A 54,669-nucleotide genomic window follows, 5' to 3' on the forward strand; every position below is an offset into this window, starting at 1 on the left:
CCATGCCTGGGGGTGGAATTTGGCCTGGGGGTGGAATTTGGCCCGGCGGGGAGGCGGGGGTGGAATTGCTGTGTTTACAGCAACTCTGTTCAGTCCTTTCAGGAACGTGTCTTGCTTTTCTATTCTGAATTATCTAGCATTTAAAAACCTCCTCTTTTTACATCGAAACCTCTCATTCAGTTGGCATGCCTTTGGCTCTAGCGAGAGAGGTGAGGATCCAGCCTTATCCTGTTCTCTCCGCAGTGCTCCGCGGCGGCTGTCAGTGAGCCCTGTCCCTCTCCCGCAGATCTGAGAAGCGCTCCATTGTCACCTCAACTCTTGAGCTTATCTGGGTATCTCCAGCGCCCCCGTTTATGTCTTCTTCTGTGCCCGGGGCTACTCTGAAAGTTGTCCTGCACCTGCGTGTCTGGCGGCCCTGCCTGAGACACCCGCTCCTTGTGGAGCAGCTTAACAATTGCCTCAGCTTTCTCCTGTGCTGATTCTTTATGAGAACATTGCCAAGGTGAGAGCAAAAAAGGCCAAGGAAAGGGCCTGGCGGTGTGTTTCATGGCAGGTGCTAACTCATTGGGGGGGGGGTCTGGGTGCTGCAGGTGTTGACTCACTTTGGCCTCTCCGAGGGGAGTGCCAGGCTTATGTGGGAGTCTCATTCACCTCGCAGCCCGAAGCTCAGCCATGATGCAATGTTCGCCTAGTGAGTGAGCAACTTCCACAAACATCATTTACCTAGTTTCCATGTCCACCCTGAGATGGGTGGCCACAGCTGCCCATCACCTCAGTTTGATTCATCCTACTCCCGGCATCTCTCCCCAGCACCCTGCCTTGTGTGCTGGGTACCCAGTGGCCCAGAGGAGCTGGAGGTAGTGTTCCCTGCCAGAACTGGGGGTTTCCTAGAGCGGGGCAGGCCGGGCCACTGGCCCAGGGGCATGTATGAGGGCGAGGGTGAGGATGCCGCCTCACCCCTCTCCCTATTCCAGAAGGCCTGCTGCAGCCGTCTTTGCCAAGGGCACCTCCTCCCTTCCTCCACCCCGCACAGCCTCCACGTCTCAGCCGGGATGTCCTTTCTCTGAGGTTTCCCAACTCACGCTCTGGGGTGGGGGGCTCCTCGTGTGCCCCAGCCCCAACTCCCACTCTGGCTGCTTCAGGAGAAGCAGCTGCCCAGGGGGCCTGGGCCCCTGTGCCCTTCAGGCCTGACAGTTGGCTGGAGGTGGGAGGGCCTGTTCCGTGATAAGGGCCAGTGGGGGTGGGGTAGTAGGGTTTAGCCTGGGGTGAGGGAGCGAGGCACTCCCAAATCTACTCCACTCTAACCCCAAGCCCAGGACGGCAGGACTCCACTCTCACTGGATAGCTTGTGCCACGTGATCCAATCACATTTTATTGTGGGGAGGTCGGGACCTGAAGGGGTGGCAGGCACGATGGGCCCCAGGCTTGGACGGCAGCAGATTTAGGCAAGACTCCACGCAGGACTTCCCTAGGACAAGTGGTGCTGGACGGTGGCTGCAGAGGCCCGGAGATGTGGGCTGGCCAGGCTCGAGGGAGGGGCGGCCGTGAGCCCTGGCACCAGGCTGTGGGGGCCGTAGGGGCTGAGTGTCCGGGGGCCTGGAGGAGGGCAGCCGTCAGTCATGGTTGCAGAGGCTGGTCTGGCAGCAAGCGATGGATACGTACGGGCCCAGGCCCAGGCTGGGGATATCGGGGCAGCCTATGTGGCACATCTTGGTGACCAGAGGCAAATCCTCGGTGTTGCTGAGGACCCCTGAGTAGGCAGGAGAGAAACCATGGAGCTCCCTGAGGCTCTGGTTTGCCCAGACCCTGCTGCCCCATCTGCCACTGAGCTGAGGGTCAGACGCCCCAGGTACATGAAGCATATGGGCCCTCCTGGGGCAAACGTGGCCCTTTGCTCATACCCTTCCCTGGGCTTCGCTGGCAGACACTCCCCGCTATGCTTCTGACTTACTGGGTGCCTGGATCAGGCTCTGTCACCCTCTGAGCCCACATCTTCCCACCTGGGCAAGAAGGGTGTGGCCAGCCCACCGCTGTTCCCACTTACGGGTGGCAGTGGTGACACAGTGGGTGGAGTCCCTCAGGCATCTGGACCCATGGGAGCACCCTCCAAAGCCTGTGCACTGGTGACACCATATGGCTTCGGCTGCAGCTGCGGACATGGGGACAGACAGGACACAAACTGACGGGAGGCAGGTGTGGGCCACCTTCTGCAGTGACGGCACGCACTCACCTCCACCCAGCAGCCCATGCCCCTTCTCAGCGGCCAGTGTCCCGACCCTGTGATCCAGCCTTCTCAGGAGCTGGGCCCCTGTCCCTCACCTTGAGGTGCCTGGCAGCCCTGCAGCTGGAGCCAGCTGGTTGCATCCTTGCCCAGGAAGGAGCCTTGGGCAAGGGTGGGGCCAGGCAGCCCTGGCTTGCAGTGCGATGTCCCAGGGCAGTGGGGATGCAGCAGCCTGGGCTATTTGGGGTCCCAGGGTAGGGGGTGTGGAGGAGGTGGAGGGGCTCTGAGACGTGCTTTCTGGCCATGCCCACTTTTGCCTCTGGGTACTGAGTGGGACCCTTTAGACCCCCGGGACCAGATTCTGGTGGCTGCGATGATGGGGCCATTCCTGCCTCCACAGGGAGCCCAGGGCAAGGGCGACCAGGATGTGGTGGAACAGGAATTAAAAGAAATTAAAGAATGTGTAGGCCGGGCGCGGTGGCTCACGCCTGTAATCCCAGCACTTTGGGAGGCCGAGGTGGGTGGATCACTTGAGGTCAGAAGTTCAAGACCAGCCTGGCCAATATGGTGAAACCCCATCTCTACCAAAAATACAAAAACATTAGCTGGGCATTGTGGTGTGTGCCTGTAATCCCAGCTACTCAGGAGGCTGAGGCAGGAGAATTGCTCGAACCTGGGAGGCAGAGGTTTCAGTGAGCCGAGATCGCGCCACTGCATTCGAGCCTGGGCGACAGAGCAAGACTCCATCTCAAAAACAAAAACAAAAACAAAAACAAACAAACAAAAAAAACAAAACAAGAATGTGTAAACCAAAACTCAGTTGTATGTAAGAAAACCCAATTCCCTCTGAGAAAGAGAAAGAACTGGAGTCCTTTAAAAATTCACTGCGTGTTTCTCTGTGGCTAGTGAGCCTTCTCTCTCCTCCTTTCCCAGGCGTTGTGGAGACCCTGTTTCTCTAGTTGTGCAGCTGCAAGGTCACAGACAGATAAACTCAAGTCGTAAAACATGTTTTTCCTTCAAAAGTAAGAAACGATGTAATGCATGTCTCAATTAATTGAATAACTGTCTTTGTTTCTCGCTTCTGTAACATGCTTCCCCCTGCACAGATCTCCCCCCCGCCCCACGAAATGCTTAAAAGGTAACTTAACTCTTTGTTCAGGGCTCAGTCCTTTGGATGTCAACCCGACTGGGCTGGTGCACCTAAATAATAAATATCCTCCTCAACCCCTCGGTCTCTCTGATTCCTTAAAATATCCCGCTACAGTGGCGGCGCCCAAGCAGCAGCAGGGAGTGGCGAGCTCTGCCTCGCTTCATCCAGGAGGACGGCCCGTGCTCGGGAGACACTGTTCTTCCGCCGGCACTGCTGTGGGTCTGCCCAGCAGTCCTGCTCTCTGCTTTGGGCACTGCCCCACTCCCGAGGCCCGCTAGCTCTCCTGGGCACCCCCAAGGGCTTCCCTGCCTGCTCTCTGCTCCTCTTCATCCCTGACTCTGTCCTCTCCTCCCTGGCCACCTCCGTCCATTTCTCAGCCTCAAACTCCCTCCCTCCCTGTCCTCACCCCTGGTTCACACACCCAGGACTGGGTAAAGAGTCCCTAACACCTGCTGGCCCCGGGCCTGCTCTCTCTGCATAGGAGCCTGCAGGCTGACAAGGCCAACGGTGTGACCATAAGGATGTGAGGGCTGCTCTGTCACAGGCACCAGGCACAGGCCCTGGCTTCCTCTTGAGTGGTTCCCCAGGCAGCCCAGCCTCAGGACACTGGAGCCCATGCCTGCCCTATCCCATCTCTGCTGGGCTGCCCCCGCCTCACTGTTGCCAAAGGTGGAGAAGGGCTGGAGTCAGCCCCGGTCAGTGCCAGCTCCAAGCCCAGGTTCCTGGCAGCGTGGCTCTGTATGCACCAGCACTGAGCTGACCTCAGACCTCAGTGCACACCAGGCCCCTGCCACTGGCCAGAGTCCTCTGGTCACCCCTGGGTCCTGTGGGCGGAATCCTCCATCGAGGCACCACGGAGAAGGTGACACAGATGGGAAGTTCTGGCCAGGGCAGGCCTCTGCCATCAGCTTTGACCCCTCTACCAGCCCCGGAGAGCAAGCTGAGACCCCACCTTCGAGAAAGAAAGGTGATGACAGCTGCCTCCAAGCCCCTCTCTGCCTTCCCACCAAAGTGGCTTGAAGCTCCCCTTGGCTGTCACATCCAACCTAGTGACAGCCAATAAGCCAGACATGCTCTACTCAACACTGGCAGCCACAGGCCACAGCTGGCTGGGGTTGGGGGCAGCAGGGAAGGTGGGCAGGAGGATGGGGCACCAGAAGGAAGAGGTGAGGATATGGGTGCCCAAGGGTGCCGTGGAGAGAACCAGCTCCTGCCTGTCCCCTACACATGCCCACCCTCCCAAAGCCTCCCTGGCTTTGAATTTACTGTTCCTTCTGCCCTCTGGGCAAAACAAGCCCTGGTGCAAATGCCACCCCCTCCAGGAAGGCCTCCTTGGTTTCCAGGGCAGAGTGAATGGTTCCAACTTTGACACACCCACCGTGAGCTGCAGCATCCTGCCCCAGCTGGCATCAGTGTCCCTGCTCCAAGTGATTGTGCTCAGGGCTCCCTCCTCACCCCCACCCAAGCATGAGGGCCTCTGAGGCTGAGCAGGGCGTTCTACCCATTCCTCAGTGCTCCCTCCCCTGCACCTAATGAGCCCCAGGAGAGGCTTGCAGAAAGAATGAATGAATGAATGAATGAATGAATTCCGGGGGTGGTTGCAGGTTGGCTTATCAAGAAAAATAATAATTCTGTCCCTTATCAGAGGGTTTTTGATTTTCAGCAATGAGATCCTGAGGGAAGCAGATAAAGTTTTAGCTCCAAACCGGAAAGGCTGCTCGATGGTGACGGTGAGGACACAGGGACGGTGTTCAGTCTGGCGCCTGACACACGGGAGAGAGAGGAGATTGGGGGGAGAAGAGGAGAGAGGAAGAGAGGGAGGACGAGAGGAAGGAAGGAAGGGAAGGAGGGAGGAGGAAAAGAGAGGAGGAGGGAGGTGGGGTAGGAGGGGGAGGGGGCAGGAATAATGGAGGACAAACAGGATGGTGGGATGGGCTCTGGGTGCAGCTGCATGGCTGGGGGCAGGTCTGTCCCACTGGGGACCCCCGTGCTGGCTCTGAAGCAGGCTGGCCCCTCGGGGCGATTGTGCTGTCCATGCATGGCAGACAGCAGACACCGATCAATGACAGGGGATGCGGGTGCCCCTGAGAGAGGCTCCCCAGTCCTCCAACGGGAAGAGCAGTGAGGCAGCTTGGGGCTTGTTCCTCAAGAGGCAGGTGGGATTGCAGCAGAAGGAAGGGCTCCAGGACCCCTGGTGCAGGGAAGGGCCTCTGGGTCAGAGGGGAGTCCGTGGGCACTGGGCACCCAGGCAGGGGCTCCTGTGATGTGCCGTCCCTGGCCTGGATGGCCACCTGACTGCCTGGCCAGTCCTGGTGGTTATAAAGGCTTTCTCCAGGTTAAGTTGAGTCCCCAGGCCCCTGTGTGTCTCGGACCTTCAGCACAGAGCTGGTCTGCCCTCATGACCCTGGGGCAGTCCTCAGGGTCAGTAGCTTAGCCTCTCATAGGCCAGGAGGGCGCCCCTGGGGATGGAGACTGGAGGGGTGTAAGAGACACCTGAGCCAACAACAGGGACTCACCGACGCTCTACCCCCTGCTCATTCAGGGCCTGGGAGGCAGGGGCTGCCCAGGTCGTTCAACCCACAGCCAGGGACGCAGAGGCTTGGCCCCTGGGGGGCTGGGCTGCTTGGGCTTGGAGGTGTAGGCAGCCAGCAGATCAAGGGGCCAGCTGGTTTTGTTGAGACCTCAGGGTGGGGGTGGAGATGCGCTGCCAAGAGAAGACACTCAGGCTCTGCTGGGGGATGCCAAGGCCAGGTGTGCACGCTGTGCTTGAGGGGTCATCCCCTTGGAGCCCTCAGGAAGGCCCTGGGCCAAGGGATCTGAAGCTGGGGGGACAGGGCCAGCCGTAGCAGACGTGGGCACTGTGGGGGTCAAGGGTTGGGGGATGGGGAGGGGGTAAAATCACCCAGGAAAGCAGGGAGCTGAGGAGAGGACCCGGGAGCAGGAACTGGGGATGGGAGAGCAGAGGGACTTGGTTTTCCCAGGCAAGAGGGAGGAGGGAGTCCCGGGAGGGTGGCCCCAGGAGACAAGCCAGCTGGGAGGCCAGGCCCAAGAAGGCTGGAGGGGGGCAAATTCAGAGTGTGTGTGTGCGCGTGCACGAAGGTGCGTGTGTGAGGGGTGTCACGGTGGACTGGAGAGGTCTGGGGGCTGGGCAGAGGAAGAGGGGGGTTTGAGCCAAGGGCTGTGCACCCTGAGAAGTGTGGGGGCCAGTGTGGGGACTGGGGCTGAGCTGGATGGCCTGCAGGATCACAGGAGGCTTTCAGAGGAAAGCTGCACCTGGCAGATGGTGGGGGGACAGGAATGGGTTCTCCCGAGGTGGGCAGTCACAGCCCAGGGCTGGAGGGACAGCGGTTGGGCTGAGTGATGGGGGCCCTGAGCAGGAGGTGGCCCCAGCCCCTGGACTCACCCAGCTGCAGGCTCAGGACGGCGGCCAGCAGGAGCCCAGTGTGGAGCTGCATGTTCTTCTGGTGAGGTCGGGCTGTCGGCGCCCTGGCTGGCTGCCTTATACCTGCTGGCACCCCGCCCTGGCCCTCGCCCACTCAGCAGACTCTGCAGGTCTGAGTCACCGGGCAGCTGGGCTCAGCCAAGGAGCCGGGCTGGGGTCCAGGCGGTAGGGGCCAACCTGGCCCCAAAGCTTGCTGGTTAGGCCTCTGAGCGGGCCTGTATAATCTCATGAGCTATCTCTCCTTGTCCATAAAGTAGGGATAGCTCTGGCTGACAGGATTGAGGATCTCATAAAATGGCCTGGCACCAGGCAGGTGACAGCCACAGGCCGGTCTCCCTCAGCGGCTGGGAAGGAAGATCTGGTGGGAAGGAGGGTCTGGTGGGAAGGAGGGTCTCGGGCACCAGCCACCAGCCCACCCCTTACGCCTCAAAATGCACATGAAGCTCAGGGCTGGGTGGAAGCCAGAGGCCTTCACCTGTACTCCCACCCTAGAGTGAGTTCGATGACAAGACCTCTTCCAAATAAGCCAGAGCTTTCGCATCCTGACCCCACCAGGGCTGGGAGAACACAGAGGGAGCATAGCATGGTTGTGAGCCACCTCTCCGTCATCCGTACAGGGAATCACGGCCATTGTCACACTGTGACTAACGCCCCAGGATCTGTGCAGAGGGGCAGGGGGGACAGAAAGGCCCTTGGTACTAAAAGGGACCCCAAGGATAAGGTAAGAGCCCAGAAGGGACACTCTGGAGAGCAGGAGCCATCGGCTGTTCCTCCAAAGGCTGGCCAGGGGCTGGGGCCCCAAAGGGCCTGTCCGTAGCCAGTCAGCCCTGCCAACCCGGGGACCCCTGTGTGTGTCTCGGGCTGCCCACACAGCTTCTGTCCACCCCTTTGTCTAGGGGGCTCCTTATGGCTGGGAGGTGGGCCCAGGAGGAGGGAGATCCTGAGAGAGGGGCTGGCAGATCCAGACCCTCCTTCCTGGGGCAGTTGAGAAGCTGGGGTCAGGAACCAGGTAGCCAGAGAGGTCAGAGATGGTGGGATGGGGTCCTAGGGGTTTCCCGCCTCCCTTACCCCACACCCCCAGACTTCCCCAGGGGCTTGTCTGCCCCTCAGGGGGTGCTGGGGGGGTGGCCTCTCTCCCACGGAACTGGGAGCAATTCTCAGCAAGCCCCAAGAGCCCTGCCTGTCTCCCTCCCTGTGCCTGGCTCCAAGGACAGGTCAGGCCTGGAGGCAAGAAAAGCCCAGGGCCTGGACCAGGTAGGGTAGGCAGGAGAGTGGCTGCATGGAGCCTGAAGTGCCAGCCCAGCCAGGCTGGAAAGGTGAGGCCGGAGCTCAGGCCGAGGCAGTGGGGCTGGAGAGAAGCGCAGACAATGTGAATCTGTTGATTTATTCACGGCTCGGTGAGACGACGCTGGACGCTGGACGCTGGTTAGGGTAAGGGTTAGGGCAAGCATTAGCAGCAGGGGCATGGCCCTGGGAAGCACCTGGACCCCAGGACATAAGACAGGAGGGAGAGACGCCATCCATTCAGCGGGCACTTATGCCCACGACCAGCTGAGCTGGACCAGCATTCCCATTTCACCACCCCTTACTCCTCAAGATGCAAATGAAGCTCAGGGCTGGGCGGAAGCTGGCAGGGCTGTCCACAGGCAGGACCCCCGTGTGTCTCTCGGGCTGCCCAGGTGGCTGTGTCCACCCTTCTGCCTGGGAAGCTCCTTAAGGCTGGGGAGGGCCCAGAGGGAAGGATATCCTGAGAGGGGCTGGCAGATTCAGGCCCTCCCCGTGAGCTGAGGCTTGAAGAGGAGAGCAGACCACCCAGAGTAGTGAGACAAAGCACCGGCAGAAAAGCTCGGCATATCCACCGAGGGCCTCTCTGCTTCTTTTGACCTTTTTCAGAGTTTCGGAATTATGAACCAAATCGCCTTCATGGGAGATGACGAATCAGACGCTACATAGTGGGGGAGGCGGCAGCCGGCCTGGCTTCCCCACTTCCCCAGGACCTCCACCTGGAGGAAGCCTGCCCAGGGCCGCAGCCCTGCCCCCAAAGACCCCAGGACAGACCAGAGCTCCTGCTGGAGCCGGGTGTCCCCATGCCGACCCAGCCATGTCCCCAGGTCCCACCCCAGGGTCACCGCCTGCAGCTCCGACTTCTTTAGTGGCTGATTGCAGTTCCCAGAATGTATAACATCCTAGGGTGCCAGACCCTGCCCAAGCAGCCACTCCTGTCCAGTTCCCAGAATGTATAACATCCTAGGGTGCCAGAGCCCATCAAGCAGCCACTCCTGTCCAGTTCCCAGAATGTATAATATCCTAGGGTGCCAGAGCCCACCAAGCAGCCACTCCTGTCCAGTTCCCAGAATGTATAACATCCTAGGGTGCCAGAGCCTGCCCAAGCAGCCACTCCTGTCCAGTTCCCAGAATGTATAACATCCTAGGGTGCCAGAGCCTGCCCAAGCAACCACTCCTGTCCAGTTCCCAGAGTGTATAACATCCTAGGGTGCCAGAGCCCACCCAACCAGCCACTCCTGAGTCACTCGGGCACGTCCAGGACTCAGGTCCACACAGACAGTGGCAACGGCTAGCCCTGGGCATCTACCCCCATGAAGGGGACCCTGGGTTCTGCCAGGGAGATCCCCCAAGTGGGAACTGGGCCCCCATGGTGCCCGGTGCCTCTCCCCGTCTCCTCTGCCACTCTGCCCTGCACCCAGAGGCAGCGCTGGAGGCCTTACTCTACCACTCAGGGCTCCTCAAACCTCTGGTTCCACTTTTCTCCTTTTAAGCTTTCCATTTTGTAAACTCACCTCCCCCTTCCCAGGCTTGGGGGTCCAAGGAACCCCAGCTGGTGGGAGAAGCGGCTGCACTGTGGTGCAGGGGGTGGTGAGTGAGCGAGGAGGCACTAGTGTGGGGCAGCTACTTCACCTCCCTGTGCCTCAGTTTCCTCCTCTGTCAAAGGGGCAAGATAACGGCTCCTATTGCCGGGCTGCTATACAGTGCTCAGGGCCACAGTGCAGTGGGGGGACCCACATCCACTGCCACCTTGATGCACACAACCCGGACGAGTTTACTGCTGTGATTTCTGCCGGCGCTGCTGTGCCGGTTCCCTGGTGCCGCACAGCCACGCACTCCCCATGAGTGGGCCTGCCCAGCATTAGCTGAGTGCCTTCTGTGTGCTCTACGCCAGGTGCCAAGGGCAGGCCAGCCAGGCAGAACCATGTGTGGGGCTGGGACAGGTCAGGGTGGGGGAAAGGTGGACAGATGGAGGCAGAAGGCAGGTGTGAGAAGCTGCCCACCCCACCCGTCAACACCACGGCACTTCCAGCTCCAGCAGATCCTTGTTCTCAGCTGCCCCTGAGCCATGGGTGGCCAGGGCTCCTCCCCATCACCCCACTGAGACGTGACACAGGGAGGACCTGATCCTGGAGCCCCTCCCAGCCCTGGCTGAGGAAGCCACCCAACCCGACAATGGGCTTGCGCAAGCCGCGCAGTGACTGCTTCCAGCCTCTCCCAAGGACTTAGGAGCCCAAAGCCGCCTCCCTCCCAGTGAGCATCCCAAGGCATCGCTGGCTGCATGATAACTTGACTTGACTTGAGAGGGCCTCATTTGGGCACTGCCCTGAGGCTGGCACTTGCAGGTGGGGGCCCTTGGGAGCTCTGGAAGGCACCTGGCAGCCTCCCAGCCACCCCGGGCCTGCTCTCCAGGCTCAGTGCTACAGCCACAACCACTGGGGGTAGGGGCGAGGGGAGTCCAGGCCCACCCTGTGCTGGCAGCAACTCCTTCCCAGCTCTGAGCCCAGTATGATGCCCATTCCTCCCACTCCGGGCCCGTTCCCACCCAAGGCCCCTTTGCAGGAGACTGGCACTGCCCTCCTCCAACGGAAACTGGGTGTGCCCTCAGCAAGACTCTGCCCCCCTCCCGCCCTCATGTTCTTAGGAGACTGAGGCTGGGCATTCAGCCCCAGCCCCAGGAGCTGAACGCAGGCCTGCATATAGACTCACTACAAGGAGACCCCTGGGGTGAAGACTCTCATTCCCTGATCCCGCAGGGGTCCTGCATCAAAGCTCTGGGGATGCAATTTCCAGCAGGGGCTCCCCTGACCAGGGCCACACTTTGGGGCTGGGACAATGCCACTGCATGGACATGTCACCATCCGGCCCACGTGGGATGGCTTGAAGGGTTTCCCAGGACACCAGAGCTGGGAGCACTGGTCAGGTGGGGGCCTCAGGTGCAGCGTGACCGCTGGCACCAAAAGGTCTCATGCTCCCGAAGGCCCCATTCGCAGCGGGGGCAGGCGCTCCCTGGGCTACCTGCGTCGGGGACGGATTGGTGGGTGTTGGACTGACCCCTGCTTCACAGGCCTGGGGTGGGGTCCCTGGGAGTCCACACACCCAGCTGGGGCTTCCACCCTGCCCTCCCAGTGGGCGCAGTCCCAGGTGGAAGGTGACAGAGGGACCCACTCACTGTGCGCATCCCGCTGCGGGGGAGGGTCTGGGTCTCCGCCTTCCCCACCCCGCCCTCCCCACCCCCGCCCCCGCACTGCCATGAGAGGGTGGCATGCTCCGCCTTCCCACGCCCAAGCCCGCGCCAGCCCCTGGCTGCTCCCAACCCCCAGCCTGTGGGCGCATCCCCCAGTCCTGCGTCTTTTGCCTTGCTCGGCAAGGTCCTGCTGTGGTTGGGGACCTGCCCTGCCCCTTTCCCTCCCTGCCCAGATTAGCGCCGGCCGGGTCAGCGTCCAGGACCCACCAAATATAGCACGGCCCTAGGTCCTGCCAGCCTCAGGCCCAGCGCCCTCCCCGTGAGGGGGTGGGAAACGTCAAGGGGTTTGACTGAGAGGACACACACCCCTTGCTAGACCCTGTGCTAGGAAGTCTGCAGGGGGTGGCTCCAACGTGGACCTGGCAGACTTCCTAGCACAGGGGCCGGTGCCAAAGGCCTTCCTCCCACAGCCCTGATCCTGCACCGGCCCTGGCAGCTCCTGGCCTTAGTAGGAAGCGTGACAGCCTTCCTAGGCCTGGAAGAGCCTTTCCTCCTAAGAGTCTCCCCACCACCCCACCTGGGGGCATTCCTCCTCTTCCCCCTGCCCCAGCACACCCGGGGCAGACTGAGGCAGGGGCCTCTCCTAGGGCTTCCCAGAAGGTGGGCTTGGCCACAGCTCCCATCTGCTCAGTGCTCCCTGCCTGACTGGGCCCTTCCCATAAATAGCCCTGGACAGGCGAGGGGCTGAGCAGCCCACCAAAGCCGGACACTTTTGGGATCCCACACAGCATCGAAAGGTCAAGGCCTCGAAGTGAGGTTGTGTGGTGGTTGGGGGAGGTCAGATGTCTTCTTGCCCACAGTCCTGACCCTGGGCATGGCTGAGGAGGTCGTAGGGAGGGTGGAGGGTGAGGCAGGGTGAGCTGGGTGCGAGGGTGCAGCAGTGTGTCTCGAGAGCTTTGTTCTTGAGTGGGTCTGCCTCGGGGGTTTTACAGAAGACCCCAGAGGGTGGCCAGGAGGATGGGGGACAGGGCCAGGGTGGCTGGGGTGGCAAGGCCGGCGCCGTTGCAGAGGTCGTACTGGCAGCAGGAGGTGGTGGACGCGTGCTTGGAGTAGCCATCGTACACAGTCTCGAAGCAGCGGGGTACGCAGGACTTACTGACCTTCATCCTGGTAGGGGTGTAGTCTGCAGAGGGGCGGGGCGGTGAGTCAGCTCCGCTAAGAGGGGCAGGGGGCCCAGCTGGCCCCACCCTAGCATCCAAGGCCATCAGGGCAGGGCCCCTCAGCCTGGAGCTCCCAGACAGGATCTGGGGACAAGAGAGCCTCCTTCCTCTGGACCTCCGCATGCTCAGGGGCAGGGCAGAACCTCCCCTTCGTGCTCCCCAGGCAGGGCCATGCAGGGCCCCCAGACTCACAGGTGCGCGTGGTCATGCAGTAGGCAACCATAGCCGGGCAGCGCATGGGGTTGAAGCAGTTGTCTCCGTTGTAGGCACACACGTGGCAGTCCAAGGCCTGGGCTGGGGTTGGCAGGTGGGTGGGAAGGGAAGGGGGGTCACACAACATGAGAGGCCCCTCCTCCAGCCCATCAGGCCCCCAGCCCGTCACCTTCCCCAGGGCAGGGGGCTAGAAGGAGGGGTGGTCGCTGGGAATTCTGGCCTCCTTCCCTACTTTCAGCCCACCTGCCCTCAAAGTGGGTCTGCCCATCCCTCTGTCCTTTGTCCATCTTACCCAGAGGTAAGCCCGTGAGGACCACCAGGATCAGGGTGAGCAGGGGCGTCATGGCTGCAGGCAGGAGGGCAGCGTGGGAGTGGGGAGGTGAACAGCAGCTAGCCCCGGATCCAACTCAGGGTGGTGCGCAGAGGACGTGGGGCCGGCCTTGCCTCCCGGAGCTCCTGGTCTACTGGGAGTGCTGCAGCCCTGCACAGCAGGTGGCAAAGACAGGTGGTCAGTACTGGGCCTGAAGGACCCACGGGGGCCTGGGCAGGGATGATGGTGGGCAGAGGGGCCACCTAACTCAGTGGGTGTCAGGGAAGGTCTCCTGGAGGAGACACTTGGGATGGGACAAGAAGGGAGAAGAGATCAGGACATTTCAATCAGAGACCAGCACCTGCAAAAGCTCAAAACAGCCTGTAATGCCGGATGGAGGAGAGATGGGGGGAGGATGAGGGGCAGTGCTAGAGAAAGAGTAGGGGTGGACAGAGGGGCCTTAAATACCAGGCCTAAACAAGGATTTTACCCAGGGGAGGGGATGGTTGGTGCAGAGGTCCTATGGGAGGTGGTCTGCAGCTCTGGGGGCCGGATGGCTGGCCATGTCAGGACTGGGCCCAAGGGCTGGGTCTCTTCTCGCTGTTCCCCTCCCCTCTGCTCCTGGGGTGTCCCTACCTGGGGTTCCTTCTTCCAGAAGACCTCCAGAGCCCTGGTTAGGGTTGTCTTAGTCCTCGGCCACTGCAGAAGCTCCCCAGCAGGGATGAGCTGTGCCCAGCTTGGGGGGAATGCATTTTGAGCCCCTCCCAGGAGGGCACTTGGGCCAGACAAGAAGAAGCATTTCCCAGGCTGGGTCTGGTGTTTGGAACGGGAATGCCCTCTCTGGAAAGAGGTTTACAGCGGGGAGGTGGGGGTTGGATTACGGCTCTCCTACCCCCGCGGGGATACTCGGCCCTCGGTCTCCGTCCTGGAGGACTAAATTAAACTTAGCCTTCCCGAGAACAACAAATTCGTCTCTCAGGACACATCTGCCCAGGCCAACCCTAGGATGCCAAAGGCCAAAGTCAGGCCACGGCTGCGGCTGCGAGCTTCCCAACCCCCTCACGGAGAGCTCCGCCCCAAACACTGCGGTCCCAGGTCGAGGGGAGGGTTCTCTGCGCGAGCGGGACTATCAGGGTGACCTCACCTGTGACCTTCACCACCGTGAGGTACCGCCGCGTCTGGGAGTCACCCGCGGCCGCTCGCCGGTAGGTGCCTGCCTGGGTCTAATCGTAGGCGTGTCTGTGTGTCCCGCAGCACCCGTGCCGCATCGCCGGATGCTCACCGCAGGCCCAGCCCAGTCCCGCCCCCGGAACAGCCCGCCCCGCACGAGCTCACCGCAGGCCCCGCCCCAAGCCTGCCCCGGCCCCACCTCCTGAGCAACGCACCGAGCCGAGCTCACCGCAGGCCCCTCCCCTGCCCCGCCTCCTGGGCTACTCACTAAGCCGAGCTCACCGCAGGCCCCGCCCCTGCCCCGCCTCCTGGGCTACTCACTAAGCCGAGCTCACCGCAGGCCCCGCCCCTTCCCCGCCTCCTGGGCACTCGCCGAGCCGAATTCACCGCAGGCCCCGCCCCTTCCCCGCCTCCTGGGCTACTCACTAAGCCGAGCTCACCGCAGGCCCCGCCCCTGCCCCGCCTCCTGGGCCACTCACTAAGCCGAGCTCACCGCAGGCCCCGCCCCTGCCCCGCCTCCTGGGCCACTCACTAAGCCGAGCTCACCGCAGGCCCCGCCCCTTCCCCGCCTCCTGGGCACCCGCCGAGCCGAATTCACCGCAGGCCCCGTCCCGGACCCGCCCCCGGGCCGCCGGCTCGCCGGGCAAGCGCTGGGACCCCGAGGCCAGTCCAGGCATCTGGATCTGCGACACAGAGGCAGCCACACAGTCAGACCCACGTGTTCCGCCCGGACACTCCGCAAGCTATCTTCACCGCGTCCCGCGGCAGCCCAGCCTTCCCCGCAGCCGCCTCCGCCCACCCGCCCGCGCCGCTTCGTTTGTCGGCCGGCACCAGCCTTGCGGCCCGAGCTCCGCGCTCCTCCAGCCCAGGCCCAGCAGCTCCGGAACTGGCGCCCTTTGGCGCGCCGGCCTCGCTGCCCATGGCCTCCGCCTGCCTCGCCTGCGCTTAGCCACCGCTTCTGGTCCCTGTAGCAAAGCTGGAAGACAGGTCTGCAAGGCAGCCCCTTGCTCCGTGGTCCCTCTCACCATCATAATGTTAATATTAAATAATTATCTTTACATAACTTTGAATACTTACATTATTGGTTCTGTTTTTGGCAAAATGTAATAAAATTTCATGGATCCGAAAGTTTTCATTTTTTCCAATGTGAGAACGAAAAATAAAACCTTTTCTTCGACCCTAAAACTCATTTTTTTCTTTAAAACATTTTTGCGGTCCTGAGGTGCAGAATACACCATGCAGGCTGGGCAAGCGGGCTCTGGTTCCAGGAAATCCTTCGGTCCCCAACAAACTAGGCCAGTTGGTGGTTCTGTTTGCCGAGAGGGAATGCGCACCCTCCTGTGCCAGGTCCTAGTTGGGGAGAGGGCAAAGAATAAAACCAGCAGACGTTCCAGAATATTCCCACCCCATGGAGCTCACACTCTGGTGGGATAAGAGGCGTGAAAGGAACGCATAGGTCAGAACCAGAGTGTGTCGCGGGCTTCAGCCTCAGACCACAATGAATTAATACAGATGAAACTTCCCTTGCCCGCCCGCCAGCCGCTCGCCTCCTGCTGTGTGGCGTGGTTCCTAACCGATCTGTGACCCAGGGGTTGGGGACTTTTGTGTTAAAGGAAGTTCTTCAGGCAGAAATACGGATCTGCACAAAGGAATAAATGACACCAGAAATAGGAAATAGAAGGTAATTTTTTTCTTATTTTTGAATCAAGTTAAAAGATAGTTGATTACCTAAAGCAAAAATATAACAATGTATTAAGGAATTTATAGCAAATGTATAGCCAATGTAGAAGTAAATTGTATGATAATAGTAGTACAGGCTGGGCACCGCGGCTCACGCCTGTAATCCCAGCACTTTGGGAGGCTGAGGCGAGTGGATCGCTTGAGCCCAGGAGTTCAAGACCAGGCTTGGCTGGGCAACGTAGGGAGACCTCGTCCCTAAAAAAAAAAATATACAAAAAATTAGCTGGGTGTGGTAGGGCACACCTGTGGTTGCACCCAGGAGGCTGAGGTGGGAGAATCACTTGAACCCAGGAGGTGGAGGTTGCAGTGAGCTGTGATCACACTACTGCACTGAAGCCTGGGTGATAGAGCAAGACCCTGTGTCAAATAAATTTAAAAAAAAAAAGTAATACAAATAGACCAGGAGAGGGACAATGGAAGTTCGCTGTTGTAGATTTATTCTACTCTATGTGAAGTGGCCTACTATTTCTTGGAGGTAGACTAGTAAGTCAAAGGTGTATGCTAAGACACTAAAGTGTCGCTAAAAAAAGACAAAGCAAAAGTCAAAGCACTGTAGTTAATAAATCAACAAAGGTGATGATACAGAATTATTTATAAAAGCACATGTTACAGAGACTGCAGAAAAGGAGAAAGGAAAAAACAATGAGACAAATAGAAAACAAATAGCAAGATGACATATATTTAAGCCCAGCCACAGCAATAATAACACTATGTCCTCTAAACACTTCAATTAGGCCGAGCAGGGTGGCTCACACCTGTAATCCTAACCTGTAATCCCAACACTTTGAAAGGCTGAGGCAGGTGGATCACTTGAAGTCAGGAGTTCCAGACAAGCCTGGCCAACATGGTGAAACTCCCTCTCTACTAAAAAATACAAAAATTAGCTGGGCATGGTGGTGGGTGCCTGTAATCCCAGCTACTTGGGAGGCTGAGGCAGGTGAATTGCTTGAACCTGGGAGGCAGAGGTTGCAGTGAGCTGAGATGGTGCCACTGCACTCCAGCCTGGGTGACAGAGTGCGCGAGACTCTGCCTCAAAAACAAACAAAAACATCTCAATTAAAAACAGAGGTTGTCAGATTGGATAAAAATAGAAACAGCCAAGTATATGCTGTCAGTGAGAAACTCACTAGACATGTAAAAACACAAATAAGATAAAAGTAAAAAGATGGAGAGAGATGTACTATGCTAACACCAATTAAAAGAATGCAGGCATGACTACATCAATATCAAAGTAGGTTTAAAGCAAAGACTATAATCAGAAATAAAGAGGAGCATTACTGGCCAGGTGTAGTGGCTCTCACCTGCAATCCCAGCACTTTGGGAGGCTGAGGTGGGAGGATTGCTTGAGGCCAGGAGTTTGAGACCAGCCAGGGCAAAACAGCAAAACACTATCTCTACTAGAAAGAAAGAAAAAAAATTTAAAAAGAGGGACATTACCAAATGATAAATTGATAAGTTCATGAAGAGGACTTAGCAATTCTAAATATGTATGCACCTAACAATTAAGCTTCAAAATACACAAAGCAAAACAAACAACATCTGATAGAACTGAAAGGAGAAAAAGAAAATCCACAACAGAGATTTCAACACTCCTCTTTCAAGAACTGATAAAAATAGACAAAAAATCTGTAAGGATGAAGATGTGGATCACATTACCGGTCAACATGACCAACCTGATGTTTGTAGGACACTCCACCTCACAGAAGGGGAACATACCTTTATTTACCAATAATGTCCTCCAAGGCAGACTGTATTCTGGGCCATAGAACAAATCTCAGTAAATTTATACGGATTAAAATCATGCAGATTATTTGCTTGGACTACAATGGAGCTAAATTAGAAATCAATAACAGAAATATATCTAAAAGATCATCAAATGTTTAGAAACTGAGTAATAACATATTTGTAAACAACTTATAGGTCAAAGGAGAAACCAAAAAGGAAATCAGAAAATATTTCCAACTGAATGAAAATGCAAACACAATTCATCAAAGTCAAAGGATGCAGCTGAAGTGGGCCCTGGAGGGAAATTTTGCACTAATGCTTCTTTTAGAAAAAAAAGGACTAAAACTTCTTTTGGAAGAGAAGAAAATTCTCCAAAAAAAACCACCTAAACTTTCACCCTCAGAAACTAGAACAAAAAGAGCAAATCAAACCCAAGGTAAGAAAAATGAAGAAAATAGCAAAAATAAAAGCAAAAAAAAAAAAAAAGTGAGGTAGAAAAAGAAGATAGAGAAAAATCAATGAGAGCAATGTTTGAGAATGCCCCTCCAGGAGGACGACCTCAACAACCCTCCCCAGTCTGGCTTGTCCACAGCAGGACCAGAGAAAGGACCTCTTGCAAACCAAAGCTAGCTGCTCCTGAGCTGGGGGCTGGCCAGTGGAGTGGGCGGCTGGGGCTGCCCCTCGAGCCCTCTGTGGGATCTGGCTGTCGAGACTGGGCGTTAAGGGAGGCTCTTGGGCCCCCCTGATCTGACCGAATAATGCTCCTTCCTTTCTCCCACCTGGCCTTTCAGCCAAGACGCTGTCAGGCGTCATCAGCCCCACTCAGGGCCTGCAACCTTGTAGGTGTGGACAGCGCAGCTGGCCAGAGGGGGCCGGGTGGGAGCTCAGGCCCGACTGGACGGTGAGGAGAGCAGAAGTTCAGAGCAGGTGGAGGGAGGATCCCTTTTCAGAGGACCTGGTCAGTTGCTTTTGTATAGTCTCCCTGAGAGCTGCCCTCTGTCTGGACATTGTGCTTTGACTGCTTTTAGCATTTCCATTTTTAAGGCATAGAGAAAATTGCATCCTGGTGATGGGCCAGGAGAGTCAGCCATGCACCCCATGACAGGGTCAGTGCCCCACCCCTGGGTGCTGGCCGAACCTCAGTGCCTGTGCCTTGGGGCCCCACCCTGGGTGCTGGCGGAACCTCAGTGGCTGTGCCTCGGGGCCCCACCCCTCAATCCTGTGCCTAAGACATCTCCCTGCAAGTTCCGAGCTTGGGCTCTGGCAGAGGGAGCTCCTCCTTCAGGGGCACCAGGGACATGGGGGCAGGGCTGTCGGCCCCCTCTGGCCAGCTGCGCTGTCCACACCTACAAGGTTGCAGGCCCTGTGTGGGGTTGATGATGCCTGACAGGGTCTTGGCTGTGGCTGGGGCTGGGGTCAGGTTGTGTCCAGGACAGTTGAGGAGCTGTCCAGCAGGGTCACGGAGAAGCAGCCTGGAGGCTGGGAGACTGAGCTGGGGACCCTTGGAGGTGCAGGGCAGAGGGCAGTGATGGGTTATATGAGCTGTGACTGTCCTTGGGCTTGGTCGGGAGTCCTGCCAGCTCCCAGGCCCCACTGCAGCCACATGGGCAGCCTAGCCCTCTCTGGATCCTGCAGGTTCGCTTCCACTTCTGGGCCTTTGTCCAGGGCCCGCATGCAGCCTCACCCATGCTGCCTTCATTGTCCCTGTACCCACCGCTGCTTTGCAGTCTTCCCTGACCTGTCAGCAGAACTCCCTCCTCCTTCATTCCTAGAGTTTGGTGGCCACAGCCCCCGTTTCCAGACTTTCAGGGGTGGGAGTGGAGGGGGAGGTGGCATTCCCGCCTGCCTCTAGGCTGCACTGGGCACAGAGCACTCCCGTTCCCTGGGCCCTGGATGAGGATTCCTGCAGCCAGCCTGCCGTGAAGTGGCAGGAGTCACTTTCCCTTGCCCAGCCTTAGTTTCCCCACACGGAAGTGGGGATGGGTGGGTCTTTGGCCTGGGCACTCCTACCCCTCTGCTCTCTGCCCGACTCCCATGCCCAGGTGCCTTCGCACACCCTGCCCTGGGCGCTTGGCAGGCCTCAGGCCACCTGTCCAGAGTGGAGTGGAAAAGGACACAGATGGGGCCATGAGCGGCACCGGCCTTGGCGGGGGCTGATTTTGCCTGTGCAGGAGCCCCAGCTCCCGGCTCTCTGGTGGCCACCAGGGGGCGCTCGTACTCAGACCTCCAGGAGCGCTTGCAGGCCCCTCCCGCATGCCAGCACTCAGGGGAGAAGGGGCCCCCTCACCCCTTCGCCCTGGGTCATGTCCCTGAGACTGGGGTTCAAGAGCCTCCAGAGAGGCTGGCTTGGAACACCCAAGGCCCAACCCCAGCCTCGGAGCCATGGGGACACTGACTACCCACAGCCACCACCCAGGGCAAGTCCAACTGCCTGGGCCCACCCCCATCCATGGGAACCCAGCAGCCCCTTGGCCAGACCTCACCAGGGTGAAGCTGGACTGGAGGGGGCGGGGAGCATGACTCAGGGAGTATGGGCCAGATGAGGTCGCCCAGAGGCAGGGAGGGTTCCGCGCCCACTGCCTGGGTTCTGGTTGTATTTCGGGGATGAGGCTGTGACATGGAGTGAGATGAGGCCCCCGGCAGATGCCCCAGCAAGGAGCCCTTCCCCTTCTGGAGAGGGCCAGAGGTTCCCGCAGGCTGACCCCACGCCCTCGGCAGGTGAAGTCTCAGGCCTCACCCAGGTCGGAGCAGAGCTCTGCCTTCCCCCAGGGCAGCTCCCTCGCAGGCCTGGCCTGGAAAACTCATGGTGGCCAAGCCCCCTCCGGCCCCGGCCAGCAGACAGTGGTGTAGCATGGGTGGCAGCTGGTGAGGGGTCAGTGGTGCTCCCTGGCCCTGGGTCCAGGCACTCAGCTCTTTGTCCCACGCACCATGAGACCAGCACCATCACCACCCCCAGTTCCAGCCAAGGGCAGGAGCACTAGGTGGGGTCTGGGGCCCCAGGAGCCCATGAGGGGAAACGGGAAATGCCTGCAGTCCTGCAGTGGCTGGGAGGAGGGCTGAGGGTTTGCAGGAGGCCAGGGCCACCATTTACAGTCACAGGCAGCATATGGGGTGCTGGCTGCACCAGGTGGGTGCCCAGTAGAGGAAAATGGAGGCTCCCAGAGGTGGAGTGCTTCGCCTAAGGTCTCTCAGTCAGGGCAAGGAGTGACCCACCTTGGCCACCCTGGGGAGATGGGGCTTGGGTGTAGAGAAAGGGGATCCCAAGGCGGAGACAGTGAAGCTCACCCAGACCCAGTCCTGGGTCGCAGTGCCTTGGCTGGGCAGGCAGCCCTCCAGGATGGGGTTGCACAGTGGCCCTGGGTCCCAGGGGAGGCAGGATGGACAGGCGTTAAGAGCAGGCCTCTCCAAATCACGCTTCACCTCCAGTAACCATCCAGCACCCCACTCGCCCCCAGGCTCTCAGCTGAAACTGGGGGTGGTGATGGTGCTGGTCTCATGGTGCGTGGGACAAAGAGCTGAGTGCCTGGACCCAGGGCCAGGGAGCACCACTGACCCCTCACCAGCGGCCACCCATGCTACGTCACCGTCTGCTGGCCACGGCCAGAGGGGGCTCTGCCACCATGGAATTTCCAGGCCAGGCCTGTGAGGGAGCTGCCCTAGGGGAAGGCAGAGCTCTGCTGTGACCCGGGTGAGGCCTGAGACTTCCCATGCCGGGGACGTGTGGTCAGCCTGCGGGAGCCTCTGGCCCTCTCCAGAAGGGGAAGGGCCCCTTGCTGGAGCATCTGCTGGGGGCCTCTTCTCACTGCAAGTCACAGCCTCATCCCCGAAATACAGCCAGAACCCACGCAGTGGTTGTGGAACCCTCCTTGCCTCTGGGCGACCTCATCTGGCCCATATTCCCTGCGTCATACTCCCCGCCCAGTCTAGCTTCACCCTGGTGAGGTCTGGCCAAGGGGCTGCTGGGTTCCCATGGATGGGGTCCATGGGACTTTTCCTGGGCGGTGGCTAAACTTTCCCTGGGCAGCTGGACTTGTCTTGGCGATGGCTGTAGGTAGTCAGTGCCTACTTGGCTCCAAAGCTGGGGTTGGGCCTGGGGTATCCCAAGCTGGCCTCTCTGGAGGCTCCTGAACACCAGTCTCAGGGACATGACCCGGGATGAAAGGCTGAGAGGTTCCTTCTCCCCTAGGTGCTATGTGTGGGAGGGGCCTGCGAGCCCTCTTACCCTGTGCTCCTACTCAGGCCTTACCCCAGGAGTGCCCTCCACCTCTGGGGCGGTGGGGAGGCATCTGTGCAGCCTGCCCCTCCCAGGGTGGGGACGGACGGTGCCACTTCAGGCGTCACCCCATGACTGGCCCCAGGGGACATGTGCTGGAGGCTCAGGGTACCTGTGTGGCCTGATATCAGCCCCTCGCCTCCTCCGTCCCAAAATAGCACAGACACAACCACACTGGTTTAAATCATTTATCTCCATGTAGAGATTTGAGTACAAAAATAAACGGCAACAAAACAGAAGGAGTGTGAAATCCGGGGATCCACAGGACTTCTGTCCTCCACCCTCCATGCAGCTGGGGGTTGCATCCTCTGTGGTGGGGCTTCATCCTCTGTGGGGTCTGTGGGGCCTGCTCCAAGTCATCAGCATTCCATGCCCAAGTGGACCTGGTCCCAGACTTTCGGGGAAGCCCTCAGTCTGGGGCTCCTGGCACCCCCGTTGCGGCTGGGGAAGAGAGGCGTGGAATCCCCAGAGAAAGGGAAGGAAAGGCATGAGGGGCCTTCCCTGGGGGGAGGGTCACAGGCTGGGGGCTAAGACGATGGCCAGGAGGCTCAGGGCCAGCCCCAGGCTGAGGGCACTGTGGGCGAGGGTGGTGCGGGTGGGTGCAGCGTTGTGCAGCTTCTCATTGCACAGGTCCTCCTGGCAGCACTGGATGGAGCCGGTGCCGCTGCTGACCTGGCCTTGCAGGGTGTAGTTGGGTGTGCACGACTCCGCACAGTCCTTCTTCACCAGATTCCCCTTCAGAGGCTCCACTGCGCACAGGTGAGTGTGGTCAGGCCCGGCAGCCGCCTCTGCCCCCCACCTCCCCACAACCTCCCAGCCAGCACCCACAGCAGCCAGGGATGTCCCCCCAGCCCCAGGGACACCTGGACAGATGCTACTCACCTGTGTTCATGGTCTTGCAGAAGCGAGAGCTGGCCGGGCAGACCGCAGGCTGCTTGCAGTTGCTGGAGCTGGTGCACACGTGGCAGCGCAGGGCAAGGGCTGGCGGGGAGGGAATCGGGCTCAGCAGGCCCAACAGAGGCCTCCCCCACCCGCAGAGACCCCTCCTGGACAGAGGCCCTGCTGCCCTTGCCCTAGGCCCCCAACCCGGGCCCTGGGTCCTGGCAGGGCTTGTGCCCTGAATGCAGCCTCAGAGGACATGTGCTCCAGCCTGGGCCGGCTTGGAAGAGGTGTCCTGCCCTGCCCCTGTCTAGGGTGTGTTGCAAGCCTTTCCTCCAAGGCCTCAGGGAGCTCTGCGACTGCCGAGAGGACACTGGCTGTTGTCCCCACCCCAGGGGTTGTCCCTGGAGGAGATGGCTATGTTTCTGAGGGCCTGACTGAGCTAAGGCCCCAGGGGCGGCCAGCTTGGCTGCTCTGAGCCTATGACAGGAAGGGCTTGGTAGCCTTTGGGCTGGCCTGGGCTGTGCTGGGGGAGACCTGGGGACCGGGGGAGGGGGCTGGTGGCAGGGACTAGATGGCCGCCCTCCCAGTGAGAAGCATCTCAAGAAAACCCCCTGCTCCACTCTCTCGGGGTCCGTGACTCCAGGAGTCAGTTCTAAGATCCTCAGATTCTGAAACATTGTAAATCTGACACTCGTTAAGATTCGGGCTCCATGTTGTTTTAAATTTGAAGAGTCTAGCACCCACAGTATCGGGGTTCTCTGTGCCTAGAGGTCGTCAGCTCCAGGCTCCCAGTATTTGGTGACCACACAGGCCAGAGCCGCCCACCCGCCCGTCCCCTTGGCCCAGCCCCTCACCTGGCCCTGTAGCCACGGCCAGGGCTGCAAGGAGCAGCAATACTGTCCTCATCTCTGATGTCGTCTGGGAGCAGTGCAGGCTCCTGCATTGCTGAGGCCTTATAGGCACGGGCTGGGCGGGGGTGGGCAGTCCGCCAGCCAGCGGCATTCCGCAGGGCTCTGTGTAAGCGTCAGCCCAGGACGGGCACCTGCCCCACCCTGCCTGGCCCACACCCACCAGCCTGGCTGTCGCTGGGCACTGCACCTGCTGCCCGCCCCCGAGGCAGAGGTCTGCCCTCCGCAACGGGGCCCAGTGGCTTCCTGGCCCTGCTGTTCCTGCCGCTGCGCCTCCATCTCTCCTGCTTTCACTTCTCTGTTTCTGTGGGTCTTGTTCTCTCGCTGCTGTCTGTTCCTGCATCACTTTGTCTCTGACCTGCCACCCGCTACCCTCCGCCCCCCACCCCCCACCATCCATCACCATCCTGTGTCTTTGTCCCTGCATTCCCCCCATAGTTCCCTCAATAGAGTTGCAGCCTGTGCCAGGTGCCCTGTGGGTGCCCGTGGGTGCCCAGGGCGGGGGAGGGAGGAAGAGCAGGCGCTGGTCCTACCCTCCTGGCCCTGGGCTCAGGGTTGCTGCCCGGGATGCGGAAGGTCCTTGAGCTGCGAGGGCTTGGGGCGGCTGTGGGCTGATGGGGTGTGTGAGGCAGAGGCAGAGGCAGAGGCAGAGGCCACTCCGAGGCAGGGAGGGCAGCTGGGGCAGCAGTGAGGTGAGCACTGGACAGAGTGAGGACTGTGAGGACCCGGTCCTCGAAGTTGCCTGGGGAGCCCTGTGGGCGGAAGGCCCGGGCTGTGGAGGCAGCAACTCCACCCTTCGTTGTGCGGGGAGAGACTGAGCCCTCCTGGTCTCTACCAGCCCTACCTCCCACCCTGCAGGGCCCCAGGAGCCCTCTCCGTGGGATTCCTTCCCCCGCTCTCCAGGCCCCTCCTGCTACGTTGGGGGCAGCGCCATCCCAGCCACTTTGTAACTATTGCTCTAGGTGTCCTGGCTCCAGTCTCCCCAAAACCGTGAACTCCTTGGGGCTGGGCCCCAGCACCCAGGGCCTCAAAGCAGGTTCTTGGTCTGCTGCCCGTTGAGTGGAGGCCAGTCCCCACCTTCACCCTCTTTATACTCACAGGAGGGACTTTCTTTCCCTGGAGACGGGGTCTCTGAGCACCCACCGCCTAGCGCAGGAGCCCACCTCTTGGGGCCCCCATCCACCTGCTCAGCCCAGTGCGCTCTGCCACTCGCCTGTGCTGGGCAGCACCCACCTGAGTGGTGTGGAGGGGCCCACAGACTTGCTTTGCCCCTGCCCTGGCCAGGCTGAAGGTGAGTGGGAGCAGGGGCACAGATGGAGGTCAGCCCTGGGCCCAGCCTCCTGCCGCCGCTGCCACATGGCTGATGAACAGACAACAACAGGCCCAGGGAAGGGCAGGGCCAGTTCCAGGGAGGGTGGTCCTGGGCTGGGCTGAGGCTCTTGGAGCACCGTGGGTACTGGGGCCAGTCAGGCCTGGGCTTGAGACAGACCCTCTGGCCTTTCCTCCTGGCATCTCTCCCTTGCTGAGCCCCACGTCTCCGATGCCGGGGATCCCAGCAAATATCTCCTGCGAATGTTCCTGGCCGGGCTCTCCCTGACACAGTGCCGGGGCCTGGAGGATCCACCTACAGGAGGGGTTATCTGGTGGTGCCTTTGGAAACCAGGAGGGGTGCGCGCAGGAGCCCCCTGGGGCAGCCCCACATTTGCATCTGGTGCCTGGCCCTGGCTGGAGCTTGGTGGGGACGTGTGAAGTCTCACTTGCCAAGGCAGGTGACCCAAAGGTCCAGGCCCCCACCCAGAGAGAGGTTTCCTCCAGCTCCAAGGCTCTGTGTCCATGGGTCACAGTGAGAGGCATGGGCAGCTTGGGGGAAGGTGCTTCCAGGGGCCTTGGGAAGCAGAGCTCAGGGCTTGGTGACAGGGTGGTGACTCGGTGGGCATGGCAGGTGGGGAGGGTGACTCACTGTGGCCAGGGGCATGAGAGCTGCTGGAAAAACAGGTTTGGAATTCCTGCTGGGCCTGGTGGAGCTGGAGGGTCCAGGATGTCAGGTGGCCTGAGAGTGGGGTCTGAGTGTGGGGCCACGGGGGAGTGTGCTCCCCACACCTGGGGCTGGAGGAGGGCCCTGCACACCTGGCTCACCCCCGTGGGACCCCTCAGGCGTCACTGTGGCTGCGTCCCTGCCAGGCATGGGAGCCGGAGCAGGGTTCCAGTTCTGTGGGAGGAGGGCCTCTGACCTGGCAGGGCTACCCACGAGGATGAGCTCCCCATCCCGGGTGGTCCTAGCAAAAGCATGAACAGCAGCCCTGCACAGTTCACTTTCAGGAGAAAGTGGGTGCTTCTGATGCCAGGAGCCGTTGGACAGCTGAGCTTATGGGGACAGTGCAGTCAGGGAGGGTTTCTTGTAGGCAGTGACCTGACTAGAGCCTCGGAGCCAGGAGTTGGAATGCGGAGAGGAGACACTGTGGCCCCTCATGTCAGTCCCTGCCCAGTGCTCGTTCACTGGTGAGGATGTGAGGGCCAGAGAGCTCCAGGCAAGTGCGGGGATGCCCCCTGAGTGGGGCAGAACCTGGTGGGGTCTCAAGCACTTCTCACTATCACCACCAGCCTTTCCCCGCTCCTTCCTCCTCTGTTCTCTAGAGTCTGGGCCCTCCCCCACTCCACCCCTCCCACTCAGCCCCTGGAGCTGGCGCCCTGGGCCTGGTTGGTACCATCAGGGTATTGGCAGTAGAAATGACACCTGGGAGAGGCGACGAAGGGGCCTGGGGCAGGGAAAACCACCGCCCCACCCCCTTAGCCTTGCCCGCTGCTCCCTGAACCAGGAAACCCGTCACGGGGACAAGCCCAGGCTTCTGTCTGGAGCAGAAGTTCCTTGCTCATGCGCCTTCCCCCACCTTCTGCCCCCTCTACCTTGTGCTGGGCCCCTAGGATCACACAAGGGTGTGGCGGCTCAGAGAGGGAAGCGCCTGGCTTAGGGCTGCACAGCACCGTACTCCAGGCTTCCACCTGCCCAGCCCTGGGCCCTGTCCTTGCTGAATGGGTGCCCGGTGGACAAGGCGGGGCCCTGGGCTGGAGGAGCTGGCTGAGTAGGTGCCCGGTGGACAAGGCAGGGCCCTGGGCTGGAGGAGCTGGCTGAGTAGGTGCCCGGTGGACAAGGCAGAGCCGCGGGCTGGAGGAGCTGGCTGAGTAGGTGCCCGGTGGACAAGGCAGGGCCCTGGGCTGGAGGAGCTGGCTGAGTAGGTGCCCGGTGGACAAGGCAGGGCCCTGGGCTGGAGGAGCTGGCTGAGTAGGTGCCCGGTGGACAAGGCAGGGCTGCGGGCTGGAGGAGCTGGCTGAGTAGGTGCCCGGTGGACAAGGCAGGGCCCTGGGCTGGAGGAGCTGGCTGAGTAGGTGCCCGGTGGACAAGGCAGGGCCCTGGGCTGGAGGAGCTGGCTGAGTAGGTGCCCAGTGGACAAGGCGGGGCCACGGGCTGGAGGAGCTGCCTGGGCTGGAGGAGCTGTCTGGGCTGGAGGAGCTGTCTGGGCTGGAGGAGCTAGGAAGCCCCAGGGCACAGGGAGGGGCTTCTTCACCTTCAGGCTGTCACCTGGGCAAGCCAGAATCCCAGCCACACCCCAGGGTTTCCAAAATGCATCCCTCTGCCTTAAGGCACTCCATTCATTCACTTACTCATTCTTTCATTCATTCTTCAACATTTTATAAGGACCAGCCGTATGCAAGGCACTTTGGGTATAACGGAGACCAAGAGAGGAGAAAGACAGGGCCCAGGTCCCAGGGCCTGCAGACCAGTGGGCAGCGGGAACAGACAATTGCTGCCTCTGTGGGACCCACAGCAGGGGTGTGACGATGCAGAGGCTGAGGGTCTGGGGCTGAGAAGCTGAGGGAGGACCAACCTGGGTGGAGCTGTCTAAGCAGGGAAGGGTGTGTGGCCATCACCTGGTGAGCAGGTGGGTGTCGGGAAAGGGCACTGGGGCCCAGGTGCCAGGCCCCTTTTCTGTCTCTTTCTCCCACAGGGGCAGGTGGCTGCCCTGAGCTGAGCGGCTGAGTGCGTGGTGTCTTTCTAGAGGCTTCCCTGCTCCTCTCAGCCCCTCACCTGCACAGATGGGGCCTCAAATGGACAGCAAGGGCCTGGCCTTGCCCGGCATCACCCAGCAAGCGGGAGCCACAGCTGGGCCGGGCCTCTGGGCCTGGGCCCTTCCCTTACACCCAGGCCTCCCCACTCCTCCTTCTAGTGCCCGAGTCACCTTTACACATGGCGCTACAATCCCAGGCAAGGTCTCTTTCACCTGCTTCCCCGGGCCACGCCTGGCCCTGCCCCAGTCTTAGGTCATCCCCTGGGACCCTGGCTACCAGCCACCCCTCCCAGGGTACACCTAGTGTCCATGGGCCGGGCCAGGGTCCAGGGCTGGAGGCCGGCTCTGCCCCTCCACACAGGCCCCTCATCCTTTCCAGATCTCTCTTTCCTGCACTGCCAGGGGGGCAATCTAGGGAGCAGTTTCGTGGATGGAGAAACCCTTCCACCTTGGGTCACAGCTTGTTCCCAGCAAGGACTGGACTGGGGCCCTAGGTTTCTAAGGCCCAAGAGAAACAAACCTGTTCCCAGGCCTGGCTGGTGGTGCCCACAGGCAGGGCTGGCACCTTCCCTGGGAGAGGTACCATTTCAGCACCTAGGACCGGCATGGTCCCTGCGAGGCACTGGCATTCAGGGGGCTAGTCAAGGGTGCCCAGTGCCAAAGTCTGGGCGATGAGGGAGAATCCCTCAGGGTGTGAACTGTGTCCATCCTGTGGTAGGGGAGAGAGCTAGCAGAGGAGTGCAGCCATGGAGCCACGGAACCATAGTGCAAACAACTGTGGGGACCTCAGAGTCCCAAGACTGCAGGCTTTTAGCATGGGCTTGCGGAACACAGAACCCTAGAATTGCAAGACCCAAGGAACCTGCATCAGAATCAGGTGCCCTGGACGGGGGTTATTTTCACACATTAGGACATGCTTCCACCAGCGTTCTAGGGAAGGTCAGAGGGTTCGTGGGTTCGTGTTAATGCTGAACTCCTGGGTTCTCCCCTCTGCTAAGCCACAGCTCAGTCTACTTCCTGTTGTGGCCTGGAACTTGTGGCTGCCAACCCTTAGCTGCATAAGGTAGGTTCAAGGCTGGTGAACACAGGGCCCACCTCACTTTCCTCTCTCACTCCTCTGCCTTCATTTGCTCCCAATACCTACCTGCTCATCCATCCTCTATCCTCCATCCATCCATCCATCCGTCCATCCATCTACCATCTGCCCACTCATTCTCCACTCATCCACCCACCCATCTGTCCATCCACTCATTTGTCTATTCTCCATCCATCTATTCATCCCTCATCGAGCAATCAATCTACCATCTGTCCACCCATCCATTCATTCACTTATCCATCCATCCGTTGACTCATCCATCCATTCTCCATCCACTCATCATCCATCCTCCATCCATCCAGTCATCCATCAATCAATCTACCATTTGTCCACCCATTCATCCATCCACTCACCTATCCATCCATCATCCATCCATCCACTCATCTGTCCACCTTCCATCCATCCATCCTCCTTCCATCCATCCTTCATCCATCCATTCTCCATCTTCCACCCATCCATCTACTCATCTATCCATCTTCCATTCACCCATCATTCATCCTCCATCCATCCACCCACTCACCCATCTGTCCTCCATCCATTCATCATTCATCCATCCATCTACTCGTCCACCCGTCATCCATCCAGCCATCATTCATCCTCCATTGATCCATTCACTCATCCATTCATTCTCCATCCATCCATCTTGTATCCATCCTCCACTCATCCATTCACCCACTCATCCATCCATGCTCGATCCATCCATCCTCCATTCAGCCATCCATTCATTCATCCTCCATCCATCCTGCCCCCTCTGGGCAAGTGGGTCAGACATTTTGACCACCTCGGGAGACATAGGATGACTTTAGTGCTGATGGCGCAGTGTGACCTTTCTCTTAGTCGTAAGGAAAATACCCAAGATATTGAGTGCATCCTTCCAGAGGGTTTCCTGGTAGGTGGGCTGTTTCACTCCTGCTCTCCTGTCCTCAGGACAGGCATTCTTCTTCTTACTCTGCCTGTGGCCCTCCCTTGCCCTGTGGGAGTACCTATCCCACCAAAGGACTCCTCATCATGAGTCAGTGCAGACCAGCTCCCTCATGGGAAGTCATAGCAAGACCTCGGACCAGCCTTCCTCACTTCTCAGGCAAGGGTTACTTGGTGGTCTGCAGTGGCTTTGTCCCTTCAGGGCCTGTCCCCAACTCAGTGTTCCCACCAGTGGGCACTGCCCTTATACCACTTATGTGTCCTCTAGGAGTTAGTTACAATGATGTCTCTCTGTCTCTCTCTCCGCTCTTCCTTTTCTATTCACCCACACCTGCCCCTGACAAAATGGTAATTCTCAAAGGCCAAGGAGTCCACCCTGGCAAGGGTTCTGAGACCCTTGGGTCTGCAGTAGGTCATAGCAGCTTTGGAGCTGGCAACACCCAGACCATAGACACATGCTTTTTAAAGGTTACAGGATAACTTGGGGGGACATCATGGATCCTAGCCCTTAGGAATGAAAGAACTATCTTTCATGCGCTGCATGCCCTGTCTTCAGTCTGTTGCTGGCACCAGCACCTCCACAGGGCCGTGTGAGCTGTCACCACATGACCTGGGTGGAGGAGGCTTGTCTTTGCTCCTCCTGGGATCAGGTGACTGCTGAGCCTTGAGGCTGGAGCGGCCCAGCATGGCTGCTCCCTGCTCAACCTGGGGGCCCTGAGGACCCCACTTGGATGCTGGGTCCTGGGCAGGGCCTGGGGTGGGCTGTCTCTGCAGGAGGTGTGTGTGTTGCTGCAGTCCTCACTGGGTACCAGCCCAGGCCTCCAGGGGAAGGAAGAGAGGCCCATGCCGGGCCCTGCCAGGGAACTCACCAGGACCCCAGGGGCTTAAGGGATCAAGAGGGTGTTACATAAGAAGGGAAGCGGGTGGGTCCTTGGGGAGCAGGAGATGCCGAGTGGAAGGAGCATGGAGGCCTAGGAGCCCCTGAGCCCATGCGGCTGTGCCCGGGACAGAGGAGCAGCTCTGACTGGCAGCCCAGGTCACAAGGAGCCAGGTCGGTACTGAAGGGACCTGAGAAAGCCCCACCCACCTTCATTTCAGAGCTGGCCCTGCTGACAGCAGGGTCTAACCACAATGCTGGCTGTGGGTTCCACTGCCCTGCACATCTCAGCCTGTGCCCTGCTGAGCCTGGTGGCCTCTCCTCCCTGACCCAGACCTCCCTCGGGTATTTCAGGGGTAACTAATTCCAACCCATTCAGCCCCACCTCTCCCCCAAATTGCTCCTCCTCAAACCCGCAGCGGCCATGCAAGGGCCCCCAGAGGCCTACATCTCCACCCTCCCTCTGCCCCTCCCTTGGCCCCAGTCTGGCCCTGCCTCCTCCTGGCTGGGGGCTGTGCCTGCCTCTGCCTGCCCCGCCCTGCCCTGCAGTCCCCACTCCTTACCCTGCACTTGGGTTGGATGCAGTCCCTCCCCTGGATCCCCTCAGTGCTCCCCCGCACTCTCAGCCTCCCTGTCCTGCCTCTGGGCCCTGACTGGGCTGTCTGTGTGCTCTGTCCATCTCGGGGGGCCGGGTACCCTCTTCTGTCTCGGTGCCTGGGTCTCCTCTCAGGATATCAAGCCCTTTCCTACCTCCAGGCCTTTGCACATTGACCCCATTGTCAGAGACACTGGCGCCTTCCGGAGGGCCCCAGCCACGGCCCCTGAGGCCTGTCTCTCCTACCCTCTGCCTCCCTCACGCCTTGGCCAGGCGCTGCAGCCCACATGAGCTTATCACTTTGCCTGCTGTGCCCACTCGAGGGCAGGGACGGTCTGCCACCATAGCAGCCGAGAGCCATGATGCCTGGTGTGCAGGAGGTGCCCTCCAGAGCTGCTGACTTAGTGATGTGGAAGCCGGAGGGCCCAGGGGTCCTGCTGAGCACTCGCCAACCCGGGAGTGGGGCTCCCTGTGCCCCAGCTCTTCCCCTGTGGAGAGGGGCTGTGGTCAGCTTTGTGTGGAAACAGCCTCCTTGCCGTGCCTGGCTTCTGGACACAGAGGCTCCTGCAGGCAGAGGCCGTGGGCTGCTGGGTGGCATCAGATGCGGTTTCTGTTGGGACTTGCCAGGGTGGGGCCTGCCCTGCAGGGTGAGCCCCTCCTGAGTCAGCCTGCCTGGGAAGGCTCCTCAGGCAGGAGTCAGGATTCCCACCTTCCTTGAGAAAAGAAAACTCCAACTTTCCTCTCAGGATGGCTGAGAGCACCTGACCCCACACCAACCTCCTCGTGGATCCCTAGAGCCCAGCAAGCTGGGGACTGCGGGAAGCTGTGCTGGGGAGCCCGCGGGAATCCTAGAGCCTGGCTCCCAGGGGGTTCGCTCAGGTCCCTTCAACCCACTCGGCCTTCTACTGGCCTCCAGACAGCTCAAGGTGCGATAACGGGGGAGAAGCCCGCTGAGGCAGCAGGAGCTTCTGGAGCTTTTCCAGCTGACCCGAGCTCCCTGCTCCTGGGTGCTTGGGAGCACAGCGCTCCCTGCAGAGTGCTTCTTCAGCATGGGCACAGGCTTGGGAGACCAGTGGCAGGCTGGGTGGGGGCAGCAGCCCCGGGAGGCTGAGAGGAAGCACTGGGCAGGCCAAGGGCGCTGCTGGGAGGCCTTCTTCCTTCTGGAGCAGGAGTCCAACGGCAGGCAGCAGCCCCGGGCCAGGGAGGCTGTGGGAACATCCTGCCTGGCTCACTGCCTGGAGGCCTGGCAGGTGCGGAAGGTTGAGGCTGAGGGCTGCAGGGGAGGCTGGACATCTGGCCTGCACACCTGCCTGCTCAGATTCCCAGAGAGGACGCAAACACCTGCCTAGGGAGGCTCCCAGCCAGCATGATGGCTCCTGGCTCAGGCGCCTGGGCCGTGGGAACCAGCTCTGCCAGGCAGGAGGCCCACCATCGCTCATCCGGCCTGGAAGTTTGTGCCCATCACCTGGGGAAGGGAGGCGAGGGATAAAGGAGTCGGGGAAGGGAAAGGACATCTCTTCCTGGCTTCCAAGCTTGAAAGGGCAGAACAGCAGGGCGAGGACTCAAGACCTGGACAGAGGAGGCCTCTGGGCCAGGGAAGGGCCCCCCCAGGCCACAGGAGCAGAGAAACCCTGAGAGCACTGTGGGCACCAGGACCTGGGTGGCTTCCTGAGGAAGGGCCCTGCGTCTGTCCCTATAGCCAAGCCCTGGGCAGGGGGTGACTCTGGTCTTGCCATCCTGGAATAGCCCCGGGAGGAGATGTGGCCTTGAGAGGCCTGTCCAGGGTGGTCGAAGGAGTCCCGTGCCCCCACCAGAGACGTAGGGCTGCAGGGGTGTGGGGGCACCCTGCAGGGCTGAGGACCAAGCACACAGGATGTGGGCCTGTGTTGGGGCTGCATAGACAAGGGACACCAAGGCTCAGAAGGGTTTCCCAGAGGACCCCAGGTAACCCGTCCACCTGGGACTGACATGTATGTTTCTGCCTTGAAGGTCTGACCTGCACTGAAGGTCAGGGCTCAGTGTGGACTCAGGATTCCCAGGTAATAAGGCATGAGCATTTCTCCCACATCTGAACCTCGACACCAAGAATTCCACCCTCCCCTCTGTAAAGCGTCCCCTGCCCACCTCTAATTGCAGGGGCTCTTCCCTTTTCCCAGGGCGCAGTTGACTAGGGACAAGAAATACCCCCTGGACCCGGCATCTCTGAGAATGAGGACAGGCAGAGCTTGCAGCTTTATTCTGGGGTGGGCTGGCAGGTGTCACTGCCTGGGGGGGCCAGGACGATCCCCCCACACCCAGTGAGAATGGAGACCCCCCCAATTCCAGTGCCTGACACTGAGCCCCAAGGTGACTTGCCCCACCCTGACAGTGCACAGCCAGGGGACCATTTAAAAGGCCGGTGTTCACCTGGATGGGGCTGGCAAGGGTCCCTGGGCTGGGGACACTGGCCAGCAGACTGAACCCCCAGCGAGAGCCCTGGGGACAGGCCCCTCCTCAGGGTTTCTGCTGCAAGGATACCCTGGGCAGGTTTGTGATGGATGGAGGGAGAGAGGAAGGGAGGGAAAGAGGGATGGGGTGAAAACTGGGTGGCTGGCGGAGAGGACAGAGTCAAAGGGATGCAATGCCTGAACCCCTGAGCCCTGTGCTTTCTTCCAGCGCCGCTGTGGGCAGAAGAGGAGGCCCAAAGGGTCTGACGGCTGTGTGTGCACGGGGGAGTTCTGTCAGGCTAGGCGTGGGAGAGGGGGAGAAACCCCGGCTCGAGCCCCTTAACCCCTAGCCTCTGAAATAGCGATAGAGGGTGCTGGAGAGAACTGGGGGGCTCTTCCCACTCGCAGCTGGCCAGGGGTCCCAGGAACCCAGCAAAGTGTTCTGCAAGTGTTGATCTTGAAGCAGGCGTCCCCTCTGAGGCATCCCATCAGCAATTCCCTGGGGCGGGGGTAGAGCTCCCTCACCAGGGCAGGAGCCCAAGGGAGTGGGGTCCTTCCTCTCTCTCCAGGGCCAAGGGGGTGGTGGATGTGGCCTGGGCAAAGGAGGGAGGGGGCGTGGTAGCTGAGACTAGGACCCTGCTGCCCCGGGTTGGGTGTGTGGGAGCTGGTCAGGCTGAGGGGACCCACGCTGAGAGCTCCAGGCGCAAGGCCTCAGCGGGCTGCCCGGAGCAGGGCCCACAGCTGGCTGGCTGCGATGCTGGCCCACAGGGTCCCGGGGCTGCCCGCCGGGCCTGCGGCTGCACTGTGGTTGCACTGGCTACCTTGGCAGCAGGACACAGAGAAGGCGCGGCTGTCGGAGGACACAGTGCTGTTGGGGCACGTCGGGGAGCAGGACTTCATGACCAGGATGCCACCGGGGCTGGCTGTGGAGAGAGGAGGAGGCTCTGTGGGTACCCTGTGTTGTGTGCCGGCTGCCCGGCCCCGGGAAGGCCCAAAGCCTGGACCCATCGATCAGCACCACAGGTACAGCCTGTGCGTGCTGGGAGACCCTGGGGAGGCCCCTGCCTGCGGGGCTTGGGGTGGCGGCTTGGAGGAGTGGGTTTCAGAGAGACCTTCTGCTGTGGGCGAGGTCCTTCCTCTGGCATAAGGGGACCTGTCTCTCCTCAGAACAGGCTCCTCCGTGACATCTGAGGCCAGGAGCAACTGAGTGGCTCCTCCCTCCCCAGTCTCATTGCAGAGTTTCAGGGAGCAGAAGAAAAGCCCAGGTCCCATGCTCGTCCAAGTCGGGAAATGGCGGGGGATGAGGACTGGGCAGGCTGCTCAGCTGCCGAGGCTCATGTCCCAAAGGGAAAGGGAGGCAGGGTCGGCCAGGGGCCCCAGGGAGCAGGTGAGAAGGAGCAGGCTTGCGGCCTCAGGCAGCACTGCTGCCTGTGTGATACTCCCCCAGCTTCTGCACCTGCGCTGTGGGGGCCACTCAGAGCCCAGCAGCCTTGGGTAAAGGGGAGCTGCTTCCCTGAACCTGCACTGCTCAGAACACTCTGGAAGCTGTGACCCTGACCCAAGGATCTTCTTGTTGAAAGCTGGGTGTGGGGATGGGGGCTTCTATCTCAAGATGCTCGATAGGTCTATGCCTCTGTTTCCTCATCGCCACTGTTTTCGGTTGAAGGAATAAATTCCTGACGAGTGTTCAGAGCAGTGGGGCTGCACGGCCGATGCCGAATGCACAGCAGTCATAGCTGTGTGTGGTTAGTAGCAGGGTTTAGCGCCACTTTCTGTCCAGCCCTTTCCTGGCCATGGCAAAGCAGAGAGACAGAGCTGCTGCCAGGTCTGGATGAAAGGAAGCTGCTCCTGGATTGAAGAGAGCATCAGAGCCGGCAGGGGTTCCACAGAGGGACCCCTTACCTCTTGTCCGGTGTGCAGTTCTTTACGTAAGTCCCATGGTTAGTGAACCTACCCTCCATTCTTAAGTAAGGAGGTTCATTTTTATGGGTAAAATGGAGTAGAGGCAGCGTTAGCTGGCCCCGTCTCTGAGTAATCCCTGGGGAGACCTGGGACGGGCCCAGCCACCAGTCACTGGCCAGATGGTTTGGAGAGAGAAGGCCCTGGGCTCCAGGGAGAGTGAGGCCTCGTCAGAGCGTGGGCCATAGGCTCTTGTTTTCTCGCTTGTGAAATAGGGACATTCAGCTGGCTTGCTAGGGAGCAAATAGAAGTCAGACAGAACCACTCGGGGCCTGGCGCTCTGCGTGGTCGGTAGTGGCACCCATTGGTGTTGAACCCAGAGGCCCTTCCCCCTTTGCCCCCGAACCCTCAGGGGGCCAGGCAGCCCCTGCTCTTCCACCCACATGGAGTGACTCCAGCAGATCGAGGGCCCGGAGTCACCGGCTGAAGTCACTGCCGGTGGGTACAAGGGCACCTGGTAGATTTCTTCTGCCCGCCCAAGCCTGGATGCATGCCTGTCAGAGGCTTTCGGACCCTGGGGCATGCTGTCCATGCTGTCCTCCCGGCTACCCACCCCATGTGTCAGTTCTGCCACCCCATTACCCCATGTCAGGCTTGGCTGTAACCTCTGAGGCCCCTGGAGGATGGGCCCTGGGGATCTCTGTCAGGAAACGCTGCCTGGCCAGACAGACAGATGGACAGACAGAAGCAGGCACAGTGAGGGGCCAGCTAGAGGAGGGACAGGGTGGGGACAGCAGCCCTGGGGGTATGGGAGGAGCGCTGAGGCTTCCAGCGAGGGGCGCCCGGGGAGGAGAGTGCCCCTGGCCCCTCTCCAGCTGGCTTTGCCTGTGGCTTGGGGGTTGTTTTCTGACCACCACCCACAGCAGGCCCTCCACGGGGCAGGGCTTTGGGCTTCCCTGTTCCTGCCTAGTGCCCACTGCAGTGTGGGGCCCACATTAGACGCTCGACGGGCAGCTGTTGGGGGATGGAGGCAAGAGCAGCTTCTCGCCATGCCGCCCCCTGCGTCAGGTGTGGCCAGAGTGGGGAGGGAGCGACCCCTAGCCCTTGAGAGCAACAGCTGGGGTCTCTGGGCAGGGCCAGGCACCTTGGCACCCTGGGAGGGACGCTGTGTCTCCCCATAAAATGGGGTGGCTCAGAGTCTAAGCTGGAGGGGACTTTGTGGTCATTGGGATTTGTAGGAAACTGGCCCAGAGGATGGGTCCCCAGGACCACACAGGGAGGCTGCCCTAACACCCCTTCCCCTGCACAGAACAGGGAGTCTGGGAGAGCTGCGCAAGAACCACAACAGCTGTGATTTATGGGGGCTAGAGGCCCCCACAGACATGATCCCAATGGTGACAGAGACCCACCAGGAGAGAGATCCCTCATCCCCTTCCCAGACATGGACACTGAGGCTCAGGGGTGACTCTGCCTCCAGGGTCTCACAGGTCATATGTGGCCGTCCTGGGTGTGAGCCCATCAGTCTGCCCCTTCCAACCATATCCCCGGCCTCTTTCCTTCTCAGGGGCAGGACCTTCCTCAGTTCAGGGTCCTCCTTGTCTCCGGCCCCACTTCCCTTTCTCAGGCTTCACACTCTCAGGGTCTCCACTGCCTCTGCAGAGAGCCTCCTCCCTCCCACCCTCCCCAGGTCCTCAGGATTCAGATATGAGCCCCAGGCTCCTCCAGCCTTTGAATACCGACCCTGCCTGTCACTGCCACTGCCCTACATGTGAGCTCTGGGACCCCGCTCAGCCTGCAGCTCAGAAGAACCAGACCTAAATGAAGAAGTGTCCACAGGAGGCCAGAGGAAAGAAAGGGTGTGTTGTCAGGAGGGCAGAGCTCCAGGCTCAGCTAGAGGCACCCAAGGCAGAGGCTGGCGGAGAGGGACATGGGGGCACCTCCCAGGAGGGCTGCGTTTTCCAGGCTTCCGCATACACACCACGTGCTCTCTCCTGCCCTAGTATTTTAAACGGGCACCCTTTGGTTTAAACTGTAAAGCCCCCTCTTGGCTCTATTCTGAGAATACTGCTGGGGAGCTGTGGGGTTTCCTCTAACACTCGCAGAAAGATGCGATGATGAACGTAGGTGCGTTAGCTGCTGCCACTGACGGCCTGCAGGGTGTGGATGCTGTGGGATCCTTTTGGGAGGGCAGTGGTGTCCTGGGGTCTGGACCAGGGCAGGGCAGGGGCACCCAGGTGGGGAGGTGCCCAGTGGGGCAGGGCTGGGTGGGCGGGCCAGGCCCGGGTACTCACTGGCCCGTGTGATCACGCAGTACTTGTCGGTCGGGGCACACTCCACCAGGGACTCTCAGTGCTCGTGGCCGCAGCACACGTGGCAGTGCAGGGCCTGTGCTGGGGGAGGAAGCACAGGCCCCTCAGTCTGAACCTGGGGCTGGGGCTGAGCGCCAGGCTCCCAGCCCACCCAGCTTTGCCCCTCTGAGCCACCTCCTCCGCCCTCCCTCCAGGGGACCCTCTGGGTCCCCTGGGATGGGCCAAAGGGCTGGGGACTGTGGTGGTGACCACTCCCTCTGTCCCCTCTTGTCCTGTGTGTGTGAATGTCAGGCTGTCAGCATGAGGGAGGGATATGTGTGGGGCAGGTGTAGGCTGCCCCAGGTCTTGCGAAGGGTCTTCCCAGCCACTTTTCTTCCCACGGCTTCCCTAGCACCTGTAAACTCATGCACACATCTGCCTCCCTGCCCTCTGATACTGCCACTGGGTAGAGGACTGGGGATGCTAGAGAATGTAGTGGAACCGCATCAGCTAAATCAGGAGAAAGATGGATGGATGAAGGGGTGGGTTGTTAGGTGGGTGGGTGGGTGGGTGGGTGGAGGGATGGAAGGGTGGAAGGGTGGATGCGTGGATGGATGGAAGGGTGGACGGGTGGATGGATGGATGGAAGGCTGGAAGGCTGGATGTGTGGGTGGATGGATGGAAGGCTGGATGGTTGGGTGGGTGGATGGAAGGGTGGATGGCTGGAAGTGGGTGGATGAGTGGGTGGATGGGTGGGTGGATGGGTGGGTGGATGGGTGGATGAGTGGGTGGATGAGTGAGTGGATGAGTGGAAGAGTGTATGGGTAGGTGTATGGGTGGCTGGATGGGTGGGTGGATGGGTAGGTGGATGGATGGAACGGTGAATGGGTGGGTGGATGGGTGGGTGGGTGGATGGATGAAAGAGTGAATGGATGGATGGAAGAGTGGATGGGTGGGTGGATGGGTTGGTGGGTGGGTGGATGGATGGATGGTTAGAAGTGTAGGTGGATGTGTGGGTGGATAAGTGGAAGAGTGGATGGTGGATGAATGGAAGGGTGAATGAGTAGGTGAGTGGATTGAAGGGGTGGATGGGTGAAAGGGTGGGTGGATGGGTAGGTGAACGAGTGGAAGGGTGGATGGGTGGGTGGATGGATGGAAGGGTGAATGGGTGGGTGGTGGGTGGGTGGGTGGATAAAAGGGTGGGTGGATGGATGGATGGATGGTCAGAAGCATGGGTGGGTGGATAAGTGGAAGAGTGGATAATGGGTGGATGAATGGAAGGGTGAATGGGTGGGTGAGTGGATGGAAGGGTGGATGGGTGAGTGAGTAGATGGAAAGGTGGATGGGTGAAAGGGTGGATGGATGGGCAGGTGAATGGGTGAAAGGGTGGGTGGATGGGTGGGTGGGAGGATGTAAGGGTAAATGGTGGGTGGATGGATGAAAGAGCAAATGGATGGATGGAAGGGTGGATGGGTGGGTGGATGGCTGAGTGGGTGGATGGATGGAAGGATGGATGGGTGGGTGGATGGATGGATGGATGGGTGAATGGATGGGTGGATGGGAGGGTAGATGGGTGGGTGGATGAGTGGAAGAGTGGATGGTGGATGAATGGGTGGGTGGATGGATGGAAGGGTGAATGGGTGGGTGGGTGGATGGGTGAGTGGGTGGATGGATGGAAGGATGGATGGGTGGGTGGATGGATGTAAGGGTGAACGGGTGGGTGGATGGCTGAGTGGGTGGATGGATGGAAGGATGGATGGGTGGGTGGATGGATGGATGGATGGGTGAATGGATGGGTGGATGGGAGGGTAGATGGGTGGGTGGATGAGTGGAAGAGTGGATGGTGGATAAATGGGTGGGTGGATGGATGTAAGGGTGAACGGGTGGGTGGATAGGTGGGTGGGTGGATGGATGAAAGAGCTAATGGATGGGTGGAAGGGTGGATGGGTGGGTGGGTGGGTGGGTGAGTGGGTGGATGGGCAGGTGGACGAGTGGAAGGGTGGAGGGGTGGGTGGATGGATGGATGAGTGGATGGGTGGGTGGATGGGTGGATCGGTGGGAGGATGGAAGAGTGGATGGATGGATGGAAGGCTGGATGGGTGGGTGGGTGGATGGTTGGATGGATGAATGGAAGGGTGGTTGGGTGTGTGGGTGGATGGGCGAGTGGGTGGATGGAAGGATGCATGGGTAGAGTGGCAAATGGCGGACAGAAGGGATGGGGCAGCATGACGCATACAAGGAGGGGTAACTTCAAGGTGACCTGTGTTATACTTCTTACTGTCCCCATCTTCTGTCTGAATCAAAGTGTCCTCACCTACTAAATGGGAGTAATAACAGCCCATACTGTGGTCTTTTGGGAGGATGAAATGATGAAATGCACAAAACATTGGCCCCTGCCCCACCCTTCTTTACTGGAAAAGGATTGCAGGAAGCTCCAGGCAGGGAAGCCAGAGGCAGCTGGGTTGCCTTACCTAGGGCAGGTGTGGCTCTGGGGACTTCACATACAGAAGGTGCTTAAGGGCTGTTGAGAGGGCTATCTGCCTGAAGCCTGCTGGTGATTCCCATACCCCAGCCATGTAGGGGTCTGCAGCCAGGCCCTGGTCCAGGCTGCAAGTGGGAGGAACATGGGTGGGCTGTGTTCCTGGCTGGCACCTGTGTGCTGTGTGGTTGCCCCCAGCTTCCAACGACATTGAGAACTGGGTCCACGGGCTCCATGGACAAGGCTGAGATGTACAGTCATGGGGACCTATGGAAGAAGGGCAAGGTACAATGGATGCCCTGGGGAGACACTTGGCCAAGAGGGAACACAGTTTTGATAGACGGCAGGGAGATCTGGGAAGGCTTCCTGGAGTCGGTGGCCCTGTAGGGACGTGGGTGGATGGATTTCTATTTGTAGTTGGAGGAGAGACATTTGGACAGAAGGTGCAGCAGGGAAGAGGGAAGGCCAGATTGTTCAGGGTGTGAGGCCCCAGGAGCTGTGACAGGGCGTGACAGTGGGTGGAGAAGCCAGAAACACCACATCCTGGTGTGGAGGCTGTGCTGCCTGGAAAGGCATCTTTGAGCCTTTTGTACCAGGACTTAGGGGTGGAGGTAGCGAGAAAGGTGCCCTATAGGGGGTATCCTGTAGGGGTGTCCTGTAGGGGATGTCCTGTAGGGGGTGTCTTATAGGGAGTGTCCTGTAAGGGTGTCCTGTAGGGGGTGTCCTGTAGGGAGTGTTTTGTAGGGATGTCCTGCAGAGTGTCCTGTAGGGAGTGTCCTGTGGGGGATGTCCTGTACAGGCGTCCTATAGGGGTTGTCCTGTAGGGGTGTCCTGTAGGGGGTGTCCTGTAGGGGGTGTCCTGTAGGGAGTGTCCTGTAGGGGGTTTCCCTTAGGGAGTGTCCTGTAGAGGTTTCCTACAGGAGTGTCTTGTAGGGGTTTCCTGTAGGGAGTGTCCTGTAGGGGGCGTCCTGTACAGTGTCCTATAGGGGGTGTCCAGTAGGGGTGTCCTGTAGGAGTGTCCTGTAGGGAGTGTCCTGTAGCGGGTGTCCTGTAGGGAGTGTCCTGTAGGGGGTTTTCTGTAGGGAGTGTCCTGTAGAGGTTTCCTGTAAGAGCGTCTTGTAGGGGTTTCCTGTAAGGCAGGTCCTGTAGGAGTTTCCTGTAGGGAGCCTGTAAGGAGTGTCCTGTAGAGGTTTCCTGTAAGAGTGTCTTGTAGGGAGTGTCCTGTAGGGAGTGTCCTGTAGGAGGTGTCCTGTTCAGGTGTCCTATAGGGGGTGTCCTGTAGGGGTGTCATATAGGGGTGTCCTGTAGGGGTTTCCTGTAGGTAGTGTCCTGTAGGGGGTGTCCTGTAGGGGGTTTGCTGTACGGAGTGTCCTATAGAGGTTTTCTGTGGGAGTATCTTGTAGGGTTTTCCTGTAGGGAATGTCCTGTAGGGAGTGTCCTGTAGAGGGTTTCCCGTAGGGAGTGTCCTAGAGGGAGTGTACTGTAGGAGGTTTCCTGTAGGGGTTTTCTGTAGGGAGTGTCCTGTAGTGGTGTCCTGTAGAGAGTGTTCTGTGGGGAGTATCCTGTAGGTATTATCCTGTAGGAGGTGTTCTGTAGGGGTGCCCTGTAGGGAGTACCCTGTAGGGGGGTCCTATAGGAGTTGTTCTGTAGGGGTGTCCTGTAGGAGGTGTTCTGTAGGGGTGTCCTGTAGGTGTTCTCTAGGGGTGTCCTTTAAGGGTTTCCCGTAAGAGGTGTCCTGTGGGGGTTTCCCTTAAGGGGTGTCCTGTAGGGAGTATCCTGTAGGGGTGTCCTGTAGGAGGTGTTCTGTAGGGGTGTCCTGTAAGAGGTATTTCTAGGGGTGTCCTTTAGGGGTTTCCCGTAAGGGTGGTCTTATGGGGGTTTCCTGTAAGGGGTGTCCTGTAGGGAGTGTCCTGAAGCAGTGACCCTGTACGGGGGTCCTGTAGGGGTGTCCTGAAGGGGTTTCCTGTAGGGGGTGTTCTGTAGGGGTGTCCTGTAGAGATATTCTGTAGGGGTGTCCTCTAGGGGTGTTCTGCAGGGGTGTCCTGTAGGGGTTTCCTGTAAGGGGTGTCCTGTAGGGAGTGTCCCATAGCAGTGCCCTGTACAGGGGTCCTGTAAGGGTGTCCTGTAGGGGGTGCTCTGTAGGGAATGTCCTGTAGATGTGTCCTTTATGGGGTATTCTGTAGGGGATGTTGTTTAGGGGGTGTTCTGTAGGGGTGTCTTTTAGGTATGTTCTGTAGGGGTTTTCTGTAAGGGGTGCCCTGTAGGCTTCCTGTAGGGTGGTCTTGATGGGGGTGTCCTGTAGCAGTTCCCTGGGAAAAGCACACCTGCTCTGACTTGAGAGTGGGTGCCTGCTGTGTGGGGTGATGGCATCTTCTGCACCTGTGCAGCTGATATCCATGTTCTTGGGGTCTGACCCTGACTGTTTTTGCTCTCCCTGCCTACAGCTGGGTTCCTGGTGCTGGTGGGGCCGGGAAACACTCCTAGGTTCCTCTGAACAAGGACCTTACATTACCGCCACTTCTCCGTAGGGATCCTGGTAGTCCCTACGCCCTCGGGCTGTGATGGGAATGAAGGGGTCACCCTCATTAGATCCTGGGAGCAGTGACCAGCTCCCAGCAGGTGCTGTCTGACTGTCAGCATCATATGGGCCAACTTCCCAGAAAAGCAAAGTAAGCCCCAGAGAGCACAGGCGTCCCAGGCCAGTGTCCCCATGTCCTGACTCAGCACCCTTGGCCCCTTCTCTCCCATGGTTGTGCCCTGATATATGGAAGGGTTGTGCCGTTCCGTATAGGGGCTGGAGGGATCTGATCAGCTTGGGCAGCCTGACCTTGACTCCTGCCCTTTCCTGATGCCCCCTCCATCTGTCTTTCCAGCCTTCCCACTGCAGGCCCCTCCTCAAGCTGGGGCTGCTCTCCAAAGTCCCCAGCCCTTCCCACTTCCCCCCTACCCTCACCCCACGCTCAGGAGAAGCTGATGGGGCTAATTATCGCTAGATGATAATTATTCAGCTGAGAATCACATGCTCTGTCCCTCCCACCCACACCTCCTGCCTCCCGGCCTCTTTTCAGGCCCCAAAGCCAGGTCATCAAGGTCAGGGCAGAGCGGGGCTAGAAGGGCGGTGACCAACTAGCCCTGGTCTCCTTAGGACTTTCTTTTTTAGCACTGAGAGTCCAACATCCCAAGAATTCCCCTCTGTCTTGGGAAAAGGGGGATGGAACCCAGGCTGGAACCCAGGACCAGCATCGGGGCTTTACCCACACAAGCCACAAAGACACCAGAAGCTGTGCTCATAGGAAGAGGCCTCCCTCAACTCCCTGCAGCCCCCAGTCCAGGCTGGTGATCCTTGGCAAAGCCTGCCCTTCCAGCGCCCGGCCCTGGGGTGCCCAGCCCAGGAGCCGCCTGCCCCTGTCCTTCCCCTGGTGTGGCCAGTGTCTTACCCAGGGCAGCACACAGAGCAGCCAGAAGCAGCAGCACCAGGAGAAGCCTCATCGCGGGGTTTTCCACCAGGGACTGGGAGACACAGTACGAAGGCACCTTTATATGGTGGCCGGCGACTGAGCCAGACCTGGTAATTTAGCCGGAAGGTGCGCTGGGGATAGCAGAGCCGGCCTGACTCATGCCACCAGGCCTCACTCTGCCCCACCTCCAGGACTCTCAGAAGGCACCTGTGCCCCCCTCCCTGCTGTCCCTTGGTCCTGAGCCTCTGGGCCCCTACTCCCTGCAGCTTGGGCCCTGTCCTGGGTGTTCTCAGAGGGCCATGGCTCTACCTCTGCAGCCTGGGGGGACTGCCCAGTGCGCTTCTGAGTATGTACAGCCCCCTCCCCGCTGCTTCTGAGTATGTATGGCCCCCTCCCCTCTGCACTGTGCCTTGCACTAGGGCAGGGGTCACCAAACCCATTCTAATGGGGAAACTGAGGCACTGAATGCTGGAAGCTTTGAGCCAGTGCTTCTTAATCTTTAGTGTGCACACAAATCACCTAGGATCCTGTTGAAATGCTAGCTGTGGAGATCTGGGTGGGGCCTGGAATGGTGCATTCCTGGCAGGCTCCTGGGGGTGGTGTTGCCTATCTACGGTAGGCTTAGCTTGGGCCAGTGGCAGAGCCAGGGTGTACAGGGCAGCCCGGCCATGTCTGAATCACTGCCCATCCAACCCCAGGCCAGGCCTGGGGGACTGTGGGGTGACAGGGATATTCTAGGGGCACAGGACATGGCCTGTTTACAGTGGGGCTGGCCCCATTTCTATCCTTAGGGTCTCTCGGGTTCTGGAGGCTGAGGGGCAGCAGCTCACAAGCTCACATCCCCTGGGAGTCTCTCCTCCAACCCCCAATGTCTCCCTGCCTCAGGATGGCTCCCCTTCTGGTCTCCTTCCACCTCGCCCTCCTCACCCTGCCTGCCCTCCCCACTGGGATTGGCTCCAGTCCTCTCTACCCCTTGCATGAGACACTTACACTCACCTTCAGCCTTTCCCAGGCCTTCCCTTGTACCCTGAACACGCTTCTCCCCTGCTGCCCCATCAGCAAGATTTCCTTGTCTGGAGCACTCTGTATCCCCTCTGTCTGTCTGGACCTGTGCCCTAGAGGTGCCCCTGAAGGCCTGAATCCCATTCCCAACTTCTGCACAGACCCAAGAGCCCAAGGGCCCTCTTCTCCATCCACCCTCGGAAGCTAGGCCAAGCTGCTGGGCACCCAACCCAAGGCTGGAAGGTGGGGCTGGACGCCCAGGTGGGGGCCATGCAGGATGTGGGGGGGGCAGGCAAGTTCCAGGGCTGGGACTGGCTCTCTCTGCAGCCATCTCCCAGCATGAAGGCCAAGGAGTCTAGAATTTGAATGAACACCAGGCTTTCCTTGTGGCGTTGATGGTATACTTGTTAACAGTATTTTATTTTAACTGTTTTTTTTAGCTCCTTTGGAAACTTACATATTTGGGGACACATGGCATGTGGGCTCCCATTGCCTTGACCCCCAATGGAAAGGAAGGATCCGTTCCTTTCAGCTCCTCTTGCTCTGCTCACTCCAGGTCACCTCTGGGCTTAGCGGCTTCCTGGCCATGGGTCATGGCAGCGTGTGAGCTGCAAAGCTGCCGTGGGACAGGGACTGGACTCTGGGGCGGGCATCTTTGCAGACACAACCTCAGTCCTCAGCCCAGGCCTGGGAAGGTTTCCTCACCCACCCCTTGGTGAGGTTGAGGGTCAGGGCCGGTGGGAGAAACCGAGACCCATGGTGTAACAGGATGGCTGGGCGTTGCAGGCCCTGACACAGCCTCTGAGGGAGGGGGAGAGGGGCTCCATGCACACCTGCCAGGAGGCCCCTTATGGGTACTTTGAGGCAGGGAACATTTCTCCAGCTTCCCTGCAGGGCCCTGCCCCAGGAAGAAAGGCATGGTGAGCTGCCAGTGCCACCGTGGATGGCACAGACTGTGACGTGCCCTTCCTCCCCCCATCCCAGTGCCACAAGGCTCTGAGTCTGTGAAAGCTAAGAAGGGGCAGGGTCACAGCAGCAGCAGTGGCCTGGGGAGAGATCCCCGGTGCTGGGCTCCCCCTGCCCTGAGTAGTAACCAATCCACACAAGGCTGGGCCCCTTCCACTGCAGAGGCAGGACAGGGGCTGGGGCAGATGGGTGCATGTGTGAGTGTGACTGTGTGTGAGGCTGTGTGAGTGTAAGACTGTGAGAGTGTGAGTGTATGAGGGTCTGAAACTGTGTGAGTTAGTGTATGAGCATGTGTGTGTGTATGAGTGTGAGTGAGTGTGAATGACAGTGAGTGTATGAGTGTGAGTGTGAGAATGTGTGTGACATAAGAGTGTGTTAGTATAGTGTGAGTGCATGTGTATAAGTATGTGAATGAATGTGTGTGTGAGTGTGTGTTAGTGTATGAGCTTGAGTGTGTGTGTGTATGGAGGTGTGTGAGTGTATGAGTGTGTGAATGACAATAAGTGTATGAGTGTGTGAGTGTAAGGTGTGTGAGTGTGGATGTAAGAGTGTGTGTGTTAGTATAGTGTGTGTATGTGTGAGTGTGAGTGCATGTGTTTAAGTGTGTGTATGTGAGTGAATGAGTGTGTGAGACTGAGTGTGTAAGACTGTGTGATGCTATGTGTGAGTGTGTTTGTGCACGAATATGTGTGTGAATGAGTGTATGAGTGTGAGTGTTGTATGAATGTGTGTGAGTTGAGTGTGTTAGTGTGAGTGTATAAGTGAGTGTGAGTGCATGTGTATGAGTGTATGTGAGTGAATGTGTGAAAGTGCGTGTGCGCCAGTGAGTGTATGTGTGTGAAAGTGCGTGTGCGCCAGTGAGTGTATGTGTGTGAAAGTGCGAGTTTGCCAGTGAGTGTATGCGTGTGAAAGTGCATGTGTGCCAGTGAGTGTATGCGTGTGAAAGTGCGAGTGCGCCGGTGAGTGCGTGTGAAAGTGCGAGTGCGCCGGTGAGTGTATGTGTGTGAAAGTGCGAGTGCACCGGTGAGTGTATGTGTGTGAAAGTGCGAGTGCGCCGGTGAGTGTATGTGTGTGAAAGTGTGAGTGCGCCGGTGAGTGTATGTGTGTGAAAGTGTGTTTGCGCCGGTGAGTGTATGTGTGTGAAAGGGTGAGTGTGCCGGTGAGTGTATGTGTGTGAAAGGGTGAGTGTGCCGGTGAGTGTATGTGTGTGAAAGGGTGAGTGTGCCGGTGAGTGTATGTGTGTGAAAGGGTGAGTGTGTCAGTGCGTATGCATGTGAGAATGTGAATGAGTGTGTGTGAGTGTGTGAGGGTGAGTGTGAGTGAGCATAGTGTATGAATGTGAGTGTGCAAGTGTGAGTGTGAGGATGCGAGTGTGAGTGCATGTGTGTGTATGTGAGTGAGTGTGAGTGTTAGTATAGTGTGAGTGTATGAGTGTGAGTTGAGTTCATGTGTATGAGTGTGTATGTGAGATTGAATATGAGTGTGAAAGTGTGTCAGTGAGTGTATGTGTGTCAGTATGAGGATGTGAGAGTATGTGAGACTGTGTGTGTGACAGTGTGTGACTAAGTGTGAGAGTATGTGTGTGAGTGTGTGTATAAGTGCGTGTGTGAGAAACAGTGTTAGTGTGAGTGTGAGAGGGTGTATGAGTGTGTGTGAGTGTGTGCGAGTGTATGAGTCTGAGTGTGTGTGGTGGGACCCACATTAGCATAAATCGTCACAGCCAGATGACACCAGTGGGGTGGCAGTTTGCAGTCTGGCTGTGCAGGGCCAGCCACCCCTTCCTGGAGAAGGCCAGGTGGGCTGGGCTGCATTTTGAAGTACAAGCACAGAGAGGCGGGATCTTGAGAGTAGAGGACTAGCTTGTGTAGATGGCACGCCAGGGCGTAGTGAATCCCAGAAACTCAGTATGGGCATCAGCTGGATTTTACCCCGTGCACACCACGTGCACCCGTGCACAGTTTTCAAACTGTCGTCTATATTCTTGGGAGTCTGTGAAGGCTGTTTCTCCTTCAGCAGAAGGCTCTGAGAAATGCTCAACTCAATGATTTCTCAAAAGGCCTTTTAGGAGCCAAGATTCTGCAGCCCCCACAAGGTGGGCGTGTAGGAGAAGGGCCATCCTTCTGGGCTCTCAGGGAAGGCTCCAAGGGAAGAGCTGAGGGCAGGGGCTGCCCTGGGCTGGGCTGGGGGTGGGCGTTGGAATGAAGCCTTGCTGCCCACTGCCTGCTGCCCTACTGCCAGCTGCCCTGGCTTCCTCCGCCTGGGGGAAGGCTTGGGCCATTCCTCTTTAAGCTAATCAGGCATTTTACAAGCTGAGTCTGACTCTTTTATAAGCTAGGTGTTCTCCAAATACAGCCCAGGCTTTCTCTCAGGGCCATAATTAATGGGGCCTCCCCAGCCTGGCATTAGACTCAGCTCCCTAGGGTGGCTGAGAGGGGACTCAGGGATGAGCAGGGCAGGTGAAGGAACAGGGGCATGGGTGAGGTCCTGCAGGAGCAACATCCCAGCAAGGAACCTGCCAGCCCGGAGGAGCTCAATCCCGCCTCCAGGAAGGGACCTGGGACCCCGTTTAGGAGCCCTAGACCTCTCCGTGAACAAATGGATGAGTCCTGCTCCCGCTCCCTCCCTCTGAAAGCCCTTCCCTCCCTCCAGCCCTCCCTCCACCCCTCCCTCTTTCCCACCCTCCAGTTTTCTCTCCACTCCCACTCCTTCCCTCCCTCCACCCTTCCCTCTTTCTCACTCTCCAGTTTTCTCTGCCCTCCTTCCTCCTTCCCTTCCTCCACCCCCTCCCTATTTCCCTCCCTTCACCCCTCCAGCCACTCATTTTTCTTTCCTTCCCTTCACCCCTCCCTCCACCCCTCCCTCTTTCTCTTTCTCTTTCCCTCTCTCCATATCTCCCTCTTTTCCTCCCTCTTTTTTTCCCTCCACCCCTCCCTTTTTCCCTCCTTCCATCCTTCCCTTTCTCTCAGGCTTGCCTGTCTCTAGCCAGTGCTGGGACAAGTGCTGGAGGGGCATTAGACCCAGGCCTCAGAATTGCAGTGGGCACATGCCAGCCACACTGAGTCTCTAGAGATTCTCAGGACCTTGTTCTCTTCATGCCCAGTTCGGTAGCTGGAAACCTGCATTCACCTCACGGCAGCCTCTAGCCAATGGGCGGAGGGCATCCCTGTCCTGTCCTCTAGCCAATGGCGGAGGGCATCCCTCTCCTGTCCTCTAGCCAATGGGCGGCGGGCATCCCTGTCCTGGCCTCTAGCCAATGGGCGGAGGGCATCCCTGTCCTGGCCTCTAGCCAATGGGCGGAGGGCATCCCTGTCCTGTCGTCTAACCAATGGGAGGAGGGCATCCCTGTCCTGGCCTCTAGCCAATGGGCGGAGGGCATCCCTGTCCTGTCCTCTAGCCAATGGGCGGAGGGCATCCCTGTCCTGTCCTCTAGCCAATGGGCGGAGGGCATCCCTGTCCTGGCCTCTAGCCAATGGGTGGAGGGCATCCCTGTCCTGTCCTCTAACCAATGGTTGGAGGGTATCCCTGTCCTGTCCTCTAACCAATGGGTGGAGGGCATCCCTGTCCTGGCCTCACAGTGAGGAAGCACTTCATAGATCACAGCTCAAGGCCCACTCGGGCCACTCCTCTTCCACCTGATGCCCGCAGAGCCCCACAAAACCCCCTTGAGACTGCCCAGGGCCCCTTACACCCTCTGGAGCCCCCCAGTCACTGGCCCAGAGTGGGTGAGGCCCAAGTGGTGCCCTAGCGGCGTGAGCTTGTCCGAGTAGAGGAGGATCCTGGGAGTGTAGCCAGTGCCACCTCCCTGCCCAATTCACACAGGGAAAACTGAGTCCAGGTGCAGGTGGAGGAGTCAGGATTTCAACTAAGGCCCCTCGGCCGGCAGCAAGCGCAGGAAAGGAGCTGTGCTGGGGACTCGGATGCTGGCGTGGGGCTCCCATGCCCATGTGCCCCATGAGGGCCCCTGTGCCAGGGGAATGTGGGGTCACTCGGGAGTTCACGGCCTGGGCTCGAACCAGAGAGAGAGGACACAAGGAATCCCAGTTCCTTCTGCAGGGAGAGACGGGGGCATCTTGAAAGGTATCTACAGCCACCAGCCCTGGTTCAGGTCTCAGCCCCACTCATGCCCATGCTGTGGGGTGTTGGGCCAGCCCCTCAATCTCTCCAAGCCTGCAATTGGTTGTCTGAAGAAAAAGAGTGACAGCGATGCTGACCAGCACAGAAGGCTGCTCTGGGGTGGGCTTAGCAGTGGATGGGGAGGCCAAAAACCCAGCCAGCAACCAGCAGTACCCACCCAGCAACCAGTAGTACCCACCCAGCACCCGTATCTTGACTCCTGACATCTTTCTCCACTCACAGGAATGAGCACTACCTGGAGAAAGGGCTGATTCTAGGGATGGAATGGGGGAACACAAGATGAGCCTGAAGTACTTTTTTTTTTTTTTTGAGATGGAGTCTTGCTCTGTCGCCCAGGCTGGAGTGCAGTGGCGTGATCTCGGCTTACTACAAGCTCTGCCTCCTGGGTTCATGCCATTCTCCTGCCTCAGCCTCCCGAGTAGCTGGGACTACAGGTGCCCGCCACCACACCCGGCTAATTTTTTGTATTTTTAGTAGAGACGGGGTTTCACCATGTTAGCCAGAATGGTCTTGATCTCCTGACCTCGAGATCCACCTGCCTCAGCCTCCCAAAGTGCTGGGATTACAGGCGTGAGCCACTGCGCCCGGCCGAAGTACCTTTAAAAACAAACCAAAACCAAAACCAAACTTTATTGATATATAATTCATGTCATGAAATTCACCCATTTAAAGTGAACAGTTCAGTGGTTTTAGTACTGCATAGTCGCAGGGTTGTGCAACCATCATCACGATCTAATTTTGGGATGTTTTTACTCCAAAAAGAAACCTGTGCCCATCAGCCATCAGTGCCAGCTTCCCTGCTCCCAGCCCCTAGCAACCCCTGCTTCACTTTGCCTCCGTGTGAATTTGTCTGTTCTGCACTTTTCATGTAAAGGGGATTATACACTATGTGGCCTCTGTGCCTGGCTTCTGTCCCTGAGCAACAAGTTCTCAAGGCTCACTGCATTGTTGCCTATGTCAGTGCTTGATTCCACGGAACGTACTCCATGTGGATAGAGCACATTTGTCTATTGGTTCATCAGTTGAAGGACATTTGGGTTGTGGAAGACCATGTGGGGCCAGAAAAGAAGAAAATCCTAAAAAAATAAGACCCCAAATGGTGCAGATTGTGAAAGGAATAGATCAGGCAGCTGAAAACCCTTCCAATGGCCAGAGCTGGAACAATTTGAGCAGCAAAATAAATAACAGTATTGGATTATAATCCTGTACATAAAATAAATGTTTACAAGCCCATAATGATATCAATAAATGATTGAAGAAAGAAAGATATTGGAGAGAAAAGACCAATCTTCTGCACAAGAATTCCAAATAATTTACATAGATGCTTTTCTTGAAAAAGTGGAGCTTAAATTGCCACTACTCAGATGTGGCTGCACTTACCGACTTCCTTCCAACCATGACAGCATGGAAATGGGGTGGGGGAATGTATGAGTTTGTTTTCACACTGCTAAAAAGACATACCAGAGACTGGGCAATTTACAAAAGAAAGAAGTTTAATGGACTTACAGTTCCACATGGCTGGGAAGGGCTCACAATCATGGCAGAATGCAAGGAGGAGCAAGTCAGGTCTTACACGGATGGCAGCAAGCAAAGAGAGAGACCTTGTGCAGGGAAACTCCCATTTTTAAAACCACCGGATTTCATGAGACTTATTCACCATCATGAGAGCAGCATGGGAAAGACCTGCCCCCATGATTCAATCACCTCCCATCAGGCACCTCCCACAACGTGGGAATTCAAGATGTGATTTGGGTGGGGACACAGTGAAACTGTATCAGGGAAGAAACATTACCAGGAGAGAAGCCTGGCAGATACGACACCATGGAAGTGGTCAAGGTCAGCATCAACAGTGGTGAATCCCAATGTCAGTGCCTACCCTTGATGTGGTGACAGAAACAGTGACTCATTTCTGCTTCAGTCTTCCCAAAACGACCATCCCAGTTTAACCACGAGGAAAACACCAGGCAAACTGAGAGGCACTCCACAAAATATTCAACCAGTACCTCTGAAAACTGTTGAGGTCATGAAAAACAAGGCAAGTCTGAGAAACCGTCACTGCCCAGAGGAGCCTCTGTAAACATGATGAGTGTGTACCACACAGGCTCTTGGAGGGTAATGGATGAGAAAAAGACATTAGGGGAGAATGAAGCCAATCTGAATCAAGTGTGGATTCAGCTCATAATAATGGGTCAATATTGGTTCATTAATTGTAACAAATGGACCACAGGAATATGAGATGTTGAAACAGGGATTTTGCCTGGGTAGGTGGCTCACGTCCATTATCCCAGCACTTTGGGTGGCTGAGGCAGGAAGATTACTTGAGCCCAGGAGTTTGAGACAAGCCTGGGCAACATAGTGAGATCCCATCTCTACAAAAAAATAACAAATTAGCCAGGCATGGGGGTACATGCCTGTAGTCCCAACCATTTGGCAAGCTGAGGCGGGAGGATCACTTGAGCCCAGGAGGTTGAGGCTGCAGTGAGGTGTGATTGCGCCACTGCACTCCAGCCTGGGCAACAGAGTGAGACCTTGTCAAAGAAGAAGAAGAAAGAGAAGGAGAAGAAAGAAATAGAGATATCTGGGTGTGGGGAATATAGGAACTGTCTGTACTATCTTTGGCAACTTTTCTGTAAATCTAAAACAATTATAAAAGTAATAAGTTTCTATAAAAAATGTGGCAATGCCTATAGAAGTGAGGGGCTCGATGGTGGGGTTAGTGTGGCTGGCAGAGCTCTTCAGGGCAATCGCCACACTTCCTAGGCCACATGCTTAGAGCAGCTGTTGTCCTGGTCCCCAGAAGGCCACATCTTGGGTCTTGTTTTGCCATGCAGGCAGTAACATTCTGTCTTTGGTAGCTTGAAGAAGACCTGGGAATGGCTTGTCTCAGGAGATAAAATGCCAAGATAATGAAGCTAAGGCCACAGTTCATGCCCTTCAGTCATCATTCCACAGTAGATGTTCTCACAGGCATGCCTTGAACCTAGACCCTGGTCACACCCTGAGCCCTGACCCTAGACACACACTTAGCTCTGACCCTGGCTACACACTGAGCCCTGATCCTACTTCCACTGTGTTTTGACTCTGATCATACATTGAGCCCTGATCCTGGATATATACTGAGCCCCGATCCTGGTCACACACTGAGCCCTGATCTGACACTGAGCCAGGATTCTGATCACATACTGAGATCCGTTCCACACTTTGGGTCATGCTCTCGCACTATGTATGACTCTGGACACACACTGATCTCTGACTCTGGTCACAGCTGCGTCCTGATTGTGACCCCACACTGTGACCTGACTCTGGACATAAATTAATGCTGATCCTGCTGTAAAAATTAAGTAATTCAAAATCAAAGCTGCTGGAACTTTAAATTATTTTGAGACTTAAAGGAGTGTGACTGTAGGACCTGAATCATGTAAACAGGCAGCTGTAACCTTTGTTCTTCTCATTATGGATTAGCCTCTTCTTTACCTACATCATTTTGCAGTATGTTGTAAAAGACAACAGGGTGCCAAAGAAGACCACTTTCCCTCTTCACTGTTGATCTCATTATAGACTGACTTCCCTTTTACTTCTAGACAAAGACTTCACGACTATCACGTTGTCTAAGATGGAATGTTAAATATACTTTTAAACTGGAAAAGGAAAACAAGTTGTAATCAAATTGCTGTATCTCATAATCTCATAAACTGGCCTTGTACAAAAAAAAAGGTAAGCCTGTTAAATGTCTTTGTTTTATCTGTATAGAAAAGCAAGACCTTAACTTTCCAGCTTCGGAGCACTGACCTCATTCTTCTGGGGTCTGTGTTACCTGGATGGTCATTCTCAGCTTTGCACTTGAATAAATTTAGACTGGATTCTGATCCTTTCCATTATTTCAGGTTGCCACGGCTCACATTCTCAGCCCTGGCCCTGGTCATAGTGATTGGAAGATGTATTAGGATCTAGGAAGAGAGTTTGGGGGAAGCAAAGGAATGACAGTTTGCTCAGAGACACAGAGCACTTCACAAAGGGATCAGAGAGCAGCTGGGGGCTCAGGCTGATGGGGCTCTTAAAAGGGCATGAGCCGGGAGGCACTAGGAAAAATTTGGGCATTGCAAGGTGTCCCAGCACCTGCTCCTTCCCACCTAGAACCTTGTCCCTGCAACCCCTTTCTCCCTGCTGCCTCTGGCCTCCTGGAGCAGGGAGTACACCAGCTTTTGGAAACCCATTTTGAAGGATCCCAGCCTCTGGGCTCCAGGCTCACTGAGTGTGGCACACAGCTGCACCATGAACGCTTGCCCAGGCATGTCCAGGCTGGCCCCTCCCTGAGCTGTGCTGGCTCCTTTGGGAGCAGAGACTGGGGCGGGGAGGTGGAGGACACAGATTATTCACTCTGGGTTCCCAGGCAGGCTGGGTGCACATGTTTCCAGCTGATCTGGTCAGCCAGGAGCCAGGATGCAGGGATGCCTGTGTTCCTGAGCTTGGGGTGTGGCTGGTATTTTCCAGGAGCAAGGAGGTGGCAAACTGGATAAACAAGGGTGTCTAGGCTTCTCTCTCAGCTCCCAGCAGGCTTCAGGGCTCACCCGGGACAGCTCAGCTTGCCTTCCCTGCAGACTAGGGCTGAGCCGTGGCTTGCTCCTGCAGAGCCTACAGCTGGGGGCGCTGAAGGTGGCCCAGGAAGGGTCATTAGGAGCTCACCAGCCAGGCAGGGAACATCTGCAAGGGCTTCCGTCTCCAAGCACACTGCCTTGAAG

At 58.3% G+C, this 54,669-nt stretch overlaps 3 protein-coding genes across 5 annotated transcripts; all 3 read right to left on the reverse strand.

Annotated features, from left to right (window-relative positions):
- Positions 1-1,346: 1,346 nt before the first annotated feature.
- SLURP2 (secreted LY6/PLAUR domain containing 2) lies at positions 1,347-8,078 on the reverse strand. Of its 2 annotated transcripts, none has more exons than XM_024251500.3 (3): positions 6,775-8,078; positions 2,045-2,149; positions 1,347-1,596 (listed from the first exon to the last, which is right to left on the reverse strand). In XM_024251500.3, the coding sequence occupies exons 1-3, from the start codon at positions 6,824-6,826 to the stop codon at positions 1,469-1,471; spliced, it is 285 nt and encodes a 94-aa protein (XP_024107268.1). In that variant the 5' UTR covers positions 6,827-8,078; the 3' UTR covers positions 1,347-1,468. The 2 variants fall into 2 exon arrangements, with proteins under 2 accessions (XP_024107268.1, XP_002819548.1); XM_002819502.3 differs by having other exon boundaries at positions 1,347-1,750.
- Positions 8,079-8,178: 100 nt separating this feature from the next.
- On the reverse strand, positions 8,179-14,388 carry LYNX1 (Ly6/neurotoxin 1). 2 transcript variants are annotated; one of them, XM_002819501.6, is made up of 4 exons: positions 14,172-14,388; positions 13,010-13,198; positions 12,697-12,798; positions 8,179-12,467 (listed from the first exon to the last, which is right to left on the reverse strand). In XM_002819501.6, exons 2-4 carry the CDS (start codon positions 13,059-13,061, stop codon positions 12,271-12,273), a joined length of 351 nt encoding a protein of 116 aa, XP_002819547.3. In that variant the 5' UTR covers positions 13,062-13,198; positions 14,172-14,388; the 3' UTR covers positions 8,179-12,270. The 2 variants fall into 2 exon arrangements, with proteins under 2 accessions (XP_002819547.3, XP_054374947.2); XM_054518972.2 differs by lacking the exon at positions 14,172-14,388 and adding an exon at positions 13,664-13,964.
- A 7,721-nt stretch (positions 14,389-22,109) lies between these two features.
- On the reverse strand, positions 22,110-23,768 carry LY6D (lymphocyte antigen 6 family member D). Its single transcript, XM_002833111.5, has 3 exons — positions 23,672-23,768; positions 22,818-22,916; positions 22,110-22,684 (listed from the first exon to the last, which is right to left on the reverse strand). The coding sequence occupies exons 1-3, from the start codon at positions 23,721-23,723 to the stop codon at positions 22,449-22,451; spliced, it is 387 nt and encodes a 128-aa protein (XP_002833157.2). The 5' UTR covers positions 23,724-23,768; the 3' UTR covers positions 22,110-22,448.
- Positions 23,769-54,669: the final 30,901 nt, after the last annotated feature.

The sequence above is a fragment of the Pongo abelii genome, chromosome 7 (assembly GCF_028885655.2).
Source record: "Pongo abelii isolate AG06213 chromosome 7, NHGRI_mPonAbe1-v2.0_pri, whole genome shotgun sequence".
Lineage (NCBI taxonomy): Eukaryota > Metazoa > Chordata > Mammalia > Primates > Hominidae > Pongo > Pongo abelii.

Coding starts and splice junctions, on each gene's coding strand:
- SLURP2 (XM_002819502.3), bottom strand. CDS start 6,826: ATGCAGCTCCACACTGGGCTCCTGCTGGCCGCCGTCCTGAGCCTGCAG. Junction 2,150..6,774: donor CGTCCTGAGCCTGCAGCTGG/GTGAGTCCAGGG, acceptor CCATGTCCGCAG/CTGCAGCCGAAGCCATATGG. Junction 1,751..2,044: donor CTGTGTCACCACTGCCACCC/GTAAGTGGGAAC, acceptor CTGCCTACTCAG/GGGTCCTCAGCAACACCGAG.
- LYNX1 (XM_002819501.6), bottom strand. CDS start 13,061: ATGACGCCCCTGCTCACCCTGATCCTGGTGGTCCTCACGGGCTTACCT. Junction 12,799..13,009: donor CCTCACGGGCTTACCTCTGG/GTAAGATGGACA, acceptor TGCCAACCCCAG/CCCAGGCCTTGGACTGCCAC. Junction 12,468..12,696: donor CTGCATGACCACGCGCACCT/GTGAGTCTGGGG, acceptor GCCCCTCTGCAG/ACTACACCCCTACCAGGATG.
- LY6D (XM_002833111.5), bottom strand. CDS start 23,723: ATGAGGACAGTATTGCTGCTCCTTGCAGCCCTGGCCGTGGCTACAGGG. Junction 22,917..23,671: donor GGCCGTGGCTACAGGGCCAG/GTGAGGGGCTGG, acceptor CCTCCCCGCCAG/CCCTTGCCCTGCGCTGCCAC. Junction 22,685..22,817: donor CTGCAAGACCATGAACACAG/GTGAGTAGCATC, acceptor ACCTGTGCGCAG/TGGAGCCTCTGAAGGGGAAT.